Here is a 68106-nt window from a genome sequence, read left to right as displayed (position 1 = left end):
CGAGTGTTGATACTCATTTTTAAAAATTGTGTCAAATGAAGAAAAACAGTCTGAATGAAGTTAATTAGAATATTATTATATAATATTCACATTCCAGGAAGTTGCTTATTGAGCAGTTGCACAAGTATCCATACATCTGAGTATTTTCTGTGGAAGATTTTGTAATTGGGTGTGGGTTTGTGTGATTTTTTTTAGAAGTGCTACGGTTTTGTTTTTTGTTTTTTAGGAAGCACTGTTGATCCATCAGGTCCTCTGAAGCTATTAAAAGCCACATTAAAGATTTAAAAGATGTATAATCTTATAAAAATTTAGATTTAAAAGATTTTGCTGCTTTGATTTTAAGCAAGAAAATCAGAATTTATTCAAAATTTATTTCATCAGTGGAGCTACAGCAGCGACAGAGCTTTTTTTTTTTTTTTTTTTTTTTTTTTTATTACCATTAACTGATTTGCTGCCACTGAAACTTAACCATTCCTGAAGACTTTGGTATAATACTAGCTGTGTTTTGCTACCTACAGTATATATACACAATAATACAATAAAATATGCGCTCCGATATATGATTATAACAAGTCATTACTACATTTAAATCTACAGGCATTTAAATCTGCATACATGCATACCTGACTATTTTACAGATGATTTTACCAAGTTGCATTTAAATCAATAAAACTTGATTTTACACATTGTTTTCTTATTTTATTGGACAACACATTCCTCATCTTTTTTTGCCTGCATTTGATTATGAAACAAGAAAATAAGACAGGAGGGGAAAAGTACCACACAAACAGGCAGTGCTTGAATACACCCTGTGTCATCGCTCAGCACCCTCACACCCACCCTCCTTCAGCCCCACACAGCAGCAGCACACTTCCTCAGACACCTGTTTCTCCGGCTCTTTCAGCTCTTTGAGGAATTTGCATCTCAAATAGGGCAAATTCCCACAGCACCGTCCAGAGGGCCTCGTGCAGCCATTTGCCTTTGGTGCCTGAATGGAGTCCTCTGCACATATACAGGCCTTCTTATTCTTAGTCTTTCTCCTCAGCTGCAGTCCAAGCACATGACAGCCAAGAGTCTTCTCCTCTGTTTTAATTTATCCAACCAGTCTAATCACTACACTTATGCAATTAAGAACAAGATGGAGTGCATTTCTATTGTCAGTTTAATTATTATGGTCTTCCTTTTACGCCTCTGTACTTCCTCTCTTTTATAGCCATTTAACTGTGTGGATTAAGGAGTGGATTTTAATTTAGCAGTCAGATGAGTGCCTTCGTGTCACATTCCTCACAAGAAGCCTTTTCTATTTCTGGGATTGATTGTGTGAGAGTTTTGTGTTGAGTGCGCCTGTCATTGCAGCATTTTTTATTTGTCTCCACTCATCGTCTCTTTTGTGTCTGTCACCATCTGTAAACAATGCAAGCTTATTGTCTCCGCCCTTCACCTCAATCCCACCCCAACCACACCCTGCCCCCCCACCTGTCTGTCTCATTCACTCCGCTAGTGTTCCTCAGTGACTGGCTAGACCCGAGCCTATAGACCAGCCGAGGAAGGGTGTAATGGGAGATTGTCTTTATGGCAGACGTGACCCAGACATGCCCCCATAACCACACTTTCACAAAAGAGCTGAAATAGAATTTCAAAAAATTTGGACTATAATAGCTTAGCTTAGCTGGTGCACTGCTGTATAGAGAGTGTGCAGTGCACTGCAGTGGCAGGGCATTTCTAAAGTGGGAGAAAAAGAAATAGTAAATTTATATAGTCTTAATGATGACACTATTATTTATAGGTTCAGTTTGGTCACTTGACGCATTTCTCTCAGTCTGTGTTGCTGCTGAAGCCTCTCGCAGTTCAGACTGAAAATAGTACTGAGTAAAAAAACACAAGTGGTTGTTTTGACGTGGACGCATTGCTACAAGCACTGGTGAGAAGACGAAATATGACCCAGGAAGTCCAGTACATGAGCTCGGAAACGCGACACAGCATTTTATACTCGTGCAGACACCTTCGGAAAGTCCTCTGTGCAGGGTTCACGTTACAAAGTGACCTACCAGGAAAGGACTCGAGCACAGATTTAATGTAGTGGCTGTAACAAAAGTTCTTTTGTGTTGTATTTCATAGTTTCTCCACTAATAATTACAAAAAATGTCCAAAACATTAATGAATAAAATACAAAAATGATCCATTTTTTAACATGCTGGATGATGTAGTAGAGACTTTAGGCACATAAAAAAGTACATTTTAATTTGCAGTGTTTTTCAAATCATTTAAACTCTGCACAAAAATACTCCATGTCAAATGTTGCTCGTGCTCATTTTGTATTTGATGCCAGCCAGACGGGCAAAGATGCAGTCGTCCAGCGACATCTCTGTGCATGACTGTCAAGTCATTCAGCCCATCTAACCTTTATCTTTTTCATATCTGCAGCACACACTTTAGAGTACAGATATGTAAACAGATATCTCACACGTGGTGTCTGTTTATACACCGTAGCTGTTTATGGGGGGTGGGGGGGTGGATGACCTCACGAAGCCATATGTGTGAAGTGTCTGGGAGATTATAGTCTGGTCTCATGAGCTGTAAAGCTCCTCTAAAGCTTTTTGGTAACAAGGACTGTGGGTCTGCAGCTTTATCCCCACCTGCCATCCCCCATCATGCCCTCTGACCAGTGCAAGGATTAGATGGGGGTTGAGGTGAGTTGTTAGGAGACAAAAAAACACAACTTAAAAGTTTCATACGTTGTCTTTGTTTACAAGAAAAGATCCTTCTAGATAAAGGTTCAATAAATTATTAAATTGTTTACAAATCACGTCTTCAAGAGTTTATCCATCTTTAAACAAATATAGTCGAAGTGGATATTCCTATTTTGTGACCTTTCTGTTTTTTGAGTGAACACGTTGCACGTGTGGGACAGGAAGTGCCGATGAAGGTGTCAGAGGTCAGACAGATGCTCATTCAAAAGACAGTGGACAGGAAGTGTGTGTGTGTGACTGCTTTAATGGTTTGCTTCAGGATAACAGTAGCTGGACGCAGAGTCATAATGCTCGTCTTTTTCTGACACTGGGCTATGATACTGATAACACGCACCTGCTTGGTTCCAGCCGGGGGACAGACCCAGCTGTCTTATGAATCATCTTAAGACTGATTTATCTTACAATACTTGGAAAAAAGTACATTCCTGTCTTTGCTTTGCAGACTTCAGGTCCTGATTGAACCTGACTCTATGGTTTTCTTCTTCAGTTGTCGTTCGAAATCAGCTCTCTTGCAGTCAAAATACTGCAGTTTGATTTATAGCCACAAAATGTCACAATAACTAATTATCCTCGGCATTTTGCACAGGATTTCAGTTAGTCTGAAGCTGTGCAGGCTCCTGGTTACACAACACACAAAGACCAGGCCTATCAGGTTTTGTGTTTTGGGGACCTCGGTGTGACTTCTGAACTCCCCTTTGCTACAACATCCTGCATACATCATGCTCTTATTTTGTAGGTTTTGCTCTCTCTTGATCTCTCGTGTTTAAATACACTTCACATTAATCATGAGTTTGAGTTAGTGGGAATAAATAATGAATTCAATATTTGCAGTGATGGTGGCAGATGGTGTTGGATCGTTAAGCACGTTGTTGAATCGGATCTTCAGCCTTCCGAGTTGCTGCTGGCAAAGCTGACATATGTTATCGGTCTGCATACTCGTGGTTAGATTTTGATTTTAACATATGATTATATTAAATAAGAAGGTTAACGTGCCAAAGCTTCACTAGCTTATCCATACTGTTGTGTAGTGTAGCCAAATGTTGTGTTATGTTGTCCTTGTGCAAAATTTATTTGGCAATGTTTGTGTTGCATGTTTATCTCTTTACCAGGAATGTTTGTTAACCGGGTTCTGCTGCGTTGATGGTGTTTTGCACTAATCTGTATTGATCTGAAGTCACTTCCTGGCATTGTTGTGTCACATCCCCACTGTCTCCTCTCTTCCTGTCTGTCAAGTCCTCTCTTTTCCCTTTTGCAAGGAAACTGAGGGGGTCAGAGAGGATACACAAGGTGGGTGGGAGGTATATGTCAGCGTACGCGTGTGTGCAAGAGGGAGAGAGAGCGGGAGAGACTGTTCCGGCCCTGATAACAGGCTGATATTGATGGTGAGTGCATGATGCACAGCCAGCCTTTGATAACAGCAACTGAGACGTCAACCCGATCGTAACACCAACATAGTAAACAACCGGTGGCTCTTTTTAGAAAAGATGTCTAAATAAGTGTTTTTGCAAGCCTTCGGGATAAAATCAAGCACCAAAGACCTGCTGGGTCAACTTCTGCTGAATATGTCCTCCCTAAAAAAAGGAGGCTTCATTTGTTTCAGTACAGGCCTCGAAACAAAGGAAGATATCAATATGCATCAAAAAAAGTGTAGCAGTATGCTCTTTTCTACCACACGTCTAGTTAGGTAACCATGACAACAATAATCAACTTAAAACACAGGACAATGTTATTGTTATGATCATTGTTGTGGTTTTTGGAATGTGTTCTGCACAGGTGATGAGCGCTGTGTGTAGAACTATGCTGTCATTTAAAGATGTGGGGCGGCTGTGGCTCAGGTGGTAGAGTGGTTGTCCACTCTAGGTCAGTGGTTCGATCCCTGGCCCTGGCTGCAGGCCAATGTGTCCTTGGGCATGACACTTAACCCTAAGTTGCTCCCAGTGGTTGCACCACTGGTAAGTGAATGTGCACGAAAGGGGTAAATGTGAAGTAGTGTGAAGCGCTTTGAGTACCATTTAAAACACACTATGTTATTGGGCGTTAAGTAGTACTATAGCATTAATATTTCTGTTGTGTACGTGTGTACTAGAGAGAGAAAGGAGTAAAGGATGTATGTGTTAACACAGCAAGTGACCTCATAGCCTTTTATAATTGAAACTAACGACAAAAGCATCTGCTCATCAGGACCCTCGGTTTGAAGTTACAATAGCTTATTGTATTGCACCGAGTGTAGTCATGGGTGTTACATAGTGTGTGAACATACAGGAGTGTTGTGTGCATGTGTGTGCATCTCAACATTGAAACTAAACTTAAAGCTTGTGTTTCAAAACCTCTGTGAAGTTCAGACAGCCATAAAAATCCATAAAAAAGTTCATGTTACATGTGAGGGATAAAAGACTTGAGCGCTTTCTAAATCCTGCAGCGCTTTTTAACACAGTTACACAGTTCTGACCCATCAATGTTTCAATCAAAAGGCGAAGGCAAGAAGAAGAAAAAGAGGAAAGTTTCCCGCCTGCAGGAATGAGGGGGGGCAAAGGGAAATGTGAGTTTAGGTTTTACTGCAGCTTTTTAAGGTGTTTACACAGCAGGGAGGCAAAGATTTTATCTCTATTCCTCACGGATTGTCAAATACAAAAAGTCTATTTTAAAGAGGTTTCTAAATTCACTAAGCATTCTTCATTTAGGACATTGTGAGTGACATAGTTACACACACTTCCCTGAACCTGTCAATAAATCCACCCAAAGTGCCTGCTTTTAACCCAACACATGCTTGTCCAACTCTAGTGTGTCATTCAACACAGTACATTGTTGGAAGTGAAGCTAATGTTCATACAACATACATTTTTTCAGTTAGCTTAAGGTCATTTAAGGTGTGGTGCTTATAAAAACTCCATCCAACAGTTAATTGTCTAAAAAAGACCATGACCTCAGGATGCTCATGTTTTATAATCTGTAAAGAAGACTGATGCTCGAACATCACTCATCATCTGTGCCGCATCTTGTATTTCCGCACCAAACAAACAAACCTCTTCACTGCTCTTCATCCTGCATCAGGCAGGAAGCGAACACTTACACAGATACGGCTCTCTGTGAGTGTAAACAAATCATGACATGGTAACAGAGTTACCTCTCTGTTTCTATAAATCATGGATGAGTTCTGTTTTGATTAAAACTCTTTTTAGCTGCTGTGTGTGAGGGACGAGGTGTTGCCCCGCCTTTCTGTAAAACCTTTATTTTCACCATTGACCCCGAGTGTAAGTCAGAGCTATTTATATGTCTTTGTGAAAACTATTTGGGATTTTCCTTGTCGTCAGATTTATATTTATATTAATATAAATATTTCTGTCTTGGCTCAGGAGGCAAAAAAAAAAAACATTTTGAAAGCAGGAAGATTCTTGTCAACAGACTTTACCATCTGACCCACAAACAGAAGACTGTAATCAGAGTCTGCAGCAGGTTAACTGGCTGTTGAGAGAAGCTCCTGCTGCAGGCTGCTGTGCAGCGGGGTCATCCAGGTTGCAGGGTCATGAAAACATCTTGCAGCCTCTGGCACATGTGCTGAATGGGGATCAAAGAGCACTGTTACCCACCCAGCAAAGAGACTGCACCATGGCTGCTTCCTGACTGTTCAAAAAGTCCATCAGCGGGGGTGATGAAGTATTATAAAGACCTGCACACTTCAGCAGCCTCTGCACACTCTGAACAGGAAACATGGAGAGGTCAAGATGAAGGGGAGACACATTGCCCTCCTACATTTACTCTTAGTCTAGCCACCAATCTGCATGATGATCAACGAATGAAGCAGGGATCTTAGACCACCAGGAAGCAGTCCAAGGTAACAGACTAAATGTTGTGGCAGGAAACTTTTTTGACACAACACCTCTCCTAATATCATGCACAACTGTAAAGTTGCTTGTTAAAAGATTTTCATCATTGTCCCATCTATACCAGTAGCTGCAGAACTCTAGAAACCACAGCTGAACAAAGGTGTAAACGTCTGCCATCTTGGTGGCCTTTGTGTCTGACATCTTGGTGTCAATCACCTCATCGTCCCTGCTGAAAAGGGAGGACAGACGGTAACGACGCCCAAATGGTCCAGCTATCAAGGCCTCCTGGAAGTGTTAGCTTTGGCAGGATCTGATAATTAAAAGCGAATATTGTGTGATTGGTAATATCGCTGGAGCTGAAGGCTCAGTATTTGCCCAGGGGGTTTGTGTATCATCGCTGAGCTGTCTCAGTTCTCAGATGTTTTTATCAGACATGTGATATCATGAATTTCCAGAGGAACTCCAGTCTGACTCAGATCACGTGTAAAGCCTTGAGAAGCCAGCTGTCTCAGTACAGGAGGAGGTAGGGGAGCTGTGCATGTGGTCTGACAGCTTCACACACACATACATCAAACAACTGTCAGACCCCCACAGACCCACTGACACACTTAAACAACAAGAACACACACCTCATGCTCTTATGGTGCTACAAATACCACCAAAAAGAGACTCATAAACACGCAAACACACAAGGACACGATAAAAGATCAAAGTGATGATGTGCAGACAGGCTGTGTGTGTGTGTGTCACTGTCACTCTGCCAGTTTGAGGCATGTATGCATCCTTTTCTCACTCCCTTCTGGTTATGTTGTTGACTCATTGCTGATGGATGACAGTTGGATGAAGGACCTGGATGCGGCTAAATAAAAGAGGTGTCTTCACAGTGTGTGGTTTACAGCACAAGGCCACACATGAGAGGACAGGACCAACAACAATCAATATGAGACACAGGTGGGCAATTAAGATAAAAAAACGAGCATGTTATATAAACAGGATCTCTGGTATGTGGAGTGGAGTGAGGGATGCTCTGCAAGGAGGCTCCAGTTCTGTCTTATTGGAACTTGTCACTCTCAAAGACAAAGAATAAGATGAAATGGGATTTTTCTCATGCTGCTGTCAAACCATCACATCAGATGCACAAACATCTAGCCCAGATTTAACATCTTAAAGTACAAATTGCTGCGTCCATCCTCACCAAACTGCCCTTAAAAGGCAAATATTGAATGAGGGGGATTTTGGGAAAAGTGAGTGGGTGGACAGATCATCAAGGCCTGGTGTTTCATTCAGCTATATATCCACATCTGTGTCAATGAGCGAGGCTAAAAACAGACCTCTGTTTCTCAGTTCAGATAGGAAGCTCGCTTTGATTCACTTCACTTTGCTTTTTTCCTGTTCTGCCCAACGTCCTGCAGCAGAGAGCCGGGGACAGACAGAGAGCTGCACAGACAATCAGGCAGAAGGAGAAAGAGAGAGAGAGAGGACAGGGTACTTGGGTGGAGGCACACAAACACAATCACATCAGGTTGATTATTAGCTCACATCACAATAATTGGCAACAACAAACTGTTCTCTGAGGGTAAATGACGCTGGCCAAAACCAGAGGAGACAGAAATAAGTCCTCATCTTCATAATAAGAGGAAGAGGGAGATGACTAAGGAGGAGGCAGGGATGGCGGGGTGGAGGAAGGGATCAGGGGACGATTGTTGAGTGATACAGTAGTTGTGTCTAAAGGTCGCAGCACCGGCGCCACGGCTGCCATTCTGCTGAGAGACGGAGCAGGCTGAGGACTGAGATGACCCATCTGGTCGAAAAAAAAGTCTTTCTGTTCAAGTTGTTAAAAAAATAAAGTAAACAAATCCTGACAGCGTCAGTCTAAAGTCCTTCATTGTCAAATAATTGCTACAGTAAAGCATTACGCCACATTTTATAAACCTTTTATATGTCTTACTGTCCTAGCTGCCAGATAAATGTAGTGCAAACAGGAAAAATAACTTGTTCAACATGACCTGAAATATTTTCAACAGGAAAAATAACTAGTGCAACATGACCTGAAATATTTTCAACAGGAAAAAAAATGAGACTTTCACAAATATTCACAGGTGCCTGTATCAACCTGTGGCCTGAATTCTACTTAATCACCTACACAGTGCAGATATCCCTGTTAACTAGGGTTCTCTGATTTTTACAGAGATTTTTTCATTTTTTCAGATCTCTACCAGATTAAAAAAAAACAAAAACAAAAAAATTTCAACAATGACATAAAACTAATATGTGCAAGTTTGCTGTAAGATTTGGACACATATGAATTTCTAAAAAAAATACATAAATAACAATGTCAAAAAAATCTAAACCTTTATAAAACAAATTAAAAGGAAGTAAGACTAAATTCATTGGAGTTTGAAACTGGAAATAAAACATTTGTAATGCCTTTATCTTTGTTTATTCCCAGTTAAAGGCCTGTGGTGAGAGTTTTGTTTGTATAAACTCCAGTTCATTAAGGCTGAACAGATCTTTGTTTTGACTTTGTGGTTCTACATGTTTGAACATGTACAGGTATGAAAGAAGAGACAGGGAAATGCAAATAGTGTCCTATTCAGCCAAGTGAATTAGAGTGCTCCAGTGTAAGAACGACTCTCAATTGATATTAAAAGTGATTAAACTTGTCATGCCTTGCTCCTTGGCTCCTGTCCAAACATGTCTGATGAACTTTCTTTAAGTAAGAGAAGGTTTGGAATTATACTTGTTGAAAAGTTTGAATCAAAGATTTAGATTTTTTGACAGTTTTTTTTTTTGAGACATTTTTGTGCACAAATGTTTAAAAAAAAAAGAAGTTTCAGAAGTGATAAAGCACAACAAACATGTGAATGTATGACTTCTCTGTGTATTATGTAGTGAGGAATCAAATGAATGGGGAGAGGGGTGGGTGTTCAGGGCAGGGAGGAGGAGGCCAAGTGGGAGGGGAGGAGAGGGGGGTCATGGGAGGGTACTGTGGGTGGATATATAAGGGTGGGCAGATTTCACACATAGTAACAGACCTCAGAGTGCTGTCAACTGCTGTGGATCTATCTGCCTCAACAGACACTTTTCTCTTAAAACCAAGGACAAGAAGAAAAGAAAAAGAATGGAGACTGAACCAACCGTGGGTCCTTATGACTACTACGACTATGAGGAGTCAGAAAACTCCACCATGTGTGACTATTCGGAGTGGACACCATCATACTCTGTCATCCCTGTACTCTACATGCTCATTTTCATCCTTGGCCTCTCTGGAAATGGGGTGGTAATCTTCACCGTGTGGAGAGCCCAGGGCAAGCGGCGAGCTGCAGACGTCTACATCGGCAACCTGGCCCTGGCTGACCTCACCTTTGTGGTAACTCTTCCTCTGTGGGCGGTGTACACAGCCATGGGCTACCACTGGCCTTTTGGAGTGGCCTTGTGTAAGATCAGCAGCTATGTGGTTCTTCTCAACATGTATGCCAGTGTCTTCTGCCTCACCTGCATGAGCTTTGACAGATATCTGGCCATCGTCCACTCTTTGTCCAGCAACCAGCTGCGCACCCGTGGACACATTCGGGGTTCTTTGACCGCCATCTGGCTGCTGTCTGGTCTGCTGGCCGCCCCGACTCTGATATTCCGCACCACTAAATATGATGCTGAAACCAACCGCACCTCCTGCGCCATGGACTTCAGCCTGGTGGTGACCAATAAAAACCAAGAGAATCTGTGGATTGCCGGTCTCAGCATCTCCTCCTCAGCCCTGGGATTTCTTCTGCCATTTTTGGCGATGATGGTCTGCTACGGATTCATCGGCTGCACAGTGACACGTCACTTCAACACTCTGCGCAAAGAGGACCAGCGTAAAAGGAGGCTGCTGAAGATCATCACCACACTGGTAGTGGTGTTTGCTGCCTGCTGGATGCCCTTCCATGTGGTGAAGAGTGCTGATGCCCTTTCCTACCTGGACGTGTTCCCTGCGACCTGTGCCTTCCTGCGTTTCCTGCTGCTGGCTCACCCTTACGCCACATGCTTGGCCTACGTCAACAGCTGCCTCAACCCCTTCCTTTATGCCTTCTTCGACCTCCGATTCAGATCCCAGTGTCTGTGCCTTCTCAACCTGAAGAAGTTCTTGCATGCCAGTCCAGCCAGCTCTCTGTCCTCCCAGAAGACAGAGGCTCAGTCTTTGGCCACAAAGGTGTGACCCCTAGCTGAAGGCCCAGAGGCCTGCTGGGGAGGAGGTGAACAATGCAGAACAATGCAGGTACATCAGACTTTGTAGCGCTGGATTGCTTGCTCACAGATGAACTGCAGTCAGTTTCAGGGTGTCGCCTTTGCTCCCCGCTGACTCTGTGGACTTTTGTAGAAGAAGACTTGTGGTTTTGGGGTGCAGTCTCACTGAAACTCTGCAGCCTCACTTTCAGTAGCAGGGAGCTCAAACTGTAATACAAAGGAGCAAGCCTTGGAATGTATTTGAAAAGGGACAACTCACTCATGAGTTCCTCTGGGCTCTCCTGTGTACTTTATGTAAAGTACCAAGCTTTGAACTCAAGTCACAATGAAGCGTGTTACTCATGCATTCTGCTGTCCTTGTTTTCATTAGTAAGCACTTGAGGTGTGACATCTCTCAGACTGGGACTGGCCTACACAGCCCGCAGTGTTACATCTATGTGTGTAGGCAGGGTGTGCCAGTCTGCAAGAGGTGTTGGTGTCTGATAAGAGAGTTTGTAAGGTGTGTGTGTGTGTGTGTGTGTGTGTGTGGGTGAAGGGGGGGGGGGGCAGACAGATCAGACAGACAGATGGCAGCTGACAAATGTTTTTTACAGGTTGGTGAAAAGCCCAATTATAAGGTGACTGTTTTGACAGTGTGTGTTTGTGTGTGTCTGTGTGTGTGTCAGAATATCATTGAATTTATTCATGACAACAAAAACATAAAAGCATTTTGTGAATACACATTATTTTGAATTCCTGTCTTATAATTTGTTATTAAAAAAAGGTGCTTTGAAAAAACAACAACTAGGCTCTTGTGTCACTGTTTTACTCGTGATATAGTCTCGCTGGAATGTATTCTCTCCTGTCCACTGACTGTGCTTCTTCCTGTTGGTGCATTGCTGAGAGGAGGCCGTCTCCTTTCCATTGTGTTTTTCAGGGCTGAAATCAAAGCATATGTCTGCAGGAAATGCATGTAGGACTTCTGTTTCCCTCGGCCAGTGTGTTTGTTTCTTCTCCTTCAATTCGCTCGACTCAAACAATCACCAAGGACAAAGGTCTCTGAACTGGATCAGTCAAAGTCTTTAATTACCACAAACCTGGGATTCATGCATCACACGTTATCACACGTTTATCCAATTAAATATTTTAGCGAGCTAACAGGTTGCTCAGCTTTAAGTTACATTTCAATGATTAACCAGTTTTGACTGTAATAAGCTTTTTTTTGCTGGATAAAATCAGCAACAGAGGGGAGACAGAGGGATCGGGCTAATCCCTGGTTAATGATTTGTGGTGGGCGTTGGCTATCTGTCCCTTTTGTAATGCCTGTGATGGATCAGGGTTTAGTCTACATTAGTTACAGAGCACTTCTCAGGACTATCTTGAGCAAATGTGACCAAACCTTCCTTGGAAGGAAAAGTTCAGCTGTGGCTTTAATTTCAGGACAGGTGAAAATGTCTTTGTCATCAGAAAAAGAAAAAGGAATCCAACAGCTGTTCATTCTGCTTCCTTCATCGCTGTCTCAGTTCTGCTTAATCTCATCTGAGCCAGGACACAAAGACACAGGCATGAAAACACACTGAACAGATATCTGGATTTAGAGAAGACAGCAAACTTCCTTAGCTGCAAATGAAACATTAAAAAGTGGGACACACATCTGGCAGTAAACTCAAAAAAAGCTCGAGTCATGAGAGTCAGCAGCCCAACAAAATGTTGTATCGCCACTACAGCATACAGTACATTTTAAAATTCCACACAGAAGTTATTTATTACAAGACGGCTTGTCATGTTATCCTCCACCTGTCAGCATCAAAGTCAGGGCTAGCTCTGAAAGATAATCCACACAGATTATTTTCATGGTTTTTCAAGTTTTATGAAGTTTATGTGATTGTGTTACACTGATTTCACGCTGTGAACTTTGCCAAAGCTGCGCACAGTGCGACAAGAGAAAAGTGATTGAGTCTCTTTGATCATACAGTGTTGGTCTGAGATGACTGCTCAAAAAAAAATATTACACAAATGTTTTCATTTCTCTGTAATTATAGGGTAAGCGTGTCTTCACTGGAAGCCACAGGGTAGAAACTTCTCCAGCAACAAAACAACATTTTCACAAGATGAAGTCTAACACTTAGCAAAGCTTTGAGAATGTTATTAAATTGATGCTTAATGATCTATAAAGAGGCAATGGGAAGATCTGTCTGTTCAAAAGAAGCAGCAGTGTCATCTGAAAGAATGAAAGCTTTACTAATAACAAACTCAAATGGCTAATTATATGTTTAATTGCATCTTGTAGACAGGGAAGTCTTTTTAATCACACCAACATGTCCTCATCATGAGTGATAAGCCTTTAGGCCATACTATTCTTTACAAAAAAATCTTTGAGTTCCAGCTTTGGAGCTCAAAGATCTACCAAAACTCTTGCCTGGTCAACAGATAGGTGTTAAACAATAGAAACTAAAGACAAAAGTGTGAGGAGTTTCTATCAGGATGCCAACTTTACACGTTCATTGTCATATCAATGGGTTAAAAAAAGCACACACATCATTGCATTGTTTAGAATCAAGCCTGCAGCCAGGCCTGGTGTATCTTAGTAACACAAGTCTAACTGGCATAAATCAGAAGCTATTAAACCAGGTTAGACAGAAAATAGACAAAGGAAGTGTGCACACGTTTCTCCTGTGTCCTAACAATAGAGGCAGAGCAGCACAGCCAGCATACCGGACCTGGAGTCTGGCCGTGGTAGGATGAGGTGCTGACCCCTGGAGAGTCTTGGAGGACCCTCAGCTTCCTACCACCAGCACACTCCTCCCTGCACTCTTCCCAGGAGAGCCACAGGCCCCACGGACAGGATAGGAGTCAACGGGCCAAGCAGGAAGGGTGAATGGAGGGGGGCCAAGGTAGGGGTTCCTGAACGGGGATATCCTGTCTTTCAGGGCCATCTTTCTGCCTTAAAGACTCTGCAAGCAATGCATGCTCCACCTGAAGACATGGAAGTCACTGGTGCTTCACACACACACATAAATACACACATACCTTCTCTGGAAGTGTGTATGTCAGTAAAAAAGACAATAAAATCCAGTGGCAGACATGTGGCTCAAACAACTGAAGTGACAAATCAGATGTATGTCTCTCTCCCCTCTCTTTCAACCCCTTCTCTTACTCATTCTCATTCTCTCCCCTGAGATGGCAGACGTTTCAAACTGTTCACACAAGACAGCAATCATTAGTGGGGACACGTCGTTTCCGAAAGAGTGGAAGTACCCGAGCTTTGGGTGACTCCGGATCTTGGGTAGGAGAACATCTTCCTCTTCATGGGCACAAAGTGTCCCTTCATTCCCTCCTCTATCCTCTTCATTGTGCATCCTTCCCTCCCTCAGGTCTAAATGGAGGCCCTGTCAGCCGCAGCAGGACTGAGCCAGTTCAGACGCTCAGCTGCACTGATTTAAATATTACAGGTAAAGAATAATGAGCCATGAAATGACATCAGACACCCAAAGAAAGAGGCTCTATGTGTCCATTTTTATATGCACCAAAATAATGACATAAGTCAACTCAGGGTGCTGAGCAAGGTTAAGACCTTCCACTGTTATAGTGACGAACCCCACAATCCCCCAGTGTGCAGCACTTGGCGACAACAAGGAGAAGAAAACTCCCTTTTAGCAGAGCCAGAGTGGCGACTGTCTGTCTGGACTGATCAACGCAAGACAAGAGAGAAATGATGAGCATTAAGAAACTGTTTTTTTATGATGTTGCAACAACAACCTGCTGCTACACAGTGTATTAGAGTGTGTCTGTTGTAGGGGCATATCTCTGTTTGCACAAACAGATTGTCATATTATAAAGACTTAACTTTAAAGTTAGGCATTTGGTAAGTGGAATATAATATGTGGACATGTTTGAATACATAAAGAATACTCTTCCAGAATAAAAACTTGTTCTGTTGCCCATATTTATAGTTTATGGATATACAGAAAAGTATGCTGTTTCACTTGGCATTTAATTGTCAGGCAGGTGTGGAAAAAAAAAAGAAAAAGATAAAATGAACTCCCTGTAATCCGGCCTGGGGCTTTTAAATAATTGTTCACTCTTCAAGCTCTTGTCTAAAGGTAGACTGCTTTCTGACAACAGTTGCTTTGCTGCACCAGGTTTCAGTCATAACACACATCAATGTGTAGTCAAACAAGTCAAACTTCAGAATGATGATCAAGATCATTTTTCATTTTTAAATAATATTTAATGAGGATGGCTATTAATCACTGTTACTGTTACAGTTGCCTGCACACACACACAAATACAGATAACATCTTTACATCTTCTGGACAGGTGGTGTGTTGAAAGGAAGCAGAGGCACAGACACAACCAGCAGGGATGAATGTTGAGAAATTTCCTATAAAGTTTGGCACTTTGCAATAAAAACAAATGACCCTGAGCAATAATTGAGTATGTTTTCATCTTTAAGGTGGCGTCTGAAAGTGTCACATCCATGCAAAAACTATTTATTAACAATATAGTATTTATTTATTAAAAATAACAGTAAATGGCAGGAATACACGTTACTGTAGACTTTCAGTCATTTCAGTCGGCTGCGCACAGTTAGTATCTTTAGGGGAGATGCTGACACCTGGTGGTAATACCGGAAATCGTCCGTCTCCGGAACTTGCGTGTCCGTGAAGTTTCGAACTCCGGACGCATTAAGAAGACGGACCATATTAGCTTCCGTCTGCCTTAGCAGCGAAAAATTAGCATCGACTTTTATCATTCTTGATGCTGTCCCACAAAGAGAGGCGGGTATGGAAGTACGTCGAGGAGGGTAGTTTATTGAAGCTTAAGTCGTATCTGCGGAAGCACCGAGATCTGGATATAAACTTCTCGCAGGGCAAGAGGCAGAGGAGCCCGCTGCACCTCGCCTGCTCCCAGGGAGACGACGCTGTGGTGCGGCTGCTGCTGAAACACGGAGCCGATGTTCTCCTGAAGGACCGTAAAGGTGACACAGCGCTCCATGTTGCAGCCAACAGGGCTCTGAAACACGGGAAAACAGGTGAGGACGGCGTGAACGTAACCGTTGATATTACTAACTTCCATTAATTTGTACTCGTGTGATTTGTTTTGTTTTGTTTTGTTTTGGGCTATTACAGAATATGATGATCTGGTTGTGCCTCTTACAAAGAGCTGCCCAGAAGCTTTGAATTCATCAAACAATGCTGGAGTGACACCTCAAGACCTGCTCAACTGGATGAAACCATCTGAGGTACCATGAGGTTCAGACTTGTAGTCACATGCAAGAAAATGGCAAAAACAAAAGTCCTAAAATGCCCCATATTTACCGCTTCTGATCCTGTACGTGATGATCAGAAACTTATTGGAAACAGTTGCTTAGTTGTTTCTTTCATTTCTCAAGCATAAACTGTTAAGACTATTTTCTGTAGACACAGATCTGTCTGCCATTGTTATATACACTTTAATTATTACAAAACATTATTTTAACAGAGACAAGGTGACAGCAGAGCACTCAGATCCCCTGTTAACGTATCCATCTCCAGTTTTCATTCTACACATTCAATTTCCTTACATTTCTGCACAGACTGAAAACATGAGCCGTCGACTTGAAACAGACCCTGAGAAGGAGTGGCAGGAGAAGCTGTTTGATGAATGCGAGGATGAGTTCTGTGAAACCTTTGGAGCCTATGATGGTAACATTTAAACCCACTCTGTAACTGTTGTGTTTATCTTTAACCTTCTTAGTAATTCTAATTAAACTGCTGTATTTGTTTGACAGCTGATGATTTTCTTCCTGTTGATGACGATGAGGAAGACTTTGGGGACTGGGCTGATCGTATCAGGAGAGAATACTTTAATAAGAAACATGCTGAAGCTCAGAGGCTGGCAGCATCATCTTCTGGATGGAAAAAGAAGAAGAGTAAACAAGAGAGAGAAGAAGAAGAGCAAAGTCAAAAAGAGCTTCATAAAAGACTGCAGAAGGAGCATGAAGAGTATCTGGCTCGAGCCGCACGTAAAGAGGAAGAGACTCGACGTGGCAAGAAGCGTCAGTATGATGAGAGGTGTGCAGCTACTTTTCACAGTAGCTCTTCAGCAGAAAACTCAAAGCTAAGCTACAATGACATCCCCTGGCCGGCTCCGAGAGGAACGGTTCAGGAAATGGTGGACGTGATGCTGCACGGCGTGGACCGAAAGGACGTGCCGGTGTTTCGTAAGATGCTCCTGAAGCAGCAAGCGCTCTGGCATCCTGACAAATTTGCCCAACGGTGTGAAGCTCGGTTAGAAGAGAATGACAAACGGTGGATCCTGGATACAGTCACAGCTCTGTCACAGGAGCTCAACAGACTGGCTCAGAGTCTGAAAACTTAAAACTGATGCCAAGTGCTTTGCTGGAAATCTCGGGGATCAGTCATGCTCATGAACACTTTGTTTCTCACATCACTCTGAAACCATACAGACACACACACACACACACACACACACACACCTGGCCATAAGAAAGCTGTAGTGATCGTTCCAATATTACACAATAACAGAGGTTACTGAATGCACAGATTTCTTTTGTTCATGTGACAGATATAACCTTTATTTATTCAAGCAATGACAAAGGGGACAGATTATGAGAAATAGATATTACTCAGGGGCCCCACAAGGTAACCAAGAGCCATAAAACAGTCTGATTTTGTATTTTATCTTTAATTTTTTTTACATTAAAAACCTTGTCTGCTCCTCATGTTGGAAACATTCAAGCCACTTACAAACAAAAAGCATTGTCTAAAACAAAGTCATATAATCTGAATATTTGATCTGATTTGCTGAAGTTTAAATGTGCAGTATCCTGGTCCTCAATAGAACACTCTGCATTACTATAATTGATTTATTAATGTGTAAAATTGTATTAAACAGTGTCCCGTGTTCAAAACATGATTCATATTTCTGTTTTGAGCATGATTGTGCTGTTTTCTGTGTTTCAGGGATCGATTTAAAAAATGGCGAAAAATCATTGATCACAAACGAAATGTACTATAGACGTCTAAACCACCATCACCGCTAAACTCCTGAAAGAAAAGGGTTCACACACAAAGAAAGGCTGGTGGCCGGGCCGTTTTTAGCGATGGAACAGAAGAAGAAGGTTGCCAGGTTTGTGTAATAACCCCTCCCCCTCCTGGGAAAAAACGTGTTGCCAAATAAATGGAGACAAAGAAGTGAAACGAATTGTTTACAGCATAATTATAATATATGGTTGATTGCGTCCTCAAAGGGTTAAGAATGTGAAAAGGTGCATGTGTTTATAGCCCCAATCTGGCACAGGTTGAGTTTATCAAAATTGCAAATTCACCTATTTTAGTGAATAATCACGTAGAAATATAAAGTTTATTATCCTAAAAAAACTAAATATGTTTTAACCACATGGCGCTGACGGTGTGAGTGAAATTGAAGTTCCTGGTTAAACTTTGACACAGGACATTTATTGACAGATGTTATATGCCATGTTCTATTCCGTTGTTTATTGACAAATCAAACCCGTATTTGTGCAGTTTTAGGCTTCTAGTAACACCCCCTTGTCCTTTAGCCATAAATCAACAAAACCGGGTTATTTCACAGGATGCGACCATATCTGGCAACCCGGAGACGCAATCTGTGTCAATTGCCGGCCGACGTACAGCGAATAAAGGCCGTAGCCTATTTCTGGCTGTGGCTTATTTTTAACGTGCGAGCCTGTCTTTATCCCATTCGTCTACATGGCGGGTTGAAAATTGTTTTTTTTTTTTTTAGTTTGCCTGTTGCTTGTTTCTGTGCAGCGAGTGTTGAATGCTTATCGCGCTGTATGTTTTTGTTGTGCGCCGTAATGACAGGTGTTCAAGGTAAAGAGCCCACAGGATGACGCCTTTCTCCGGGATCGCTCGATGCAAAATAACGTGCATTAGGGAGGCTTCTGTCTTTGTTTTCTTCCCGTTTATCCAATAGACGCTGGGCGTGTTGGAGGGGGAACAAGCCGGTGCGACACACGCGTCCAGGATGAAATGCCGATTTGAAATTCGTCACTATTAATGGGCAATAATTAATCCTCGGGGTAAGTTAATTGGCTAACGGGATCGGATTTCGTTGAATTTTGTGATGTCCTATTTTCGTTCGTACCGTAAACGGCTCGTTGTACAATTCCAGTAGGCTTCAGACAGATTACACAGCGGCGGAGGAGCTCTGTCTGTGTGGCAGATAAAGATGGTGTTTCGGAGTGAGGAGATGTGCTTGGCGCAATTGTTTCTGCAGTCCGGCTCTGAATATGACTGCATCAGTGCGCTCGGGGAGCTGGGACTGGTCGAGTTTCGAGATGTAAGTAGTGAGGCGGAGGATGCACAAACACTCATTGTTGTCAAGTTTATCACCAGTTTAATTGTGTGCATTATTTTTCCTCCAACAAAATAAACAGAAATCTATCCTGCCTCTCATTTTATGTCTGATTATGCATGCATCATAGGGTGGAGGTCATCTATCTATCTATCTATCTATCTATCTATCTATCTATCTATCTATCTATCTGTCTGTCATGTATTGACTGAGGCACCTCCAGCCTTCTGACTTGTCATCCTCCCCCTGGTTTCAGCTTAACCCAAGTGTCAGCTCATTCCAGCGCCGCTTCGTCAGCGAAATCAAGAGATGCGAGGAGATGGAGAGAATTCTGGGTAAGAGAGCACCTGCTGGAAGGGTTCTCTGTGGGTGTAAGCTTCAGCAATACACCTGGCCAATTAATCATTGGGCTAGTATAAGTCAGCAACTCATGGCTGACTGTGCTTTCTAATAGGCCTACGGTCCCCTCGGTGATTTAGGTTTGCCTGTTTGCTCTGATGATCAAGGTGTCATTTTTTAGCTTCACACAAACTATCTGCATGTTTCTGTGGACAGGCTACCTACTGAGGGAGATCCAGAAGGCTAATATAGCTGTTCCAGAGGAGGATGAGAGTCCATTTGCTCCTCCACCCAGACAAGTTCTTGAGATTATGGTAAGTGTGGCAAAAAGACCCTTTTTGTATTCTATATATATATATATATATCTACCATTTCTATTTATTTCACTGTTTACATGCACCAAAGTCTCCTGGTTTTGATTATGCAGTGCACAGTTCTCCATCATCATACCAGAATTTGGCTCAACAATAACATGATTTTATATAAACTGTCCCACCAACAGCACTACAGACTGAGTCACCTCAGCACCAGAGAATGAGCCCATTGTTGCAACATCCTGCTTGCAATTGTCTCTAATGCAAGAAGAAAGGAGCAGTACAATCGATCCAGTGAATTAATGTTGTCAGACCTGCACTTTATCTGTACCGCTCCATTTATCGTTCATTATCCAATCCTTTCTTTTTGTGGCACAGCTCAAGTTGGAGCTGCATCTGCACACATGTCATTTTAAAGCCAGTAGCACCCCTCTCTGTCTCTAGCACCCAATTACCGGCTTCACTGGGAATCTCCAGTCTCTCCCTGGAGCAAGAATCCCTGCAAGTCTTGGCCCCCCATTTTTGTTCCTCAGTTCATGATGGCGGTCAATGAGAGGCTGTAGTTATTGTAATTCTGACTTAAACGTGTGTTCTTTGTGATGTCCAGGAGCAGCTTCAGAGGCTAGAGATGGAGCTCAGCGAGGTGGCAAAGAACAAAGACAAGCTTCAGAGAAACCTCCTGGAGCTCACTGAATACACACACATGTTGAAGATCACTCGGACCTTCATACACAGCCGCTCCAGAGTGAGTGTTGCTCTTTTTTTGTGTCTGTCATGTTCTACATTTTCCCACTCTTTTTGTTTTTTTGTTTTTTTTACATCTCGAGTGAGATGCCTCCCCCTCACCTCGCCAGCAGCATCTTGTTTTCTTGTCGCTGGCGTGTTATTTCCCTCGATGGCAGAGCTGGAACTAGTGCTGACTTTAATTAATGACACGGTCACAATGCAGCCGCTACAAGCTGCACCTGAGTCATCCAGAGTGCGACTTCTGCCTTACGAAGTATAAATATCACAGTCCAATGTGTGAACATCACATTGGCTTTGTGTGCAAGAACCATGCACGGGCCACTGAATGTAAGTTGTTATAAATGAAACGTGTCCCTTTTTATAATTAGCATGAGGCTCTTGGTCCCCAGTATGAAGAATTCCCCACTATGGAGACAGACTCAGTCACAGGATGTACTGGTATGCAGAGACTTGGTGCCAAGCTGGGGTGAGCTGCATTCTGTGTCATTTACAGCCACATAGCAGGTTCCACTGCCTTTAAAAAATGAACCTGATCTGATCTCTGCTGGTTGTAGGTTTGTGTCGGGACTTATCCAGCGGGTGAAGGTGGAGGCCTTTGAGCGTATGTTGTGGAGGGTGTGTAAAGGTTACACCATCCTCAGCTATGCAGAAGTGGACGAGAGCCTTGCTGATCTTGACACTGTGAGTTGAATTGCATTGCTTTTAAATAATATTTAATGTTGTAAGAACACACTAAATGGCAGAGATCTAATGCTTGTGTGTACTGTGTGTGGTTTCAGGGTGAGATCAGCAAAAGTGTTGTGTTTCTTATCTCTTTCTGGGGAGACCAGATTGGACAGAAAGTTCAAAAAATCTGCGATTGGTAAGACTAGTTCTGCTTTTTCTTCTTCTTTCTATAACTGATGTGTTCTTCTTTGTCATCGACATACACAGCTTCTTTGTTTTGTTTTTGTCATCCTCAGCTACCACTGCCATCTCTATCCTCACCCTGAGAACGACGAGGAGCGAGCAGATGTGCTGGACAGCTTAAGGACACGCATCCAAGACCTTAATAATGTAAAAATACATGTGTTTTATTTACTGCATATTCGTAGCAGTACTTACAAGCTGTTGTTTTCTTGCAGGTGCTTCATCGCACTGAGGACTACTTGAGGCAAGTTCTGCAGAAGGCCTCGGAGACGGCCTTCACCTGGGTGGTGCAGGTGAAAAAGATGAAGGCGATCTATCATATCCTCAATCTCTGCAGCTTTGATGTCACCAACAAGTGTCTCATAGCTGAGGTGTGGTGTCCCGTTAGTGACCTGGCAAACCTGAGGGCGGCGCTCGAGGAAGGCTCGGTGAGTACAAAGATCTGAGTAGATTATTGAAAAAGGATGATCTTCTTACTGCAGCTTTACATGTTTTACCTTAACTTTGAATAACACTTCATCCCCATGTATTGAATTTAATAGAGGTGCATATGAGGATTATTTGGAAACGATTAAATAACAGTGCCTTCTAACTGAGTCTCTTTATCCATCTTAATGTTCATAAACATATTCCTTATATTGGCTTTCGAACAGGGCTTCACAAAGTGAAGATCAAAACTTATAGTGTTCCACACTACACTTTCTGCTGCGCAGGTACACTTTACACTGCCCGATATATTGTGACAACCTGTAGAATACGTCATATCAATGCCCCAATAAAAATGTACGCTGTCACAGCAGTGTAAGTTAAATAAAAATACGTGTACAGATAAAATAAACCCAGAAGCCATATAAACTCAAACATTGGATAAATAAAACATCATCCAAACATACTAATTGGCTCTTACAGACTGCGTTATAAAAACGGCTAAATACAGTAGAAACCCTCATGAACACCATTTAGACATCTGTGACCTGCCCTAAAAAGGCAAAAATGATTATACCACCACAGACTGTGCAGTTTTTTTTGCACTTGAACAGTGGAAAAAAATTGAAAATGCTTGTGGTTGCAGGTGCAGCCTGATACTGCATGTCTGAATCTGAAAAGTTTATTGAATATTGCAGCTAATGCTGTTTGTGATTAGAATTTAACAAATTGCCAATTTTCTGTCACTAATTTATAGTTAGAGATAAGAGAATAGTCATTTCCTGGTTGATTGATTCACTGGAAATCTTACATGTGCTGTATGTAATCAGAGAAAAGGAGATGCCACTGTACCATCCTTCGTGAACCGCATCCCAAGTACTGACACCCCACCTACGCTATTAAGAACCAACAAGTTCACAGCTGGTTTTCAGAGCATCGTGGAGGCGTATGGAGTGGGGGACTATCGTGAGGTAAGCCCAGGTAAGAACTCCTCCTGTTTTTTTTGTGATAAGACATTTTTATGTGTAAGAAGTTCAGAATAAATGTGTTTTTTCTTCCTGTTTGGCAGCTCCCTACACCATCATCACTTTCCCCTTTCTGTTCGCTGTGATGTTCGGCGACCTCGGCCACGGCATGGTGATGAGTCTCTTTGCCTTGTGGATGGTGCTGACGGAGAAAAAGCACAAGAAGAAGCGTTCCAGTAATGAGGTGAGAATGAGTTTCACTCATACATAATGCACAGCATTAATTATCATTGTGAATTTATCTAGCAGTGTTTGTCTCAGATATGGATGACGTTTTTCCATGGACGTTACATCATCCTGATGATGGGGATTTTTTCTGTCTACACTGGACTCATTTACAACGACTGCTTTTCCAAGTCTCTTAATATATTTGGCTCAGGCTGGAGCGTCAAGGCGATGTTCACAAATCAGCGGTGGACGTGAGTTATCAGCGCACATTGTTTTTGTTTATTGTTGTATCACTTCAATTGGGGTGTTAACAGGTGGTCTTAACATTACAGAAACAAAACACTCCAAACAAATGCTCTGCTAACATTAGATCCAAACGTCAGCGGTGTTTTCAGCGGACCGTACCCATTTGGCATCGATCCTGTGAGTAAATGCACTCACAGTGCGACCATAAAACAATACAAGCATCTCATTCTGGTGTTGTTTTTCACTGAGTTACTCTCTCCACCAGATCTGGAACATGGCAGTGAACCGGCTGTCCTTCCTCAACTCTTACAAGATGAAGATGTCAGTGGTCATCGGGGTCATTCACATGAGCTTCGGAGTGGTGCTGAGCATCTTTAACCACTTGTAAGTGACCCAGGACATAACATCTGCTCATGTTGCCACAGCCCCTGCATCCATTAGTGGCAAGCATCAATTTGTGGTTAAATTTAAGAGGGATTATGGATGGATAGATCAGAGTCATGGGCTTGGCGACTGGATTTATCAACAACTGCTACACACAGAATAACCATCATCGGTGATCTTATTGTGAAAAATAGCTCCAATGACTGTGCTAATCTGGTCTTATGCCTGTCCCACTGTCACAAGCAGCACTTCTATTCATTTTCCATTATTACTGCCTGTCTGTCCCTTCAGGCACTTCCGGCAGAAGTTTAATGTCTACCTGCTGTTCCTTCCTGAGCTGCTCTTCCTGCTTTGTCTCTTTGGCTACCTGGTCTTCATGATTTTATACAAGTGGTTGGCGTTTGGTGCTCGTGACTCTAGCCAGGCTCCCAGCATCCTCATCCACTTCATCAACATGTTTGTCATGCAGGGGAAGGATATCACTCCTCTCTACCCAGGGCAGGTATGTGTTTATCATCTGGATTCTGTATATGCTCATCAATTGATCCTTGATAAGTATGTGTTAAAGCTTGTTGACTTAATTTCACAGACTGGGCTGCAGATTTTCCTGGTTGTGATAGCACTGCTGTCAGTACCTGTGCTGCTGTTGGGGAAACCTCTTTACTTGTACTGGCTGTACCGGGGAGGAAAAGGCCTCCGCAGGCGCAGAGTAAGTCCAGGCAAAATATTCAGCACAGTAATACTTTAGTCTTCAACTCATGTAAATAATTTTTTGTTGCTTCATTATAGGGTTATGAGAGGGTGAGGCGTGTAAGTGAGGATGACAATTCCACAGTACCGTCCTATGAAGAAGATGAAGAGGAGGGACTCGATGACATGACAAACAGAGAAATTCCCCCTAAAGAGGTGATTTTTTTTTACCTTTTGTATCTTCACACCCACCAGGTCTTGATATTTATGGTAAATGTATGTAGAAAGGGCACAACCCTCTTCTGCAACATGTAGTTTACATTTATAGCCACAGGCACATAAAACAGGGATGAAAGCAGACAGAATGAATGTGGTGTCTATGTGGTATTTTGAGCAGTACATTGTGCGTTTGATGTGCCAGAAATACACTGACACATATTCCCATCAAACTCTAGATGTACTCATGTGTACAATGAGTAAGTGTTGCACCTTACACCTTATTTTGCTTGTTCTGCAGTTTGACTTTGCGGATGTGCTCCTGCACCAGTCCATTCACACCATAGAGTACTGCCTGGGCTGCATTTCCAACACTGCATCCTATCTGCGTCTCTGGGCGCTCAGCTTGGCTCATGCCCGTAAGTCCATTCAGGATTAACTAGAGCTGAATTTGATACACATTCGATACACCCTCTTTGTGAGTGTCTTTGGTTTGTATTTCTTCCAGAGCTGTCAGAAGTGTTGTGGACCATGGTGATGCGCCTGGGTCTCAGGATCACCACAAAAGTAGGGGTAGTGTTTTTGGTGCCAGTGTTCGGCCTCTTCGCCATGCTCACCGTATCCATCTTACTAGTCATGGAAGGCTTATCAGCGTTCCTCCATGCTCTCCGACTTCACTGGTGAGAGAATCGCTGCTGATTTCACCGTGCGAACTGATCTGGTAGTGAATAGGACCAGCAGTTATTGAAATATTTTAGGTTTTAAGTCTGACATGAGAAATATGAAGTGATTCTTTTCAGTTTCCTGTTGGCATTATACTTCATCGAACTTCTCCTGTGTTCATTTACAGGGTGGAGTTTCAGAACAAATTCTACCATGGTGCTGGTGTCAAATTTGTGCCCTTCGACTTCTCCCTTCTGCCCTCCGTTTTTGAGCAAGACGGCTTGCTTTAAAAACTCTGCAGAAGTGGACGTGAGCGGAATATAATTAGAAGGAAAGATGCAGGAAGCTGGAACAATTCACACTGTGATAACGACGGCAAACATTCAAGACGATGAATCAAAACTCATTCTTGTAGCAACTTTTTTCACCATGACGATTTTTAAATGTTATCGGCTGTGCTGACTGCCTTACTACTATACCCAGCAAACCTCTGAATATACAGAGGTTCAAAATTCTTCTGGTAAATGTTTCCTTTTGTAGGTGAGATATTGCTCCGCACTACTAGTCACACCAGTTGGGTGAAGTTAAATATTTAATTTGCATTGTGCTGTGTAAACTGGATTTGTATTATTTCCAACATGAAGTATCATAAACAGTTATACAGTGCAATGTAAATGTCCATCAGAACCATATCAAGCATCTAGAGGTAATGCCATAGAGATTTCTTTCTGATGATGATATGGGGTTCGTGAAAAGAGCTGCAGGCATCAAAATCTAAAGATTACACATTACAACATTATGACCCCTTTTTTGTGAAGCATATTGTCACAAAGCACTTTGCAGAAATGATTGTACAATTTAAAAGTTTTCACTAATGACTGTGATGATGCCAAATGGAAATAATCAACTGTTTGCTGTTTGCTTATTTACTTATTAATGCATTTATTTAACCTCCCCTGTAATCAGAACAGAAAAAACAGAAAATACTCCAGAAAAAAAGTTAAAAAAAGCATTAGGTCTTTCTTTGATGATACTGCTTATTGCATTTGTTGATGATAATTAATCATGGTATTTATTATTTAAATTATTGTCTGTACAAGAGTCTAATATTTTACCATTTTGATGTGTTAAATAAAGATTTCAAGAAATGCAAGCAAGTAAAACATTTGTTGCTGTTTTATAAGCTTACTTAGGATTATATAGCGTAATTTGCAGCTGCACATATTTTACTGTCAATATTGAATCATTGAGCAGTAAACGCACCATCCTACTGTCAATTTGCACAATACATTCAATCTGAAAGAAGCAACAGTGCCCCCTGGAGGCGAGCAGCTCACCGTGCAGCTGGATGCCGAAAGATGCAACACTGTACAGTAAAAGCATAAAGGGACAAATTAAAATGTTTTATTAATTCCAAAACATCTGACAGTAGCCTTAAATGTGTGCCTAAATTGATCATCTTGAGTGAAATAACTAAATCATGACTTTAAAATTCAATTTTAATTTCATGTCTCATTACTGTGATTTTCTATTTCACGGCTGAAAATCACAGTAAATACCATATGTGACACACACACACACACACACACAGACCTGCACCCATATGCCACAATCCTGTGATAAGGACGTCATCATGATCTCCCCTCTCTCACTTCCACGGGCTTCTTTATCATTACACGCAGTTAATATGCAGTCCCGTGTATACTTCCACGCAGTGATGTGGTTTGTTGCTTCGTCTTAGCTACAACATCAGCGTCAGTTGTCTTTTTTTGTTGTTGTTTTTGTTTTTTTAGTGTCTCTGGGTGGAGGAGAGGAGGGAGGGGGCACAGCTTCACCAAACAGCTGCAAGCTAACAGTAGCTTTAGCGGTGGGTACAGTACGGCGCGCTGCTAGCTCAACTGGCCCAGCTGTTAACAGGCAGGCTGCAACAACTCCACAGAAGCTGCACCTCCGCTGCCTCCGTCCATCCCGTTAACGACCAAGAGAGAGGGGGGGAAATGAACGAGTTGGTGAGGAGTTTACCGTCCCCGACTCTCCCCGGGATGCACCTCCCGTGTCTGGATGCCCACAAAGGCTGGCTCTTTAAATGGACCAACTATCTGAAGGGCTACCAGCGGCGCTGGTTCGTCCTCAGTAACGGCCTGCTCTCCTACTACAGGTAACGACACCTAATGGTTACAGATAAATTCAGCTTAAACTAAAGTTAACCTGATTTAATTTATCAGCAGCATGTTGGAGGAGCTGGACAGTGAACAGGGAGTTATTTTAAAGGGGAAACTTTTTACATCAGCTGTAGTACTTCACCTGAGTCATTGATAAAAAAAAGATTTCCTGTGAGGAAAACATACACAAGTTTATTATCAAGCATATTATTACAACAGATTTCATGATAATATCATCTAAAATCAATATAGCTATTTGTGAATTTATTTGTTCATTTAACTGGCCAAAATCATGGTATAGCTCATTCTAGAGCACATTATAAATATTTGTATGAATATTATAGCAGATGCAGGGAAAAAAGCAGTGTCATCAGTCATTGATCTTGTCCTGCAAATGCTTCTAAAAGTGTGATGTATATGTTGTAAGTCATGTGCAAAAATAATGCACTAAATAAAATAAAAGACTAAGGAAACATTATGAATGGAATCTGTATGAAAGGGCATCATGTGCATTTAGACTCTTAATCCGCACTACATCCTGTACATAGCCTGTCTCGCTGAAGACCACAGATAGTCCATCATTGCAGCTTGATTGAACAGTTAATGACTATGACTGTATTTAAATTTGAGCTCTCCTTTTTTGTAAACATCTGCACAGGGAACAGAGGGTTTATCTTTTTTGTTGCACTCACATCTCGCTGTTTTCCCTCAGGACTCAGGCAGAAATGGCGCACACTTGCCGGGGTACTATACCCTTAGCAACAGCACACATCGAGGTGGGTGACACCTGTCACTTGGTGTTAACCAACGGAGGCCGGAGCTACCACCTGAAGGCCACCTCTGAAGCAGAGTGTCGGGGATGGGTGTCAGCCCTGCAGCAGGCCAAGGCCAATGCTACGCTCCTGATGCATCACTCAGGTGAGAGAGACATTTTAGACACTCTGTGATTCACGTCTTTTAGCCTCTATACTCTGATGCAGTGTCAGCTTTGCGATTATATGGTGACTGCTCACACATTTTGATTTCCTGGGGTGTACTTAAAGACAGACTTTGAAAACGGCTGCAGAATGTCCCAGAATTTGCACTCCGGAGGAACAACATGGTTCACCCGAGAAGGTCTGAAGTAGCCAAGCTAATTTTAGCTGTAACCTGAATGCTCCCTCCTGCATCTAAGCCCCACTTCCCTCAATACATATATTTCTTTGTAGCTTTCAGTGTTATGTTAAAAACAAGACACAAGATGGCAGTGTTATCCAGTAGGTTCTTGGGGTAAGGATGATCAAAGGCCGAAAGATGTAATTTTCATATCATAGTAAATCACATGTATTGCCATCTATTTCTCTTAATATACTCACTTTTTTCTAACTCTGGACCACAAACTATAAGAGAACATTTTTCTTATTTTCTAGGACACTGCTGTCTCACTTTATACCCTCAAAGCTTATCATGTCAAATCAATAACTCAGACAGAATAACTCAGATCTGCGGTGGCTGCTGCCCCTTTCTCTCTCTTTCTCACAAATATGCACAAACATACATGCATGTGCCGCCTCCCTCCCTCCCTCCCTCCCTGTCTCCTTCCTCCCTCCCTCCCTGTCTCCTTCCTCCCTCCCTGTCTCCTTCAGTATGACGACAGTGAGTGCTGAATGAAATGACCTTCCTTTAGACTCCTCCTTCTGTTCTGGTAGCAGGAGGGGTAAAGAAATAGAGAGAGAGAGAGAGAGCAGGACGGTGAGAGGATTTTTCATTGAAAATATTTTACACCATACACTCTGTGGACAATAGGGAGAAATGAGTGCAGCCTTTTCAGTGAGTGTCACCTTGTAAGTAACCTGTTAATTATGTTATTAGCAGCAGGATCAGGGTGAGATAGATTTTGTGTGCTTGTCTGTTTACTTGCATCCATCTGTGCCTTTGTATATGCTGCAGGTTTTTATTTTTTTTAATGGAGTTTTTTAAGTTTGGTGAATCTGTAATAGTAATATATTGATTTTTCCCGTCAAAATGGCACAGTATTTTCCAGGTCACTGCAGAACATTAGTCTATATTTTTGCTACATATTTGCCTTACTTGTTTGCAGCTGAGTATTCTTTGTCATATTTAATACAGCTACTAGAAAAAGTCGTCACAAAGTGGTGTGTGCTTGTAGGCTCCTTTCTGTAGTAAAGTAAAACGAGTAAACGTTTGCACCTGCAAGATGCAAATCAGTGCTTTGTGTCACTTAACCATATTAACATATGCTGATCATGGCGGATGTGTGATTATGCTGTTTCTTCTGTATAGATTCAGGTAGGGATTGAAGCTAAACATTTAACAGTATTTAGTCATGTGAGGCCATATGTTGGTAGTTTAAATGGTCTAATGATGATGATTTTAGTTCAGAAATGTTTACAGGGCTGTCAGTGGAGGTTTTTGGTGCTTTTGTGTATTATTTTCATTATAAATTATAATCTGAATGACTTATATCTACTTCACACAGTTTTAAAAATCTTGACATGCTGTGTTTTCATACATGTGTGAGTAGAGACACAACAGATCCTGGTGAAGAGTATAATGTGATTATAGATGATCACTGCATGAGCTTTGACCTGTGGGTTTTGTAGCAGGACTAATTAATTGGCTAAAATAGGTAAAGTTAGACAGTTCTCTTGTATGTTCTTCCATCTATTTATTGATTACTAGTTGACAGTATAACATAGCGTGAGAATGAATCCACATAGGTGATTACATGGAGAAAACAACAAGCTTTACACACAGTCAGACTTGAAATGCTCTGTCTGTATTGCAGAAGCTTGATTTTTAACTCTCTTCCCATACTGTGTCCATATCAATGCGCCCTCTATTACCTGTGGGTGTGTTTTTATGATTCAGCGATGAGTCACAGATCGGTCTCAGACTCTCCAATGTCCTGTATGAAAAATAACACATAAGTGCATCAACAAGACCACATCTTTGCCCCTGCATGTTCATTATTATTCCATGGGCGAGCATTAATGCTTGTGCACTTCCACATAAACATGTTGGATGGCAGATGGCTACAGATCTCAGATTCATAATCAAGTGCCATAACACCTTAAGCACCAGAAGTCAAGTGAGATCTTTTCCTCCCTGCTATATGTGGGTCATGAAACCATTACAGATGCCTGAAGGATTTTTCACCCTCTCGCTTTTTAATCTTCTCCTCTAGAGGCTCCGTTAATCCAGTTTGCCCTGATTGTTTTTTATTTCTTTTCCCCCTTCAATAGAGTGGAGTAAGTTGGCTCCATGTGTTGGTACTCATAGACAATGCTACATTGGCCTACATTCAGTCCACAGGCTTGTGAGTTTGAAGATATTGCACAGAGAAATGTTGTTTTATTACATAGGATAGAGGCAGTTTAAATCTGGATTATTTATTTATTATATATTTATCTATAAATGTAGATCTGCTCTTACTGCCTTCAAGATTAAGATTAAGAAAACCTTCATTTGTCCCACAATGGGGAAATTGCTTTACTAAGAGGCTTTGATAGAGCGCAGTTCGCTCTAATGCTTCCCTACAGAAAACCATATCTTGTTTGGACAAGCATCTGTTCAAGCCTTATTATAACTGACAGCAAGTCTTCTGAGGTTTTAAAATGCAAGACTACATACAAAAAATATTTTGTCTAACTTTGTATATTGTAGGCAATAATGAAAATTTTAAATGGGAAAAAAAATTATTGCTGTCGTAATTATTCTTTGGCTTGTGTTGTAATAAGTCTTGTCTACTTGTATACCTCTAATAAATCCCCAAGACTGATGGCTCAGTTCATGCCAGCAAGGGGATGAGGGAGAGGGAGAGAGAGAGAGAGGAGAAAAAAGGTAGTGCGTCATCTCTTTTTCTACCCTTCTTCTAAAAATAGCCTTGCCTCCTGATTGCACAGGCCTACGTTTCCAGGGCAACAGTGTTCATTCACAGCTTTTCGATCTTATAGAGGCAGGGTTGTGGGTTGTGGGGAAGCAGGGTGTGAAGCGTTATTATCTCCCTCCATCCATTTCCCACTAATACTCTTGCAGCTCCTCTTAGCCTAAATTTAGAGTATTTAAAATATCTTTCTCAGTCTGGCTGACGAGACATACATTAACTCCCTGTGCACAGAATATAATTTATCCACAAATAAACGCACAGATGGTTCCTGCAGAATAGCATGTAATGATACCCTGTCATCTTTGGTAAATTATTAGCTTTGTGTAATTTGTTTTTGTGTCTCTGTGTGAAGATGACTCAGGAGATGAAGGCCCTGTACCTCAGGAGGACCGTGCCCTAACCCAAGGGGTGCTCAAGACTCTGGCCACCAAGCTAGATGACCTGAGCACCTGTAATGAGCTGATAGGAAAGCACGGTGCCGCCCTGCAGCGTTCCCTCAGCGAACTCGAGGAACTGCGTGGAATCACTGACAGCACAGACAAAGTGAAAGCTGTTAATGAGCGAGCCACGCTCTTCCGCATCACCTCCAATGCTATGATCAATGTGAGTTCACACATGTCAAGACTCAGCTTGTATGTAGCCACTGTAAATAAGTAATTTTTCTTCCAGTGTAGTTTAAAGGGTGCTGCCTGCATCCTCTTATCCTGTGTTATCTTCACACCTCAGGCTTGTCGTGACTTTTTGGATGTGGCAGAATCTCACAACCGTAGGTGGCAGAAGACCCTGCAGTATGAGAGAGAGCAGCGTCACCATCTGGAGGAAACCATTGAACAGTTAGCCAAACAGCACAACAGCCTAGAGAGAGCCTGGAGGGAAAATCCCACCACATACACAGGTGAGATGGATCGCCTTCTGTCTCTCAGACGTCCTGGCTTTCTTACAGTGTGTGACAGGCTCACAGAATAACAATAAGGCCCTCTTCTGGCCAATAGTAGTCATGCATTTCTATCATAAAAATGTGATATTTTAGAATATGTATCTATATGATAAAGACATTAAACAATACAAATTGACAATATGCAATCAACTATGACGGCTAAATGACAAATTAGTCACAATAATCATGTTTTATTTTGAAGCCTTTGTTATATCTTACAATATATATCCTCCTCCTCTGTGGTTTCACATTTGTCAAAATATATGTTCTGATTGTTATTTATTATACAAGCTACGTAATGTACAATAGCACTGTAATATTTAAAGACTGAAAAGTCTTAGCCAACCTGCCCCATGTCTGTTGCTGCACTGTAGGGGTGGAGCGGTCTCAGGAGGGGGATGCAAGCGATGAGACTGACGAGGCGGAGTTCTTTGATGCAATGGAGGATTACCCTGCATTCATAACTGTGACCACTACTAGCGACATACAGCACAAGTAAGGGACACATTTCTATACACAGTAATTTCCGTGCCATTAGTTTGAACTGTATTTAAACTATGTTGCTTTTTCTCAGGCGCTCAGGGAGTAATCAGAGTATGATGAGTGGAGGAGTGCCCAATGACTGGACTCACAATGAGAATGTATGTCCTACAAGCACCCTGATACCAGTTATATAAGCTTTTCTGTTGTGTGTTTCAGTGCTGCATAAACTAAATGTTGTGTTGTGTTTTTATACAGGACACCTCAAGCACAAACCACATGCAGCTACGAAGAACACGGCGCAGTCGTATTCCTGACAAACCAAATTACTCCCTCAACCTGTGGAGCATCATGAAGAACTGTATTGGAAAAGACCTGTCCAAGATACCTATGCCTGTAAATAAAAGTCTTGTATTTGTACTCACCACAAACTATCTCATAGTAGCAGGATTGTCTTTTTATAATCATATATGTGTGACTGCAGGTAAACTTCAATGAGCCATTGTCGATGCTGCAGCGTCTGACGGAGGATCTGGAGTACAGCGAGCTTCTGGACCGGGCAGCCCGCTGCGATTCAACCCTGGAGCAGATGTGCCTTGTGGCTGCCTTCTCTGTCTCTTCCTACTCTACCACTGTCCATCGTACGGCCAAGCCCTTCAACCCTCTTCTAGGGGAGACTTATGAGTTGGACCGTCTGGATGAGTATGGTTATCGCTCCATCTCTGAGCAGGTAAAACAGAATCTTATTTACTGTACCTATTTTTAACATTTATTTATCCAGTTTGTCCATATAGTCCCAGCTCGTACTAGCTGATACCATTCATTTTCAGGTCAGTCATCATCCACCAGCTGCTGCCCACCACGTGACCTCACAGCGAGGATGGACCCTATGGCAACATATTACTATAGATAGCAAGTTCCGTGGGAAATATATTTCCGTCATGCCATTAGGTAAGAAACAATGAGTGTGTGGAATGTGCCTTGTGCAGTTGAAGCTGACAGTCAGTATGTATTACACAGGAAACATTCACCTGCAGTTCCACTCCAGCGGAAACCACTATGTGTGGAGCAAAGTGACGTCAACAGTGCACAACATTATCGTCGGGAAGCTTTGGATAGACCAGGTTTGTCCCTGTTGTGTTTGTAGATTATAAAACAATTAATATGAGCATGGTTTAGATTTGCAAAGTAGGACCATCTATAAAACAGAAATTGCTATTCAGGAAGATCACATCTGTTTCTCTGGATGACTTCCTGTCTGTTTCTCTTGGCAGTCTGGGGACATTGACATTGTAAACACCACTACCAAGGATACCTGTCGTCTCAAATTCTCCCCCTACAGCTACTTCTCCAGAGAAGTCCCCCGTAAAGTGAGTCTGATTTAACTTTTTATTCTGCAACAGATAACTTTAGTGGTTTCTTTATTAGTTTTCTTGTTTCCTATTTACAAGGTTTTACACTGAGGGGATAAAGGTCTTCTTGTATTCATAACATTAATTTTTAGCAGATTTGAATGAACACTTTACCAGCTGTGAATAAACCAGTCAGCATGTAACTGATCTCTTCCTGTGTGTCACTGTCTTTGGTGTCTGTAGGTGACAGGGGTGGTAGAGGACAGAGAGGGCACAGCCCATTACATTCTGTCAGGAACCTGGGACGACAAGATGGAAAGTAGTAAAATAGTGGACAGCAGCCAGGGTTGTGGAGGCTCTGAAGGCAAACAAAAGACAGTTTATCAGACTCTTCAGCCCAAACTGCTCTGGAAGAAATATCCTCTCCCGTATGTTTATGATAAAGAGTTATTCAACCTCTTTGTTATCTGTCTGATCCTGTTTCTCTTGCCTTTCTGTCTCACCTTTTGTCCTAATGAGTTGTATTTTCTGGCTTTTTACTTTGCAGAGATAACGCAGAGAACATGCACTTTTTCTCCTCCCTGGCTCTGACCTTGAATGAGCCAGAGGAGGGTGTTGCCCCCACTGACAGTCGTCTGCGGCCGGATCAGCGTCTAATGGAGGCAGGTCTGTGGGACGAGGCGAATAGCCAGAAGCAGCGGCTGGAGGATTGTCAGAGACTGGAGAGGAAGCGACGAGAAGCACAAGCTAATCAGGCCCTGGAGGAGGGTGAGTTCAAGGAGACTGGTGAGAGATGTGTCACACGCACTACCCTCGGCATGGATGAGCTGTACCACTTTAGTTAAATTGCAGTTTGTACAGACGTGACTTTCTTTGGTTATGGACAACAGCAAAACCAGAACTATCACTATGTAGTTTACAGCCCTGTTCAGACAGAATGAATACTTCTAGGCCCTTGAGTGTTTTAAAAATGACCTGTTGTTGTTTGTATTTAAAGAGGCACATTTGCACTGCATAACCCAAGTCTGTGTTTTAGTCAAATTTAGTCACCTTATTCTGCCTGTTCTGATCGGAATCGGAAACAAAATGCAAGTTGAAACCATGTTTTTGTGTCATCAGGGCAAGACATAGAGGGCTACCAACCACTGTGGTTTGAGAAGCGGACAGATGAGAGGACAGGAGAAACCACCTACATGTACAAAGGCGGTTACTGGGAGGCCAAAGAAAGACAAGACTGGAACCAATGTCCTGAGATTTTCTAGGACGAACCTTACCTGAAAGCAGAACATCAGACAGGCTGAGTGGTTCCTCCTGATGTAAGGATAGCTGTTTGTGTGTCAGTGTTTGGACCGGCTGTTCATTCCTGGAATTTAAAGCACAAAACTTGCTTCCACTTTGTCATTTGCATGATCCTGCTCTAGTTCGGCAGTGTTTCCAGAATGCATGGCCTCAGACTGCGTGTATGCTTCAATACAGAAGAGAGTTATATAGAGTTTGTGTGTGTGTGTGTGTTTGAGAGAGAGACATATGATTTACAGAGAAATTATTTCTGCACCGAAGCACACTTTATCCGGTGTGTATAACTTGGGGGCAAGGAATGCTGTGGATGTTTTTTGGTACAAGCTGAATGTCTTGTTCTCTCAGTGTTGGAACAACTTGTACTTCGCTTGGCTCTGGCCAGGGTTTAACACCACCGTAGCGGGACACAGCCTTCTTCTATATTACAAAGACTTTGTCAGCAGAACTGCATAAACTGATCTCCCAGATTATTGGGTATTTTTATTACTGTATTTCTAAAAAAATGCACAAACTGTATTTCACAGGAGTCCCAATTATTATTATTTCCCCTCCCTCGAAATGTACAGCCACTGGGCCATGAAAACCAATGTAGATTATAATCCTTTTGGAAGATTGGGCCTGAGAAAACCAAGCTAATTTTCAGGTAATCACCATTTCTCCACTTTCTCCCATACCTTCCTGATTCATGGCTAAATTCACACTAATACATTTTCATCTGACTATGCTTTGCTTATGCTGCATTTACACAACCAGTGGTTAATTAAACATGGATAACAAATCACAGGGGTCACTGACCTTGATGTCTGTGACACTGTGTTATGATGCTATGCACCTTTGAAACTAAGATGTATTAGTATGAATATAGCCTGTATTTGTTCCCTATAAACAAATAGTGCTACATACTACTAAAGTTTTGACAGACAGTGTTCAAATTGTGGGCCAGGAAAGGGTTAACAGGATAGTCTAGCTTAACTAAAGACACTACATTAGGAGAAATGTAAATAGCAGTTGTGGAGCTTGACCCACATCAGAGACTAAAAGTCCTTTAAATAGCTAGTTTCACTGAAGTAAACCTGCAGGATTTTATTCAGCAAGGGATTATATTGGTGCTTGTTGGTAATTTTAGCCATAATTATGTAATGTAGTATTAACTCCTTAAATTTCCTATAGATTATATCAATCTGGCTGGCTATTTTTTTCTTTTGGGGAATCTTATATGTAACATTTAATTACCTGTAATTGTTCAGAATGTCATAGTTTATCATATTGGTAAGTGGCAACAAACACATTCCCTCTAGTTAAAACAGCTGACCATCTCTATCAATGACATCTTAAAAAAAATGATTGCACTCAGCAATAACACAAGCTGAAGCACACTTGAGAAAAGAGACAACACTCGCAGGCTGATGAGGTGTTTATACATCCCCATGTTGTAATTACATGAATGAGATGATGTTATATTAAAAAAAAATTAAAGATTTATCAGTCAAGGGCCAGGGGTGTGTTAGCAGACACCTATGTACATTAGTGGTAAATATATACACTCTATAACTAATTATCTGATCATTGATAGCTTACTGTGTATTAACACAGGGCGTGATGCACATGTGTGACTGCCTGGTTGATTTTGGCTTGTAAATAGCAAGAATATAATAGAAATAGTACCACCTCATTTAGAATCACTGTAAGAAAATATTATTTCACATATTTTGGTCAATCCTTAATCTCTATTTGTGTATACATAATCTTAAATGGAGTCAAGAGTGTACCAGTGAACAAGATGTTGGGGAAATTAAATTATGAATATAGATTTATAATATCAGTGATGCAAATAAGATGAACAATGTTGTGTTTACCTTAAAAATACATGCTACATAACTGTCATAGCAACATATAGCTATGCATGTTTTTAGAGTGCTCATGCACTTCTGTAGTGAGAAGCCTGTCCACCTAGCAAACTGTTTCTGGATTCTTACTGAAACATGATTGTGGGCAGCAGTGGCGCAGTGGTATAGCAGGGTTGTCCCGTAACCGGAAGGTTGGTGGTTGGTGGTTTGATCCCAACTCCTCCCTAGTCACTGTTGTGTGTCCTTGGGCAAGACACTTTACCTGCATAGCCTCCAGTGTACTCACTGGCGTATGGCGCTCTTTGCTGGGCTGCCTTGAGCAATTTCCCCATTGTGGGACTAATAAAGGTTTCAATTATTATTATTATTATTATTATGTGAATTCACCTTTTGTGCCCAATTGCCTCAGAAATGTTACATTTTTGAGCCGAAATAAAAACATAAAGCAGCCGGTGTGCAGTTCTTTTTGTCTAAATGATGTTTTGTTGAGTGTTTTATCTGACAATGTTAAAGAAGAAAAACTGTGTCTGATGCAACAATGCCTCAAGGCCAACAATACATCTCTCTCTAAGGACAGTGTAAACACCAGCTGCTGTCATCAGTCAAAAATAAACAGACACCAGAAACCTCTCATCAGACAACAAATCTGCTCAACCATCCTGGATACTGTTTACATTTACTATCCTGATAAAGAAATTATTTAAAAATAACTAGTTAGTAAATTTACTTATGTGTTTGTGTTGATAATGAATAAATAACAGGTAACCCTATCTGCCCTCATGTATTTGTGACGTCATAGTTTAAGTGAATTTTCCTCTATGGAAAATCTATGCATTATTGTATTGTTGGTTTACTTATTTGAAGTCACTTTGATTTACTCATGCATATTGTATAAGTGTCTTTGTGAATTTGCTTTTAATGTCCCGCACAGAGGACAGAGCATGCGCTCTTTGCAGTTAAATTAGTGGCATTGCCCTTTAAATGAACCGTCCAATGACACTGAAGTGCGTCCTCTTCGGTTTGGCTGACAGCGCGGCCGGTGACCGACTGACGGAGATTTGGGGATGATGATGCCATTGCTCCGAAAACACGGTAAAAAAAACGAAGAAGCTCATTTTCTAATCATATGTCATTGATGTAAACATACTGCTCACGTTATGAATAGATGCTATCGCCGCATGCAGTCAGCAGGAGACACGGTTCACTTGTTTTGTAGCTAATAACCTGCTGTTAGCTAGCAAGCAGTGGCAGTTGTAAAGAGCGTAGCTTGCTAACGTTAGCATAACAGCACAAGCCTAGAGAGAGAGTGTAGCTGCCTGGTGTCAAGTGTCAGCCTAGTGCACGGTAGAGGTCAGCAAACCTGTCCTTATATTTTCACAGACAACAGGACTGCCGTGCTTCTGTGTTATGAAACTAAATCTGCTGCATTTTAAAAAACACTGTTGGTGAAAAGAAACCATAACTACCATCAAACAAACTCAACAGTCAAACAAGGTGTGAAGAAATGAGTTGTTTGTGTTTCCTAATGCCTCATTACCGGGAAAGGGAATCATAAGATCTCCCCGGTCAGTGAAGTAAGCTGCTATTTAAAGCAAGCATGAAGGGAAAAATAATATAACTCCTGTGACCTATTGCCGCGCTAATATAAGGTTTAGTCATTGGTACATTTCGTAGCTAGGTTTCTGTGATGTTTACAACCCTGCTGTTTGTGATGCATCACACTGACTCGTCACTGTCAGTCCATTGCTGCATATCAGGATTATAGCCAATCCCGTCGGTCCCCGTCGTAGAGAAGGCGCGTACTGTCTCTCCAGCCCGCCCAGTGCTGCTCTCCATTCTCCTCCTTCCTCTGTCTTCCTGCAGGAGCATATGTCATTTTCCCTGAGCAGGGAATGTTACGCAACCAAGCCGTCATGCAAAATAGAAACACGTGTCTATAGGCGGTGCTGAAAAACGCAGCTTTACTGGACAACAAAGATCGGCTAACACCGCGGAGGGGGAAAAACCGCTGTGTCGCAGGTTATTTTCCATTTTATAACCCTAAACTTGACCGGTTTGACCACACGATTCAACTACAGATGAAAGCTGCGGACTCAACATGTGTTTTCCTTACAGAGAGGACAATGACAAGAACATGATCAGGGCCGATGGCTTCTCAAAATGCGAAGCGACTCTGCAAGAGAGGGGCAGAAGGAGGCCACCCGCAGAGATGCTCCATCTGCTGTCAGCAGTCATTGTTTGGCTGGTGACCGGCACCACCATCTCCAGCCTCAACAAATGGATATTTGCCGTTTACAACTTCAGGTATCCTCTGCTGCTGTCAGCGCTGCACATGCTGACAGCCATAGTGGTGGACTATGGGCTGATCAAACTGCAGGTGGTCCGCCACAGAGGGACTGGAGCACAGGACCTGACCCCCAATGCGAAATGTAAGGTGTTCCTGTTAAGTCTGACATTTTGTGCCAGCATCGCCTTTGGGAATATGGGTCTGAACTATGTCCAGCTGTCATTTGCACAAATGATTTATACCACTACGCCACTCTTCACCCTGGCCATCTCCACGCTGATACTTGGCAAGCAGCATCACATCCTCAAATACACGGCCATGATGCCCATCTGCCTTGGTGCGTCCTTCAGCATCATGGGGGAGGTCCAGTTCGATCAGACCGGCTGCTTCTTTGTGTTTGCAGCAACAATGTTGAGGGGTGTCAAGTCTATTCAGCAGAGTGAGTAGCACTTTTCCTGTGTTAGTTCACTGTTTCTCAACATAAACAATAGACCGTTTAAACTCTGTGAGCTGGTTAGTCTAATTTTATCTCATGCCACTGACTACTACTACTGAGTATTTCAGTGTTTTTCCCTCCACACACCACAGCAGCCTGTGGTCCTGGAACATTTGAGTTATTCTGTGATTCAGTCCTTCTGGGTGCCAAACACACCCTCACATTACATTGGAAAAGCACTGTGGGATGTTTTCTGGTTGCCTAGGCAACAAAATACAAAGATCTATACACGTCTGTTAAAGGTTCTGTCGTGTGTGACCATGTAAATAATTTTTGTGTGTAGTGAAAAGTTCTTCCTGTTTTAGCTGTTTTAAGGAAGATGGGAGTTCATCAAGTTCTCGAGCAAATTTAGAAGTGTACTCACTTATCTAATGTTCTCACCGAAGCATTTGCTGTATAAATTGCTTTAAAGCTGGTTTCTGGGAACTGATTCCACCACAGATGACTGCCTGTGTGCTGTAGATTAGGCTCTCAAATTAGTCTCCATACCATACTCTGAAGAGAAGGGGGAGCGAGTGAGTTTCTAAAAATACTGAGGTCTTGTCTTTAATTTGTTACGTAACACAAAAGCAAAAGAGGAATGTAATGCTACATACTTTCATCCTGGGAGGTGGGCACACAGTTACAGAGGCAGGCTTGTGACTGGAGCTGTCATCATCAGCTGGAATGCCCTAGTGGGAAACTGGACAAGAATGTATGTGTTAGGAAATCATAGGCTTTGTTGAATCAGTATGTAGAAGAGTATACAAGTTTAAGTCCTCTTTTTTCATCTAGAGCTGAAATGTTTTAACAAGGTCCAGCAGATGGAGACTGCTGCGTGTTGCTTAAATTTATTGACCTAAAACTTTATGCCCTTAGATAAGTCTTAATCTTCTTTTAAGATTTCATTTTCTCTTCATTGGTCAGAGTCTCTTTCCGCAGGTTTAACAACCACACTGTATGAAGTGTTTACAATGTGTTTCTCAGAGTGGCTGTGGTTGAAAAAATGTAGTGAATGTTCTTGTATGTTGTGACCACAGATATTAAGGTACCAATTATTTGCATCTCTACTACTGAAACTATAACTGGTTAACACCATTAATACAAAAATCAGACTGATGAAGCGAAATCATGAACTATATAATTAAACTTGCTATTTTACAGATTAAAGACTAGTATTCCCTCTTGCTTTAAAAGTTCATTGTTGCAGTAAAATAACATTTTCTGTTTTTTTTTTTTTATGCAGGCATTTTACTTCAAGAGGAGAAGATCAACTCTGTGTTCTTACTTTACCTGATGTCCATTCCTAGCTTCTGTATCTTGGCAGTGGCTGCTCTGGCCTTAGAAAACTGGGCCATGCTGGAGTCACCGCTGCATTACGACCGCCACCTGTGGGTCTTCATCTTGCTCAGCTGCCTGGGCTCCGTCATGTACAACTTGGCCAGTTGCTGCGTCATCACACTCACTTCGGCCGTCACTCTGCATATCCTCGGCAACCTCAGCGTGGTTGGAAACCTGCTGTTGTCTCAGCTGCTTTTTGGAAGCGAGCTGTCTGCCCTCAGCTGTGCCGGGGCCGTGCTCACATTGTCTGGCATGCTCATTTATCAGAACTCGGAACTTATCATCAGCTACATGGACGCACGCAAGGCCAAAGGTACAGCGTCTGGACAGGGGGATTTTCATGCTGAAAGTGAGGAGGACTCGGTCAAAGCTAGTGCTTCTGAAGACACATATCCACAGAGAACAGATGAGAAACAGGAAGACAAGTTGGACTAAACTGAACAGATAAGAGAGAATAAAATGTCTACACTGTAATATGCGTCCTTTATTTTTTCACTTGTCATTAAGCGGTCAGAAGCAGCAAGAGTGTGACCTCAAAACGCCATTGTCACTTGTCTTAGTGGCAGATCTTTTCTTCACTGTGCCAATTTATTTTTCATCTGGTCATACAGTCTGCAGAGAAACGGTTGCCTTGTTAATTTTTATGGTGAAGGCTGAATTCTCTCCTTTCTGTAAATCACTCTTATTTAATCTATAGCGGTATATGCATGCATGAGCACACAGACCTGTTTGATACCTCATAAGGTATTCACACTGTCACTCATAATCCTTCACTGTGAAAACGTTCTCATTTCCAGAGGGCTCAATAATAGATGTTTTGTGGATTTCAGTCTGCTGCAGTGAAGCTCATGTGACACTGAGGCGGGTGGGGCTTAGGAAGTGCTCAGCCCCTTATCTGAATGGGCACAATTTGTATTGGAAAATATATATTTATGGTACTGTTACCTGAAAATCACCTGGCCCTGTTGTGGACTGGGTTGTTTGGGCAGCTTTTTTTGTTGATGTGTTAAGTAGGAAACTTGCTAACTAAGAATGCTGTGTTTTTGTTTTACTGAAACATTTAAATTGTGATGTCAAAACGGGGATTTAGCCAACATTTCTGTGCAATGAGACACTTCTTTCCTTCTACTAAAGCACACTTCATCAAAGGCTACATGTCCACGCCTATGAACTTCAGTTCGGCTTCCCACTTAAGGCCTAGATTGTGTTCTAGCAACCTGGAAATTCAGTTTAAGTCTCTGTAGATTTAGTCCAATTAATTCCATCCTTCACCACAGCGTGTTCCTTGCAGCGCACCTCGATAATTAGGTTCACAAGTTCTCTAAGGAGTGTCACTCAGCTTTAGCTGTCTTTTTCCCTTTGGCAGAGATGAGGTCACTTCTAATTCCTAACTAACTTCCTCTGTTAAATTTTTCCCTTTTTGTCAGTAAAAACTGACTTCTGCTGGACAGTGGTTTTTCTCCCTCAGTATTCAAACATTTATTTCTTTGTCACACATTTTCCTCCCCTATATGGAAGAAGGTATTTATTTTTAAGGCCCTTAGCGATAACTGGCTTTACATGCTGTAGACTCTGGTCCTCAAGTGTCTTGCCACGTCATATTAACAGTAACATTAACGATATACAGCGTTTTGTCTCTCTTGTATGTAAAGTGCTGACAGTAGACTGCATGCTGCAACCTTTGACAGCATCTTGCAAGAGCTGGAGTATCTGTTACAAATCTCTCCTATGTGTATGGAATGCCAAATGTTTACTTTGAAGCAGTTTTTTTTGTGTGTTGTTATACTTGTGTTGTCAGTGACAACATACGGCTTAAGATCACAACCACAAAGCCATACATCCACAAATTTTCGATGACACCCATTATATTTTTAGCCTTTTCTAAAAAAATGAGAATAACTGCAGGAAAGATTGTATGTAGAATACATGTGTTAATGTGTCATAGAGGGTGTCATTGAGAAAATGTCCTATATCATAATTAATACATTGAAGATGCTTTGTATACATTTCTAGTCGGCTAGAAAGTGCATTTTTTAACTTTGTGGTTTGATTTATGGTTTTGTTGGTTTAAATTTTGAAATCTCAGTTACACATTTAAAGATTATCTACTGCAGGTAATTTCACTGGTTTTACATAAATGAATACCTCAGCTGTAAAATAGGCCTGGTGTTCATTAGAAACTGCAGCATGTGAATGACAGATATCAACACATTAGGTTTATCATTTTAGTTAAGCGATCACAGTTTGTGTAAGTTGAGCAGAGTAACTGCTGTTTCTTATGAATATTATCTTGTATATTTTTTTTGAGTCTGGAGAAAAGCAACTGTTGCACTGACAGGGTATGAAGACGCTGCCTTCAAAGTCTATGGTTCCTGTGTATACATACTGGTTTTGATTGTTTGCAAAGCTAGTTGGATGTAAATAGTTATTTTATTATATTTATGTATTTTATAGTCATAAATGACTGGTTTAAACTATACTGGTACCAGAATGAAACCTTTGCCTCATGCCTTATTTGGACATCAATGAGGAAGGAGTAATTTGATTTTATCAGTTATTATTCATTTGAATGGTGCAGGTGCAAAAAGTGGATGTTTCATATACAAACAATGTTTGAAAAAAAAAATGGACCAGTACAATAAACTAACAAAACCAAGCACCTCATTACTGAATCTGTCGTTCTTCCTGGCACGTGCATGTATATAAATATCAGAGAAATAGTATTTTATCTAATTTAGTAATACTCTTGCTCTAATTTGCTCTAATAGAAAACGTCATTGATGATAAGCAGCACTTGTGGCCACAGTATGTTCTTTGTATATTGTGAAGTTAGGCATGTTTACCACAAGATGGAGCTTGTGTGCTTTACTTCTAATATAATTCTCTTCTCTACACTCTTTAAACAATCATTCTTAAAGCTGAGTACTTTGTTAATGCTGCTCTCCTCCAGATGTGTGTATGAGAGAGAGAGAGAGAGTATGCTGTTTGTCCTTGTCGAGATTCCTTTGCTTCTGTAAACAGAGTTCACTGGTCAGACTTTTGCCTCAATAAGGCAGTGCGCCGCACTTTTTTTGGCACTCTTAACCCTTCATTTCCCACCCATGCTGGCTTGTCGATATTACTCCATAAATAAAGTGGGATTTGTGATTAAAAAAACAAATCTGAGGGAATGCTCCATAATTTTTCACATGATGTTCTCCAAGATGTGTGGATAAGAGGTGCAGACACTGTTGAAAGTGATAGAGATGGATGAACCAAGACGCGATGTGCTCTCCTCCTCCTATTCCTCCTCCTCCTTCATCCCATTTTGGGTGGTTCATGTAAGCAACCTCCACTCTCACACCAAACATGCATCCTTATGAAGCGCAGTGGTGTGAGTGTGATGTCAGGGCTGAGCTCCCACAGCTCTCCAGGAGACTTTAAAGGTGGATCAAGAAGAGCAGAAGACAGACTTCAGTTTACAGCCTGAAAACAGGTGAGTAATGCCTCAACTCAGCAGGTCACCAAACTCCAACGAAAATGTCACATTTTGTTGCTTTGAGCTCACATGCTTCACAGCACATAGTTTCACTCTGTTATCAGATACTTTTAGTAATGGTCTCCTTCCACTGCATTGCTATATTTGTATGTTTTTGTGTCCCCTCTGTGCTGCAGTCATCCAGCTGTTTTTTTTTGCACGGCCGCTCAGTTTGTGTCTGTTAAGACTCATGCAATTGTTTATATATGAATAACTCAACATATCGTAAGTACAGCAGATGTGGCCTCTATGCGGTGACGTTATTCAGAATAAAGAATCAAACAATGCCTGGCCTGCATCAACAGATTCAGACATGTCAGATCATTTTGTTCATATTTTCAAACATCTACGTCTCTTAAGTGCTTTTGCAGACAGACATGGAGTCCAAAGCTGATGGTGGATCACCATCCATTACCAGTGAGGAACTGGCTGCTATTGAGGATGAAGACATTCTCAACAAGATGGTGAGCCATGTGATTGTTGTTTTCTTTCCAATTACTTGTTGGCACTAGCTTTGGTCATTTCAGATCTTACCTTGGAAAAGATTGTCAGTTCAAAATGTCTGCTCAAAGTTTCTCATCTCTTCTCAGCTGGACAATGCATCAGATTTTGAAGAGAGGCGGATGATCCGTGCTGCATTAAGGGACCTGCTCAAGAAAAAGAGAGGTGAGAATCTCAAAGGAAAACTTACATAATTTCTTAACAGAGTGATATGGCCTCTACTTTCTGTGTGTGTCATCAGACAAACGGGAGCAAGAACGAGGGTCGAGGCAGCAGGACTTAAGACAGCAGGGCCTAAGCAAATCAGGATCAATGGGTGGAACTGTGAGCATAGGAAGAGCTTCCATGAACCAGCAGCCACCAACAAATAGTAATGTGTGATGTACTCTTTTATAGTCACATGGGCATACTAGTGTTTCAGTTTGACTTTTATTCTTTTCATCTTAGAACCAACAGGTCAGCCGTCTCTATCTGCCTGCCCTCCTTTCAACAGATCAGGAGGCGGGTGAGTTGTGTGGGTGGTCAGTTTGCATGTTTTGATATATCAAATCTAAAAAAACAACTATGAGCATAATAGTCCAGCTTTTTTAGACATTTTTGCGAATGTTGTAGCTACAGCTGTCAAATGAAAAATGAGATGTTGGAATCCGTCCTCCCTGTACAGTCTTGTGTGTACCTTACTTTCCTCTCCTCAGCAGAGTCGGCCCAGCTACAGTCTCAGCCCAGAAATGTCCTCAGGCTGTGGCACCCAACGCTAAAAATGTCAAACAGATGCTTCTGGACTGGTGCCGGGCCAAAACAGAGCCATATGAGGTAAATATGCCCTTAACTCTCTCTGTCTGTGAGTTATTGCCCTGTGGAGCTATACATAGCTCCAGCCCTTATGTCTCCTTTGTGGGCACTTTTTTCTGCTGCAAAACAGGGGGTGGACATACAAAACTTCTCCTCCAGTTGGAAGGACGGAATAGCCTTCTGCGCCCTGGTGCACCGATTCTTCCCTGATGCTTTTGAGTACTCCATCCTCAATCCCAACAAGCCCAGGGACAACTTCCAGCTGGCTTTCAGCACAGCAGAGTGAGCCCTCAGTCCTTATAAGAGCTAAGAGCGATAAGAGCAAAGTGACTCTACACTTCAGGCAGCATATTTTCTCATGTCATTTCTCTTTCGCTGTCTGCCTGCAGGAGGCTGGCCGGCTGTCCCCCTCTGCTGGATGCTGACGACTTGGTCCGGATGAAGGAGCCGGACTGGAAGTGTGTTTACACCTACATCCAAGAGTTCTACCGCTGTCTGGTGGAGAAAGGCTTGGTCAAAACCAAGAAGAGGCCTTAGGCGCGCACACAAGTGTACATGTTACAGTTACATCACCATATGCAGATGTCAAATCACCTTTTTGTACTGATTATTTAGCCTGATCCTTTGGATGATGCATCATTTGAATACAAATGCACAGTCCCTAATATCAATGCAATATCTGTATTGTGTGTTGGCAGAGACTTATGGCTGTCTGTGTGGACAGCTGGGGCTTAGGATGAGAACACTCCACTGAGATTACACATCTGTATTAATCCCACTCAGACAGAGAATCTGGAAACAACAGTTATGATGATGCTGTTGAAGGCCTGAGTGTGTGAGTAATAAATATCCATAACAGTAGAGATTCTTTTGTATATATAACTAAAAGCCATGAATACATGAATATACTTGATAACTTAATGGACAATATTTGTAATTCTTTATTTAATTCATCAGTTCAGCAGCCTATCTGCAAACCAGCTAACTTTACTGCATATCAGTTCATGCATAAACTATACAGACATCAACATATTGTTGCAGCTGACAAAGATAAACTTTGCCAAAATAAATATCTCATTATTGATACGCTAATCAATTCCCCCTTATCAGTGACGCACCAAAGCCAGATTAATGCGTCACGGATGGGACAGATGCTCAATTATTTCTGGCTGGCTGCACTTTGGCAGCTGATCTTTGTTTTGCCTTCACTGCAAAGCAGAGAGAGTGGAGAGAGAGAGAGAGAGAGAGAGAGAGAGAGAGGTGTGTTGGTGTGTACGGCCGGTGTGCAGGAGGTGCATGGTGGGATGCTGACCGAAAAGTGCACAGCTGCTCCGGCCGACTGCGAGGCGCATGCACAGCGATAACAACTAGGATGAAGAATTATCTGCTGTCGTAGTTTAGCACAAACACACAACATGCAAGAGTCCGGGCACATCAAGCGTGACCGCCTTCTGTCCTGACAGCCTGACGGCGCGCGGTCTACACAGTGACGAGACGTCCGCTGTCCACGGTACCGACGGGTCGCGTCCCTGTTGCAGGCTGTCCCCGGACCAGAAATCGGATCATACTCCTTTACGTTACAGTCTGGTCGTGTTTAGTGACTGCGAAGGTAACGACAGGAGACGGATGCTTTTCCCCTGTGTGGATTTGTGAGATCACCTCTGCGGTTCACCTTGGAAATAAAAAAAACGCATAAAAGGTAAGACTCGGCTTCATTAAGTGTTTGAGAGACAGAAGCCATTGCTTTGTGTTGACACAAAAATGTTACTGATAAAATTGTGTTTTGCGCTGTTTTCCATGAGTCCTGACTGAAACATGTTGTAGGTAATGGAGCTGTCATTCAGTCTTGCAGACTCATAGACTGGAGGCCCACTTGTATTATGTTTTAAAGTTTCTGTTTAGTTTTAAAGTAGACTGTAGGCTACATAAACCTAAATGATAACCGTTACTCCTAGGTGTTTTTCCCCCAGGTTACTATTGAGTGTTCTGTTAGAAAGAGGTCTTCATTTAAATATCATGAATTATTGATAGAGGTGTATAATTTCTGTGTGGGAGGGCACATAAACAAAATGGAGGAAGGCCCTTGTCTTTCTATCATGTCATCCACCCTCTTCTTTGGGACTCAGGCATCTGTTGACATTGTCTGGTGAGCTCCATTACCTTTAGCTGCACCTCTGGCACCCCATCTGACTACTGACTGGGCTCCTAGTTGGGCAGTAAAGCACCAACAGGGGCTAATAAATGTCTAAGAAGTGAGGATGTAATCCAGGACGCAGGTCCAATGTTAGTTCCTCAGCCCAGTTGCCTACTCATAATATCGGGGACATCTGGGAGCATGATGTTGGATGATAAATATGATGTCATGTATTGCTTTATTAGGCATATTTTGATTTTGAGGTTAATTTGGATGCTCTGTTCAAGCTGCATTATCTTGTGTGATCCAGGTGTGGGTCGATGGATAGCCTGCCACAGAAACAAGCTGTCACAGACCCCTGTGCTCCCAAAGTACAACCTGGACCCTGCCCAGGTTTACCTCTGCAGCTCACAATCCAGGAGCCATCCCTCATCAGCTCAACAGAGGTGCTTAAGAAAAATCCTGGGTTGAGCCCCACAGAGGCCATTATTTCACCTTCAAAAATGACAGACCAAATGCAGTCAAAGTCTGGGACCACCCCTGCAACACTGGCAAGCATAAGCCGGCCGAGACCGACTGCTCTTAGAACTAAATCTGCTCCAAATCCGACAAGAATCTCAGTGGAGCCCTCCAAGGAAATAGATCTAGTCCCTGTGTGCATCCCAGTACCTCAGAGTGCCAACGTCCTACCACATTCCCCAACAGAAACCTCATTCCCTCTTCACAGTCCTCAGAGTCCCCACAGCCCGCATCCATACTTGAGTCCCACCTCCAGCCTGCCTCTGCCCCAGCACAGCCCTAACCTGTCCCCCAGTTTCAGCCCCAAAACCAGCCTCAGTCCTCAGCCACAGAGAAGCCCCTCACCTGGAAGCTCCGCACAGAGCCAGGCTCAGTCTGAGAAGACAGGAGGAGAGAACAAAGACTTCAGGTGAGACAGATTAAAACAGCTTGTTTACTCTGTTGTCTACCAGTGTGAATGTTACTGTTTAAATACAGCTGCAAAAGCAGCTCTGCAATCAGCGGCTATAAGAAAGCTGATGTGTGCCAGAACCTGTCACATGAATCACGGCAGCAAATTTCTCTGAGAGCTTTATGAACCTGACAGAGTGGCACAGTCACATTTTGTTGGCAGGTTTCCCAGAGGCACTTTTGTTGTATTCCTCACTCTTAAACAAAGGCTGCTTGTAAAAAGTTTGTGGAAGAGGCTGTCAGCATCAACTGGGAGGAACTACTGCCAGTGCCACTGAGAAAAACATATGCATACTTCATTAACTATTTAATTTCAGACATTTAAAAAAAATATTCTCCAGTATTTTACTTTTTTGTTGTTTGTTTTAGGGGTATTATATTATGACCTGGTAATAGAGCTGTGAGCTCTCTGTGTTTTTGGAAATGAAGTCTTGCATAAAAACATAAAAATGCTGCAATGACATTTTTGAAAAGAAAAATGTGAATCATTGAATTGTTGTTGTTCAGCAGCCAACACTTCTTCCTAAATATCACTGTGTCCTTCATCAACAGTTTTCAGAGCAGTGTACACACAATGAACAAATAGAAATTAATTAAATATCTAATTGCTCGCTGGATTCAATCTCAAGCTCATTTTAACTTTATTATTTTAATTTTGCAGGCATTTAGAGGCATGACTGCTCAATATTTTGCTAATTATTCCATTTATAGTAGCTGGATCCTTTCGATGAATCAAGGAAGCAAAAACATTAATTAATTAAAAATAATAATAAATTAATAAGTCAATGGGAAGATTTTATTCAGATTTTAATTTGCAGTTCAAATTAAATTAAATATTGATGGATGTTTTTACAATAAATTAGTTGCAAAATGAATCACTCATCTCTAATTGTAATAAAGAACAGTGTAGCTGATAGTTGTGATTTCAAAAGAAAGTTGGCTCCCTTGCTTTTTTTCTTCCCTGCTAACACACACACAGGCACAATACTTCGTCATCATTGAGGCACACAGAGGTGCTTAATTGTGCTTATCTTTTTTTCTATATACAGAAACCCTGATGAAAGCTATCCCTCTGAGGATTACAGCATGGATTATGTCCTCTCTTACCCTACACTATGCAGTACTTAAACCTAATGCAGCATTTCCACTGTTTCTATCCACTCACAGGGTGCATATCGTCACATGGAACGTGGGATCAGCTGTGCCGCCAGATGACATCACTTCTCTGTTTGGACCAAATGTCTCAGATGGGAACGTTGACATGTTTATCATCGGGTAAGCAAAGCATCTCTGCACGGCTGTTGCCGGTGTCCGAGAGACAGCCGTGAGTGCCCACTCAGTCATCTGTGTTCATAATACCCATCACTGTTCTTATTGACATATCATTTTCACTTCTTAATGACACTATTTTCTGGCACTGTTCAGACTTCAGGAAGTCAACTCCATGATAAACAAGAGGCTGAAGGATGTTCTTTTTTCAGACCAGTGGAGTGAGCTCTGCATGGACACACTCAGTCCTTTTGGATATGTTTTGGTCAGTAAGGAGTTAAACCTGAAGTCCTTTATGTCCTTTTGGTGCCATTTTGTTACCTTATTGATATATTGTGTTTCATCTCCCTCGGCGGGGTAGGTGGCGTCCCAGCGGATGCAGGGAGTGCTGCTGCTGGTTTTCTCTAAATTCTGCCATCTTCCATTCCTCAGAGGTGTGCAGACACAGAGTACACGCACAGGACTCGGGGGATACTGGGTACGTGCTACGCATTGAAGACAGCTGCTCTGAAACCAGCAGAGATTTATGTTGTGGTGGTGGCTTTATGTCTGTGGGGTTTAGTGGGATGAGATGGTGGGATGGTGTGTGTGTGTGTGTGTGTGTGTGTGTGTGTGTGTGTGTGTGTGTGTGTGCCAGCAGGGGCATGCATCGGTGGGTGCATATGTCAGTCTGTGACCTTCCTGTGCATGTTGATGTCAGCATCACCCCTGGTTGCTGCTGCTGGTGCAGTCTCCTTCTCTTTGAGGTCAGTGCAGCAGCAGGCTGTCTGGCTTTCTGGTTCTGTGACTCAGTGTCAGAGAAGAGAAACACAACCACCTTGTCCCAGGACATAAATCTGGTTTATTCATGCTGATCTTCATTTTATTTTATTTTATTTTATTCTATTGTTGCATAATAAGGTCATTTGTCATTGTGTCTTGTCAGGGAAATAAAGGGGGTGTCAGTGCACGGATGACCGTCTATGGTCACCCTGTGTGCTTTCTGAACTGTCACCTGCCAGCTCACATGAGGAACCTGGAGCAGCGGATGGAGGATTTTGAAAGCATCCTTCAGCAGCAGCAGTTTGAAGGAGGGACAGCTACTGGTGTGCTGGACCATAAGTGGGTAACATTGCTGTTCCCCAAGTCTCGTCAATTTAAATAAGGTTCACACACATTATTGTAATATGTACACATGTAACACATGCACATGTTCATTTATTATTGTTAGAGTTTTATTCATTATCTTTAGTCTAGTAATTCAAGCAAATCTGTAACCTCATAAAAATAAATGTTAAAATTATAATGAGTATTTTTCCTTGTTAGTTACCCTTCCCCCTCTGTTTTTGTCCACAGTGTTGTGTTTTGGTTTGGAGATTTAAACTTCCGTATTGAAGACTATGACATCCATGTGGTAAAATGTGCCATCGACAGCAACAAGCTTCCTCTTCTGTGGGAGCGGGATCAGGTGAGGCACCTTCAATGCATTTTAAACATCCACACACAGACACATGGATTGTTCTGGAAGGCTTTACACTACCTATTTGTCTGGTGAGGTCTGACCACAGCCAACAGAGGGAGCTGTAGCACAAACATCACCCTCTCATAGCCTGTGACCTGTGTTGTTCTGTGTGACTCCTCTGCAGCTCAACATGGCTAAAAATACAGAGTCCATCCTGGAAGGCTTCATAGAGGGGTCACTCAATTTCCCACCTACATACAAGTTTGACGTGGGCACACATACGTACGACACCAGGTTGGTTCGGTCGCCTCCATCACACACTCATACTCACAGAATACTCACACTTAACGTCCTCTCTGCTTCCACGTTTTCTTCTAGCGCTAAGAAAAGGAAACCTGCCTGGACTGACCGCATCCTTTGGCGCCTTCGACGCACTGGTTCCCCAGTTCCTACCCACAATGCAGCATTGCAGCGGGGTCTGACCTCCTGGTTGGGCGGAGCCACTAAAGTGACACAGCATGCTTACCGAAGTCACATGGGTTTCACCATCAGTGACCACAAGCCAGTATCTGCCCTGTTTTCACTGCATGTGAGCCACATTAACTTATTATTCATCTGCACATGTTCATTTGATATGTGTATTGTAAAAGCACTGTCTCTTTTAGTTTCCATTCAGGGTGGAGATGCCTCTGGTGGAGCTGCAAGTAAACAAGGAGTGGTGTAAAGCCTCAGATGCTACAGTCAGATTCACTGTTGCATCAACTTATCAGCGCAGCTCATGGGACTGGGTTGCCATATACAAGGTGGTTCTGAAAATATCAATTCTTACCTTTTCATCCAACACATTTTTTTTAACAATTTCTTTCTTTCAGGTTGGATTCAGACATCACAAAGACTACCAGGCATATGTATGGGCCAAAGGAGAGCATGCAACACAGGTCTGTTTTTATCTCATACTCAAATTTAATAATGTCCTTTGAGTCACAGCTAAATCAATTTAATTTTTTTTCTCTCCAGGTGACGTTCTCAGAGGAGGATTTGCCAAGAGATGACTGTGAATACATCCTGGGTTACTACAGCAATAACATGAACACTATTGTTGGATTGTCAACACCAATTCAGGTAACATAATGAAGCAATGTGATATATTTATAAATGGATAACACAACTAAAAGACAGACACTTTGCAAATTACTTTGCAAAATATGATAAGACTGTCAGGGTTTTGTGAGGGAGAGCGGACACAGTTGCAGGACGCAGAGCGGTTCAAAGTTCAAGAGTCTTTATTTAAAGCCAAGAGGGTTCAAAACAATACAAAACCCAAAAACTAAAAATCACACTCGTCGTGGTCAAAAAGGAGAGTCCAAAATAACTAACCAAAAATAGGCACATGGCATAAAAGGCTAGAGCAAAAAACAAGGCATGAACGAGGCTTCTACCTGGAGCATGGTGAGGTCAGGCAGAAGTACATGGCATCAAAAGCAAGGATCAAAGCATGGCATGGCATGGACGAAACATGGATGAAAACAAACCCTACACCAGACGAGACGAACTAGCAAAGACAAAGGGGAAGACACACACTATATACAAAGGGACCAGGGAAGACAACGAGGCACAGGTGGCACACATTAGGGCGGGGCAGGTGATCACACAAGGAGGGAAAACACAGGAAACAAAACTCCAGACAATGCACAGGGGGGACAGGACTATCAAAGTAAAACAGGAAGCACAAGAACTAAACAAAGACCCAGAACTACAGGAAAAATAACTATAACTAAACACAGATTAAACTAAAAACCCAAAACAAGGAAATCCAAAACCATAAATAAACACCAGGTCGTGACAGAACCCCCCCTTCAAGGAACGGCTCCCAGACATTCCAAAAACACAAAACAAGGGTAGAAACAGAAATACAGGGAGCCAAAATTCAAAGTCTCAAGAGTCCAGAAGCAAAAAAAAATTCAAAGGTCTCAGAGTTCAAGAAGGCCCTGGCCATGGGCCAACAGGGGCAACAGAGACAGAGGTCCCGTAAAACGAGAGGCTGGGGTACTTGGGGGGCAGAGTCAGAAACTGAGGGGACAGGGACCCTCCAGGGTCCGGGCTGAAGCACAGCACGGACAGGGCTGAGGACCCTCCGGGGTCCGGGCGGAAGCACAGCACGGACACCCAGCACCTGGAGCACGGACACCCGGTGATTAGTCCATCGCCACACCTCCCCCCTGTCTGTGGGAGGTGATGGCAAGTGGTCAACCAGGTCCAGCTCTGCCTGAAGCTTCCTCCTGAGCTGGTTCATCAGGCTCCAGATTATTGCGAACTCGGGAGGGGTCACCTCCAGGCTCCGGCTAGTAATAGCCGAAAGTTCCTGCTCTGCGTGTTGCTGTGTCGCCCTCTGGCCGAGGCGATGACGTCGCCCTCTGGCCGAGGTGGGGGGGGGGTGGCGTCATCTGGAGCCCGCCCCTGGGCGGCACCGGAGGGGATGGCGTCATCTGGAGCCCGCCCCTGGGCGGCACCGGAAGGGATGGCGGCACCGGAAGGGATGGCGTCATCTGGAGCCCGCCCTCTGGACTTGGGGTCGAGTCGAGCCCCAGGTCGTGACAAAGACTTCCACCAATAGTCCTATATTATCAATTATCATTAACTTCAGCTTGACTGGAAACAATAAGAATGATTTTACTTAAAGTGCCTTACCTAATACTAACACAAATCATTTGAATATTTGTATTATATTTGTATTGTATAATATTTGAGTGTTTGTTTAGTCTGTTGCTCCTTTTGTGAAGGTGTGCCTTCATAGTTTCTTTTTATCTCCCACATCCTCAACAGATCAACATACCAGTCCACAGCCCTACTGTGTGTCGCTCCGACACCTCTGACGTCAGCTCAGAAGACGACAGCACTCTGGTTCTGCTGGCTCCAAACTCTCGCAGCCCGAGCCCTAAGATGGGTAAACACCACCACCACCGCCACCGCCGCAGTCGCAGCCCTGCAGTTCCTGCTCTGGCCTCTAACCCCCTCCCCTCCCTGCAGAGCCTTAGCCTCTGTCCACGCTCAAAGGACAGCCAGACACGAAGCCGCTCACCCTGCTCTGCTGCTAAGAAGGAGCGGCTGGTTTCCTCAGACACCGTGCCGTCTCCCACCATCAGCCCCCTCAGTCCTCGCAGCCCTGTGTCCCCTGGTTGTGGGGTGACTGTTCCAGAGGCCCTGATCGCCGCCATCTTAGGTGAACCCAAACCAGCTCAGGTTAGCCCCACGGGGGTCAAACAGATAGGAAAGGCAGGGGAAGCAGACGCTGCAAAGAATATGAACATCAAGAGTTAAGACGAGGAGAGCAACAGCAGTATCCATGCAGTGTCACTGAAGCAGCACATTTAATAACTCTTAATGTAGTGTGCAAACATTCCATGTTGTAGCCCTGCAGTTACCTGTTTCTTAAACATCTCATACACAGCTGTATGTGTATGTCAAACATGAGTCCAGACTCTCAATGACAAGTGCTTTTATAGACTCATAAACTATATCATACGTAGCCATATTGAATGTGAAACCAGAGCAAACCTGTGATGATATGAAGAGTTATTATTGACAGCAATATGGATCCATGTAAACAGCCTTTTATCAAAGTATGGACCCTGGACCACAAATATTGATGGTATCATACTTCACAACAAAGAGTGTGTGCGTGTGTATGTGTGGGTTTTGTGTAGGCCTATGTGTTAAAAAATAAATGTGTGAAATGCTTTCTGCACCAAATGGTGCTTTAAAATTATAACTCTATAGGTCTTGGTCTGTATTCATGAAGATTGAGGTTCTGTAGAGCATTTTATCACCTGAGTCCATCTGAATTTTCCACGTGACTGTGTTAGCAGTAATCCTAGACCAATGCTCTTATTCTTAGCAGCTTTGTGAATACATCCCTTGTTCTACAGAGCTCAGCGAGCGGATGTTTAAGCTAATGTGCTCATTTTGCTTCGAGGAAAAACTGTTTAAATGTTTGAGTGTGCAAATAAAACAAGACCTGACAAATACAGTCTATTGACTAAACACTAACTGACTTTAAAGAAGTATATTTGTTATATTTTAAGAACAACTCATGACTTTTCCTGGACTTCAGCCTGTTGAATTAGAACTACTTTTAAAAAGGAAGTTTTTTAAACCAATTCAAAAGCAAGCAAACACAATAATAGCATTTGCACTCTGCACTCTAGGATAAGTCAAAAACACACAGCAAGCCTTTAAATAGAGCTGTAAATAGATTTTCCAGCAGTCATTTATCAATAATTCACGACAAGACAGATAGGATACAAACAACAAAACAAATGTCAGCCTCTTTGAACCTCCACAGGACAAAGAAGCTCTTTCTGCACACAGCAAATTGTCTGTCCTGATGTTTGTGATCAAGATAATCACTCTTTGGATTACAAGGGCATCTAAAACCAAGGGCAGATGCCAGAGAGACAAGTCAAACAGGATCAGAGAGGTATCACCCACCTGAGCAATCACTTTTAACTCCATGCTGTACTTTGCATGGTAGGGTTAGTTGCTGAAAGTCATCATCATCTACGCTAACCATTACTTATGACGCTTGGCATGGATTTTAGTCCTTCAATCTATAATGTCGTCTGGCTTCTAGTAATCAATCTGAAACATGTTCAAGTTGTCAGGCCCTTTTGTGAAATACTTAAAAACTCTTGTTCTATCAATACCTTTTGGTGTCTTAACAAATCCTTAAACATGTTAAATACTATACTATACACATACTTTCACCTCTTCAGGCCTCTAAACATACATGAAGTATTTAAAACTAGAAAAGGGCATTTCCTGAAGAAAATGCAAGTTTGATTGCTGCAGCTGAAGCATTGCTTTGAACGCTGATGTGAAGGATTGCTCTGAATTGCTGGAGAATCAGAGCAATTCAGAGCTTTGTATGCCTCTGAGTGTCAGCCTGTCACCATGGTAACAGCAGAGGAGACCTCAAAACCCACTTTGAGAGCATGGCATGCAGAAATGATTCAGAATTAGAAAATTCTGAATACACGTTTGATAGAGCAGCATCTAATGAGCGTTTTAAGACTAAAATGGAGTCTGTATCTTGAAATTTGTAGAGGGAGATACATTTGGCAGAACACAGAAATTGCTTAATATTTGAAAAACTGTCCTCTGTGAGATGAACATTTTGATAGTTGAATGGCTGAAATCGGTCAATGTATGCTGAAGATACATTGCGCCAAAAAACCTATGGAAGAATAAAAAAGAAAAAGAAGAAGAAGAAGAAAGAGTTTGATTGCCGTTGCTAGGCAATCAAACTCATTTATTCTTTTATTCACCCTCTTCTAATAAGAAGAAGAAGAAGAAAGAGGGTGAGAACAAGTTGCTTGCAGCAATCAAACTAATGATTGACAAGCTAATCTCTTCTGCAAGCTGCAGGCTCTTCAAAACCCCTTAAACAAATGTATAATGTAAAAAATGTAAATTTCAGAATCAGAATCAGAATCAGAAATACTTTATTGATCCCCGGGGGGAAATTGTTTTCGTTCCAGGTGCTCCATGTATACTCAAAAAAGACAGAAATACAAATAAGGTAAAGTAGTGAGCGTAAAAAAATAAAAAATATAAGATAAAAACCTAATAAATTCTAAACATTAATGTACATTCAAGTCAAATCCTGGCAAGTGAAGACTGAAGTCATATATAATACAACTTGTACCATGTGCAGTAAAGTCTTGTCTGAATAAATCCAATATGGATAAGGTTACAAGACAGTGTGTTCTGATCTCAGAGGGAGGTGTTGTACAGTTTGATTGAAATTTATTTCAGACAACTGAAAAATTGTGTGCTCAAAGTGTTAGTTTGTTTGCAGTAACTGTTTAATCTGCCACTTTTCAGTAGATACAGCAGCTGTTGCACAAACCTCCCTTAGGGTGGTTTTACTAAGAGCACGCCCATGCGCATCACATGGTCTGAGCTCCACAACAACATTGGCTGGGACATGACTTGAAGGCTTTTGATAAATTAAGGCTAACCCACCTGTCTGTGTTCCTTGAGTTTCACCCGGCGAGCCTAATCATCGGGAGCGCGTGTTGTGTTGGGCAGGAGACTGAGAAGGCGAAGGTGAAGGCTGTCCAACCTGCCCCCGACATCTTCTAAGCTGCGTAAATACAGCAGGTATCTAGTCGGCTAGCTTGTTAGCTAACAGCGTGTGTACGGGCTAAAATGAACGGCCATCTGAACGGTTTCCATAACAACTCGCTCAGTGATGAAGACTGCTTCCTCTTCACTTCTGAATCAGTCGGAGAAGGACACCCCGGTAAGTTTTAAGTTGTTACTGTAATGTAGTGTCCTCCTTCCTGGCCACTATAATAAGCATAGCAGCTTGGTAGCATCCCCGAAACAAGGTCATGTGGTAGTTACAGTTAGCCCTACCAGCTGGTCAATTAGCATCTAAAATTGACGTGGAATGAAATACGTGATATGAAATAAATAAAAACGGAAGGATGAATACACGTTAAATGAGTCTATTAAATGGAAGTCAAAGCACATACATCATACTTTATAACAGGTAAAAACAACTTCCAGACAAAGTATTATGACTATTAAAATACTAAAAACAACACTTGCTTGCAGCTTTAGCTTAAGTATAATTGGACGGCTAGCCTGCTCATCCTCTCTGTGGTAGGTGTGTCACTGTTAACAGTCTGGCTCACATTTAACAGAACCAGCTTTTAACATTTAGAGGGTGATGAAGACCACTTTTTGAGTTGGACTGTGAACTGTAAACAGTACCCCGGCTAGCTGTTAGAGCTAACACCGCGTTTGTTAGAACTGTTGGTGCCTGTCAATCACACAGAGCTCTGTACGAGGTTCCTACGTGAATTTACAGCTTCTGGTGACACGTGTAAGTGGAGGGTTATATCAGGATATATCATTAAACACAGATATTTTCATATTTGCAACTATGCAGCTTTGCATCTTTACAAAACAATGATGTCTGTTGAAGCCGCTGTAGAGTCATCATTCAGCTTATAACACCTCCTGAACCAGCAAAGAGTAAACATGTTTTTTCTATGCATTGTTGCACCTGTATTGTAGAGCTTGTCATGCAGCGATCAGTCATACAATGGGGCAGCAGGGGCAGCTCAGATAATAGGCTTACTAGTACTCCTAAATATAGGTACTGCAGGGGCTACTTCTCTACTGAGGGTGTAAGTAATCACGTCCTCACCCTTTTATATTTGCAAAACAAAGGGTAACAAAATATCTGAAAGACATTCAAATGGCTTCAGCAGTCACACTGGTTCTAAACACACAGAGAGCAGTGCCAAAGAGCCTGTTTTTCCTCATACTTCTGTTTGGAATGCATTAAGATAATGTTAAACCTGTTTTACTGCTACTGTTTAATACATTGGCTGTCACCACACCAGCACAACAGGTGCAGTGGCCTAATCTTTAAATATAAAACCCAGTGTTGCTGTTTCAGTGTTTACTGCAGCATCATGTTCTAAATCTTCTACAATGTGCACATAGTTTCCCATAAACTAATCTAAAGGACTGTATTGATACTGTTGTCCTCCACAGATAAGATTTGTGACCAAATCAGTGATGCCGTGTTGGATGCACACCTGACACATGACCCTGACGCAAAAGTAGCATGTGGTAAGTCTATGGACAGCGAAGCATAGCAACCATGAAGATAGTCATTTATATCTCCATGACATTCATATTACTTATTGCTAAATTGAAGTTGTAACTTGGTCATAGCATTTTATGTTGGAAGTAGAATGACTAGATAGCTATCACTCACAATGCCTGTTTTTCTGTCCTCAGAGACTGTTGCTAAGACGGGGATGATCCTGCTGGCAGGAGAGATCACCTCCAGGACCAATGTAGACTACCAGAAGATTGTTAGGGACACAATCAAGCACATCGGCTACGACGACTCCTCCAAAGGTGAAGTAGTGAGAGCTGGCGCAAGTGTGGTCTGAATGCTGTGCAAGAATTTTACCATGTTTTGTGTTTTATATGTCAGAGGAATCCACTATAGATTTAAAAACAAAGTGATTTTTGATTGATGGTTGGTAAGTAAGCACTAACTGCGGAAAGACATTTAATAGACGAGTGCTGGGTGTGATTAATGCCAAGCTGATGCGTGAAACCAGCTGGGCAGTCCAGGCAGGGTGGAGTTACTCACCATCATGTAACTCTCACTCAACCAAATAGCACTGATATAATGTAGAAGCCAAGTGGATTGTTTACTTTCAACTTGACACTATAACTGAGACGCATATTTGAGATAAGTTTAGTAGAGTTTTTTTTGTCAATAAAAATTACTATTTAATTAATTACACAAAGATGTAGATGTTTCACTGAGGCCCAGTTGTCCTGTTTTACAGGCTTTGACTATAAGACCTGCAATGTCCTGGTGGCTTTGGAGCAGCAGTCCCCTGACATCGCTCAGGGTGTTCACCTGGATCGCAAGGAAGAGGACGTGGGTGCCGGGGACCAGGTCGGATGGTTTAAAACATTTATATTTGGTCTCCTGTTGTCCTTATTGAAGGCAGACGTACAGCAATAACATAGTTTAGATGTTAGTTTGACCTCTGATCATGTGCGATTTGTCACCCCACCTCTTACAGGGCCTGATGTTTGGCTATGCCACTGATGAGACTGAGGAGTGTATGCCCCTCACTATCATCCTGGCTCATAAGCTCAATGCCAAGATGGCTGAGTTGCGCCGAAATGGAACGCTTCCATGGCTTCGCCCTGATTCCAAAACTCAGGTTAGACAACAGAACACATTCTATACTTCCCATCTGTTGTTTTTTTTAAAGCCAAAGGTCAGAGTGCCAGGCAATATGCCTGGCACTCTGACCGGAGAATGTAACTCACTAACATTAGCCGTAGTTGTACACTGTTTAGTATTGACTTTGTTTGTTTTGTTCCCAGGTGACTGTTCAGTACAGGCAGGACAGAGGTGCCGTGGTGCCGCTGCGTGTCCACACAATTGTTATCTCTGTGCAGCATGACGAGGCTGTAAGTTTGGAGGAGATGCGTCACTGTTTAAAGGAGCAGGTGGTGAAAGCTGTGGTCCCCAGTGGTTACCTGGATGATGACACCATTTACCACCTCCAGCCAAGTGGCAGGTTTGTCATTGGTGGACCACAGGTGAGACATAAACATCGTAAAAATATATTCAGTGTCAATCATAGATTCATCCTTTTAAAGATCAGTTTTACTGAAGGTTTGTGAAACAAGAGTCACGATACATTCCTACTACAATATTTTGAATAATAAAATAAGAAGCTGTTTTAAATGCAACAATGGTGATAGAAGTAAGCCAACCTCAAAGTTCCCTCCCAAAGGGCGATGCTGGTCTAACTGGACGGAAGATCATTGTGGATACTTACGGGGGTTGGGGAGCCCATGGAGGTGGAGCTTTTTCTGGAAAGGACTACACAAAGGTAGACCGCTCTGCAGCCTATGCTGCCCGTTGGGTGGCTAAATCTCTTGTAAAAGCTGGGCTTTGCAAGCGTGTCTTGGTCCAGGTGAGTGCAACATATCACAGTGTTACACCATCCACAATGTACAGTATCTTTGCATTGTCATAAATATTTATTTATGGCAAGTTAATATGTTGATATATTGACCAGGCAGATGAATCTGAACACTGAAGCAACTTAAATGGCTGCATCTTTCTAAGCTTTGTCAAATGTTTCAGGTATCCTATGCTATCGGAGTGGCCCATCCCCTCTCTGTCTCCATCTTTCACTATGGGACCTCCCAGAAAAGTGAAAGAGAGTTGTTGGACATCGTGAAGAAGAACTTTGACCTCCGCCCAGGAGTTATCGTGAGGTATGATGCCTGTTTTGTTTTGTTTTTTAGATTGTTACTACCACACGTCCTTTTCCGGTGTCATTAATTACTGTTTTATTTATGTCTCAGGGATCTGGACCTGAAGAAGCCCATCTACCAGTGCACAGCCGCTTACGGTCACTTTGGCCGTGACATCTTTTCATGGGAGGTGCCCAGAAAGCTAAAATACTGAAAGCTCCTCCTCTTTCCTAGCAGGCCTTAGGTGTACTGCAGATAAACATGCGTGTTTGCTTACTTTCCTCCACCCCCCCCCCCCCCCCTCCACATCCCCCCCACTGTTTCTTCTCACATATATATCACGACAGCCTCTGGTACATGAAAAGATGTCAACTGTCCACCTGTTACTGCAGATTATTGAAGAGATAACAGATAACACTATTTCATTTGCCAAATTTTACACCCTTGAGCGACGTTGCCATCTTCTGGTGGCTGGTTGCCATTTTATTGCATGAGTAATCCTCAACTAGTTTCCTGACACTCCTAGAAGTATTATTGACAGTTTACATTGACCAAAAAGACCATACATAAATCTCCCTGCATTTTAGATGTGATCATCTCTGTAAATGGAAACATGTTCTTCTGATTATGTAGGGATAGTGGCAGTTTAGCATCACAGTAACTCTGATCTGCTTTCACTCATTTCCTTCTCCATTTTTTTTTTAATTTAATTGCAAAAACGGGGTCAAACATGTTTTTTTATATTTGTGCTGTCCCTTCAGGCCATTTTTTTCTGACGTTTTACAGAGAAGTCAGAAGCTGCTAATGAATTATGGTTATGTTGGGCTGCACCATGGAATTACTCAAGTTTTCTATAAATTATGTTGCAGGTTTAAATGTCATGCAAATGTTCCAAATTTTCTTAAATGTGTCAATTTGCTGAGCCTGACAAAAGTAGCCTTCCAGAACCTGGGTGTAGATACAGAGAAACCCGGGTTCTGTCGCCTCTGGGCAGGGACTCCCTTTAACCCACAGCAACACTGTACTTGAAATAATGTTTGTCAATCATGGGACCTGACAGTTTGACCAGGAGGGAGGGAGCAGTTTTTTCTTCCTTATCTCAAACACACATATAAGAGTGTAGTGACACCTTCTGATTCTCCAGGATGCAAAGTCAAAGAGGCCTAGTATTAGGGGCATAAAGAGCAGAGCAACAGACAGACCAAGAGATGAGAAGCAGCACACAGTCAGCATAGTGAATGTAAGCCCAGGTATAAGTGCTCTCGTCGTTAGGTCGTGGAGTCACCAAACACAGGACAGGCTTCTGTTTCAAGTTGTCAAATGAATGTTGAGCTTTTCCTTAAATTATTTATTTGTTTTTTTTCTTTTTTATTATGTCTTATGAATGGCACAAGTTACATTTTTCTTATTGTCTTTCTACTGAAGGAGAGTGTGGAAAGGTGTGTGTGTGTGAGGGAGAGAGAGACCCTGGCTAGAGTCACCATCTATTATTGCACAATATATACCTTTGAATGGTTCCTCAGTTGCCCTTCTCTTCAGCGTACTGCTGGGCTCCAGTAAAGGCCAGTAGTCACCAGAGTCAGGCCCAAGTAAGAGCTGTGTGCATTCTTCTTCATGTAACTAGATGGCGCTGTGTCCCCATAAATAATACTGACGGTATAGGAATAGTTTCCTTAATGCTTTAGCTTTGTCCCTCTGGCACCACCTTGTGTATTCTTGAAATACAGACCCGTTAGATAAGAGCCACAGAGTCGTGCTAAAGGCGCTGATCCAAGTCTGTAAGAGTTTTCTGCTGTAATTTAACCTCAGTAAGTTTTACAGCCTGTCTGCTCCTTCTACTTCATCCACAGAGGCACAAATGATTGGTTGGTGTTGTACAGAGAAACCAGCCTGTTTACATGGTCTCCTCGTGGTGGGTTTAGGAAGTGTGTTTTTCTATCAGTCTGTTTTTTAATTGCTAACAATCAGTCTGTCAGTGTGGTTGCTAAATGTGTTGAAGTGCCTTTTCTGGCCCATCTTCTAACCCCAAAATGTGTAACGTCTTACCTTTGTCCCCCCACTGCAAAATTTCCCTCTTCTATAATTCATGCTAATGAGTCCTATTGTTGTCGTTTCCCTTCTAAACTGTTGAAATAAACTCCAGTCTTTATTGTGCTTATTGGCTGTTTCTGGCTTTTGTGTAATATAAGGTAACAGAGTGTGTGTGTGCGCGTGCGCCAAGGAGCAAGTGTAGATACATAGAAAGCAGAAGTAGGCCTGAGTTAAAAGGGTCAGAAATGTTGATCACTTCCTCAGAAACTTCAAGACTAAAACTTGTTTCTCTTCTGGTTTTTGCCATTACGTCTTTCTAATACTATTTGTGCTGTGATCTGTGAATAACACATAACCCTGACGGGTGAAATGACAAAGTAAAGTAGTCATTCCATAGTCATAACATAATATTCAATTTAAGTGAGAGAACATGCTTTATTTAAATCGATGAAACCAGGAAGCCTGATATAAAGCAGCATAGCTGATTGGTACAAAATCAAACACTTATTGTGAAACGTTGAAGCACTTAGCCTCTTGGGTTCGTAGCTTTGTAGCATTCTTTACAGCTGAGACTCGGATAATCCCTTTGTGCATAATATTTTGTTTTTACTCAGTGCAAAAAGTATTAGTTATACATAATCACATAATGTAGAAAGATATCCAATCAGGCGGTAAAATACTTGTGTCCATGAGTATTCTGTAGTCCCAACCTGATAAAGAGCAGAGATAACAGTTTATTTAAGACTTTTAAGACCTGTGTTTAAGTTGTCACAGTTCTTCACCTACCCTAACACTTCAGAGTGTGTTAAATGTCAGAGGCTTCCAGGCAAATTTCTGACAGTAGAACAAAGTCTGCATAGAGAAGACATCATACATGAATACAGTGTCCATGAGGTAAAAACAAAAGTTTCATGTTGGAATTCACTTACTCCACATTTGAGAGCAGTCTGGATGTCCCTGCACCGGTACATCGTCAAAGTGCATGGATCTGTGAAGCATTTATCAAGAAGTTATGTGCAAGTTGGAGCTTCTTCCTCACAGATTATATGTGATTAGAGGTAAAGATGGTTAGTTACATGATTGAGACTGACCTACTACAGAAGCCTCCTGCCCATTACACAAGTGTAAGAGGTTACAGATGGTCTGAGGGGTGGCATAGCCCAGCAGTGCGTCCAGCACCGTCTTGCTGAACTTGCTGATGATGGCGCTGCACTCATCACGGTAAGCGGAAGGCAAAACGTGACAGATCTCTTCCAGCAGGTGGATCACAGCAGTCTGTGGACGAGGAGCGGGGTGTAAAATAGGCAACAGTAGTCTGCTGACATTTCTGTGTCTACCTGCAGCACAGAGAAATTCACTGTGTAAATGTGACCCACCTCAGTCCTCTCCTTCGGCAGCATATCCTCCAAAGTCTTGATAAGAAAAATGCAGAAGCTGCACTGTGTGGTGGACTGCCCCTGATGGACAGATACAAATAATTAGGGATTAAAGATCACACAAAGGGCCTTCCTGTATAACACTACACTTTTCTATGTGCCTGTTTAGGTTTACTGACATTTTCACTTGTCACAGCAGCCTGGAGGGCCGCCTCTGCAAAGTAGCTGAGCATCTTCTCACGTTGGTCACAGGAGTTACAGAGCCCGATCAATTTGCAAACCTCAGCTGGTTTCTACAGAGGAGGAGAGAGAGGCCACTTATCATATACTGCAGCTGCTGTAGTCAGGTTAACATGCAGGCGTCCTGGAACCTACCACAACACTAGTGAGGAAGTGGATGGCCAGTGGCAGTATCTTCTCCACCTCCTCTTTGCAGATTTTGGAAGTGGTGGCAGGTGCAGGCAGGTGGTTACACACAATCTCAATACTGTCCATGATCTTTTTCTAGAATGAAGTGATAATGACATGATCCAATATTACAATGAAGTAAAGTTTAAGTTGAGTTTTAAAATTAAAGAAATTATAAAAGGACAAACTATACATCTGTTTAGAGTTTATACAATTGTAGCTTTTACCTTATTGATTAAAATATGATATTAATAAATTAAAGCCATAAATACATAAGTTATTGAATACACACTTTTTAATGTGCTGTTGATTGTTTTTACAGTTTTCCTGGCTGTCTGGAGTCCCGTCCCAATCGCCTCCTAACGGGCTAATCAGCGATAGTTAGCTAGCCTAGCTAACTTTAGCAGAACACAGAAAGTTTGTGTTTTCACAGCACTTTCTCCTGCGTGTCAAGTATACACTGTCTCCGAATAACATTTTCATTCGCAAGCTAACAAGGGTAATTGAATTTTCATCTTTAGTAGCATGGCATCCAGCCATTTGTACCGTAAGTTTGGTTGTAGGCTAATGGCTGTATTTTAAATAGTCCATGTTTTCACATTACCTTTGCATTGTTTAATTCTAGCTAACACTAATGTTGTTTTTGTCATAAAATAAATGTAAGTCGCTATAAAATGAATAAAACATGTGAAGTAGTCTAGGTTTTATGTGCTAGATATGTAATGTTTGCTGCCTTTAAAGGGGTTGCTAAATTAAAAGTGTTAAATAATCTTTATAGAAGGCTATTTGGCTCATAAATAAACAAATGTATGCTTTCTGTCTTTGGACTCAGATGGATCTGTTCACAAACCAGATGGAGAGCAGATCTTTAAGATCAGGTGAGATTGCTATAAAATTTCATTTCCACTTTTCTTAGACATAGAAAACAGGAAGTAGCTATGCAGTAAAAGGAAAAAAAATCATTTTTTTAGATTGTGTGGGCTGCAGTACATACATGAGTGATTACAGATTATTTGCATTTCTGAAGGTGAAGAATGTGTTTCAACTGATAAAGCAACAGATGTGAAAACCAGGAATTTAACACATTCTTTCATTCAATGAAAAGTATTTAACCACAGACCCCAGCAGACAGCTGGGGGTGGCACAGTGTGTATTTTTATATTTTATTTCTGTGAATATAGACTAACAGAGTTTAGATAATATTATCTGTAAGCAAATTGAAATAGTCAGGAATGTGATCAAACACTGCACTCACCTGGAGGTCTGCATTGGAAAGCAGGTCAATAAGGAGCTCAAATATTTGGGTGCAGTCCTTGCAGACATCCCCAGCCTGAATGTGGAGTGACAGTCACATGTTAACAATAAATGAACCATCAAAATCGATTTAAGTATCACATAGAATGTTCCTAATTGTGAGTCGTTGCAACTTAGATTTTTTTCGTACTTTCATATCCATTACAAATCCTCATGAACTGAATCTCATCAGTTCCTGTTTTTGAAGAAATTTAAATCTCAGTTCTTAACACTATTTCCCTCTAAATTTGTCATCTAGCTTTGAATTTTGCAGCAAAGACATTGTTGTTCTCTCTGAATTTGTTATAAAATACGTTTCATCCACATTTGCTGCTACTGCATCTTGTTTCAGTGAGATAAAAATGATAATGATACACATATCACAGTGCAAAACATCACACCATCATCAAAATATGTGTTTTGTTGATGCCTTGAATGCTAAATGTGCTTTTGTTTAAAGAAATGAAAAGCCATCACTTACTCTCTCGACATCTGGGACATTTTGCAAACCACTGGTAGTGGAAGTCAGTACTGGAACAAAACTTAATTGTCAAAATCTACTACACTTCATTATCTTTTTTAAAAATGTATATTATAATTCTCTTACCAGAACTTTGTAGACCAATGAAGAGAAGCAAAGTGAATGTAAGCAAGGCCATGCTGTGCTAATTTCAGTCTTGTAGCTTGTCAGTCTTCTGTCACATCTGTGAGGGGCACTGCAGGTGTGTCTTTTATCTGACACGGCCCCCCTTGCAAGCTGTAGCCCCACCACCCAGATTAAAAAAAAATATGATCAGTATTTTCAGCTCTTCACAAATGCGGAACTGTTTCTTTTCTCTGGCCTTCAATATGCTAATCTTAGTCAAGTTTCTTTTTCAGTTCTTTAAGAGAATATGCTGTAGTTCTTCAAAATCATTCTCAGCTTCACATGCTTTCTTTGCCTTGTTCTTCTCTCTCAAAATACAGCATGGTGTTTACAGTGTGCCCATTAATTTCACAGAACACTATTTAGATTTCTAATCTCAGTTTGCATCTGGGCAACAGAAATAGACAGGATGGAGGGATGCTTTAATTTTTCTAGAAACTCCACCATATAAGCAAAAACTTAGAGAAAATTTCTCATTTTTAAACACCTGTTATCTTGAAAGAAAAGTTTGCTTAAGAGGAGTCTGGGCCAAACTACCCATGGAGAAGTGTAGAAGTTCCCTGACAGCAATGATTTCTTCAAATG

General features: G+C 42.0%; 10 protein-coding genes across 16 annotated transcripts in view; 9 read left to right on the top strand and 1 right to left on the bottom strand.

Moving 5' to 3' along the window:
* Positions 1-262, top strand: part of LOC114443318 (TBC1 domain family member 10A-like) — a 5969-nt gene extending 5707 nt beyond the window's left edge. Inside the window, exon 9 of the mRNA XM_028417247.1 lies at positions 1-262. This exon is cut by the window's left edge and continues 1446 nt beyond it. The gene's annotated coding sequence lies outside the window, so the exon portion shown is untranslated.
* A 9355-nt stretch (positions 263-9617) lies between these two features.
* On the top strand, positions 9618-11303 carry LOC114443334 (apelin receptor B-like). Its single transcript, XM_028417270.1, has one exon. The coding sequence runs from the start codon at positions 9696-9698 to the stop codon at positions 10770-10772; it is 1077 nt and encodes a 358-aa protein (XP_028273071.1). The 5' UTR covers positions 9618-9695; the 3' UTR covers positions 10773-11303.
* Positions 11304-15483: 4180 nt separating this feature from the next.
* On the top strand, positions 15484-17683 carry nfkbil1 (nuclear factor of kappa light polypeptide gene enhancer in B-cells inhibitor-like 1). Of its 2 annotated transcripts, XM_028417269.1 has the most exons (5): positions 15485-15573; positions 15653-15815; positions 15913-16025; positions 16359-16467; positions 16554-17683. In XM_028417269.1, the coding sequence occupies exons 1-5, from the start codon at positions 15568-15570 to the stop codon at positions 17141-17143; spliced, it is 981 nt and encodes a 326-aa protein (XP_028273070.1). In that variant the 5' UTR covers positions 15485-15567; the 3' UTR covers positions 17144-17683. The 2 variants fall into 2 exon arrangements, with proteins under 2 accessions (XP_028273069.1, XP_028273070.1); XM_028417268.1 differs by having other exon boundaries at positions 15484-15815.
* Positions 17684-18589: 906 nt separating this feature from the next.
* atp6v0a2a (ATPase H+ transporting V0 subunit a2a) lies at positions 18590-26234 on the top strand. Its single transcript, XM_028417212.1, has 20 exons — positions 18590-19108; positions 19380-19458; positions 19679-19776; positions 20384-20521; positions 20892-20989; positions 21078-21204; positions 21303-21385; positions 21486-21579; positions 21648-21860; positions 22689-22839; positions 22928-23067; positions 23145-23302; positions 23384-23474; positions 23563-23681; positions 23973-24183; positions 24271-24390; positions 24471-24587; positions 24889-25006; positions 25096-25267; positions 25438-26234. The coding sequence occupies exons 1-20, from the start codon at positions 18998-19000 to the stop codon at positions 25538-25540; spliced, it is 2541 nt and encodes an 846-aa protein (XP_028273013.1). The 5' UTR covers positions 18590-18997; the 3' UTR covers positions 25541-26234.
* Positions 26235-27247: 1013 nt separating this feature from the next.
* osbp2a (oxysterol binding protein 2a) lies at positions 27248-36033 on the top strand. Its single transcript, XM_028417223.1, has 14 exons — positions 27248-27408; positions 28125-28330; positions 31654-31904; positions 32028-32196; positions 32613-32733; positions 32813-32879; positions 32977-33114; positions 33203-33448; positions 33549-33669; positions 33739-33842; positions 33993-34088; positions 34314-34498; positions 34618-34838; positions 35190-36033. Exons 1-14 carry the CDS (start codon positions 27248-27250, stop codon positions 35330-35332), a joined length of 2229 nt encoding a protein of 742 aa, XP_028273024.1. The 3' UTR covers positions 35333-36033.
* Positions 36034-38180: 2147 nt separating this feature from the next.
* Positions 38181-43983, top strand: slc35e4 (solute carrier family 35 member E4). 4 transcript variants are annotated; one of them, XM_028417257.1, is made up of 4 exons: positions 38181-38308; positions 39080-39235; positions 39332-39942; positions 41225-43983. In XM_028417257.1, exons 3-4 carry the CDS (start codon positions 39351-39353, stop codon positions 41752-41754), a joined length of 1122 nt encoding a protein of 373 aa, XP_028273058.1. In that variant the 5' UTR covers positions 38181-38308; positions 39080-39235; positions 39332-39350; the 3' UTR covers positions 41755-43983. The 4 variants fall into 4 exon arrangements, with proteins under 4 accessions (XP_028273058.1, XP_028273060.1, XP_028273059.1 ...); XM_028417259.1 differs by lacking the exon at positions 39080-39235 and having other exon boundaries at positions 38192-38308; XM_028417258.1 differs by lacking the exon at positions 38181-38308 and having other exon boundaries at positions 38657-39235.
* A 653-nt stretch (positions 43984-44636) lies between these two features.
* Positions 44637-46990, top strand: smtna (smoothelin a). Of its 3 annotated transcripts, none has more exons than XM_028417285.1 (8): positions 44637-44794; positions 45197-45300; positions 45427-45502; positions 45579-45707; positions 45785-45842; positions 46036-46150; positions 46260-46411; positions 46519-46990. In XM_028417285.1, exons 2-8 carry the CDS (start codon positions 45214-45216, stop codon positions 46664-46666), a joined length of 765 nt encoding a protein of 254 aa, XP_028273086.1. In that variant the 5' UTR covers positions 44637-44794; positions 45197-45213; the 3' UTR covers positions 46667-46990. The 3 variants fall into 3 exon arrangements, with proteins under 3 accessions (XP_028273086.1, XP_028273084.1, XP_028273085.1); XM_028417283.1 differs by having other exon boundaries at positions 46033-46150; XM_028417284.1 differs by having other exon boundaries at positions 44643-44794; positions 45208-45300; positions 46033-46150.
* A 1593-nt stretch (positions 46991-48583) lies between these two features.
* inpp5ja (inositol polyphosphate-5-phosphatase Ja) lies at positions 48584-55642 on the top strand. The gene is made up of 12 exons (XM_028417213.1): positions 48584-49191; positions 50400-50507; positions 50658-50766; positions 50863-50979; positions 51427-51602; positions 51837-51948; positions 52127-52236; positions 52321-52531; positions 52608-52745; positions 52815-52880; positions 52960-53064; positions 54766-55642. The coding sequence occupies exons 1-12, from the start codon at positions 48584-48586 to the stop codon at positions 55258-55260; spliced, it is 2355 nt and encodes a 784-aa protein (XP_028273014.1). The 3' UTR covers positions 55261-55642.
* Positions 55643-57917: 2275 nt separating this feature from the next.
* Positions 57918-63921, top strand: mat2aa (methionine adenosyltransferase 2Aa). Its single transcript, XM_028417254.1, has 9 exons — positions 57918-58246; positions 59515-59592; positions 59764-59886; positions 60330-60442; positions 60573-60716; positions 60883-61101; positions 61299-61481; positions 61655-61788; positions 61879-63921. Exons 1-9 carry the CDS (start codon positions 58153-58155, stop codon positions 61979-61981), a joined length of 1191 nt encoding a protein of 396 aa, XP_028273055.1. The 5' UTR covers positions 57918-58152; the 3' UTR covers positions 61982-63921.
* Positions 63922-64387: 466 nt separating this feature from the next.
* Positions 64388-67653, bottom strand: sftpba (surfactant protein Ba). The gene is made up of 10 exons (XM_028417278.1): positions 67483-67653; positions 67357-67406; positions 66838-66912; positions 65550-65678; positions 65354-65467; positions 65175-65255; positions 64890-65073; positions 64728-64786; positions 64585-64650; positions 64388-64508 (listed from the first exon to the last, which is right to left on the bottom strand). Exons 1-9 carry the CDS (start codon positions 67532-67534, stop codon positions 64594-64596), a joined length of 801 nt encoding a protein of 266 aa, XP_028273079.1. The 5' UTR covers positions 67535-67653; the 3' UTR covers positions 64388-64508; positions 64585-64593.
* Positions 67654-68106: the final 453 nt, after the last annotated feature.

Source organism: Parambassis ranga, chromosome 12 (genome assembly GCF_900634625.1).
Source record: "Parambassis ranga chromosome 12, fParRan2.1, whole genome shotgun sequence".
NCBI classification, from domain to species: Eukaryota; Metazoa; Chordata; class Actinopteri; family Ambassidae; genus Parambassis; species Parambassis ranga.
This window is presented reverse-complemented; position numbering and strand designations above follow the sequence as displayed.

Coding starts and splice junctions, on each gene's coding strand:
- LOC114443334 (XM_028417270.1), top strand. CDS start 9,696: ATGGAGACTGAACCAACCGTGGGTCCTTATGACTACTACGACTATGAG.
- nfkbil1 (XM_028417268.1), top strand. CDS start 15,542: ATGCTGTCCCACAAAGAGAGGCGGGTATGGAAGTACGTCGAGGAGGGT. Junction 15,816..15,912: donor TCTGAAACACGGGAAAACAG/GTGAGGACGGCG, acceptor GGGCTATTACAG/AATATGATGATCTGGTTGTG. Junction 16,026..16,358: donor ACTGGATGAAACCATCTGAG/GTACCATGAGGT, acceptor ATTTCTGCACAG/ACTGAAAACATGAGCCGTCG.
- atp6v0a2a (XM_028417212.1), top strand. CDS start 18,998: ATGGTGTTTCGGAGTGAGGAGATGTGCTTGGCGCAATTGTTTCTGCAG. Junction 20,522..20,891: donor TCATACACAGCCGCTCCAGA/GTGAGTGTTGCT, acceptor TTTTATAATTAG/CATGAGGCTCTTGGTCCCCA. Junction 24,588..24,888: donor GAGAAATTCCCCCTAAAGAG/GTGATTTTTTTT, acceptor CTTGTTCTGCAG/TTTGACTTTGCGGATGTGCT.
- osbp2a (XM_028417223.1), top strand. CDS start 27,248: ATGAACGAGTTGGTGAGGAGTTTACCGTCCCCGACTCTCCCCGGGATG. Junction 34,089..34,313: donor CCAGAGAAGTCCCCCGTAAA/GTGAGTCTGATT, acceptor TGGTGTCTGTAG/GTGACAGGGGTGGTAGAGGA. Junction 34,499..34,617: donor TGGAAGAAATATCCTCTCCC/GTATGTTTATGA, acceptor TTTACTTTGCAG/AGATAACGCAGAGAACATGC.
- slc35e4 (XM_028417255.1), top strand. CDS start 39,315: ATGTGTTTTCCTTACAGAGAGGACAATGACAAGAACATGATCAGGGCC. Junction 39,943..41,224: donor TGTCAAGTCTATTCAGCAGA/GTGAGTAGCACT, acceptor TTTTTTATGCAG/GCATTTTACTTCAAGAGGAG.
- smtna (XM_028417283.1), top strand. CDS start 45,214: ATGGAGTCCAAAGCTGATGGTGGATCACCATCCATTACCAGTGAGGAA. Junction 45,301..45,426: donor AAGACATTCTCAACAAGATG/GTGAGCCATGTG, acceptor ATCTCTTCTCAG/CTGGACAATGCATCAGATTT. Junction 45,843..46,032: donor TTCAACAGATCAGGAGGCGG/GTGAGTTGTGTG, acceptor TCCTCTCCTCAG/CAGAGTCGGCCCAGCTACAG.
- inpp5ja (XM_028417213.1), top strand. CDS start 48,584: ATGGATAGCCTGCCACAGAAACAAGCTGTCACAGACCCCTGTGCTCCC. Junction 50,980..51,426: donor CAGGACTCGGGGGATACTGG/GTACGTGCTACG, acceptor GTGTCTTGTCAG/GGAAATAAAGGGGGTGTCAG. Junction 52,881..52,959: donor AAGGAGAGCATGCAACACAG/GTCTGTTTTTAT, acceptor TTTTCTCTCCAG/GTGACGTTCTCAGAGGAGGA.
- mat2aa (XM_028417254.1), top strand. CDS start 58,153: ATGAACGGCCATCTGAACGGTTTCCATAACAACTCGCTCAGTGATGAA. Junction 58,247..59,514: donor AGTCGGAGAAGGACACCCCG/GTAAGTTTTAAG, acceptor TGTCCTCCACAG/ATAAGATTTGTGACCAAATC. Junction 61,102..61,298: donor TTGTCATTGGTGGACCACAG/GTGAGACATAAA, acceptor TCCCTCCCAAAG/GGCGATGCTGGTCTAACTGG.
- sftpba (XM_028417278.1), bottom strand. CDS start 67,534: ATGGCCTTGCTTACATTCACTTTGCTTCTCTTCATTGGTCTACAAAGT. Junction 66,913..67,356: donor ATGTCCCAGATGTCGAGAGA/GTAAGTGATGGC, acceptor CTCCACATTCAG/GCTGGGGATGTCTGCAAGGA. Junction 65,074..65,174: donor TGCCGAAGGAGAGGACTGAG/GTGGGTCACATT, acceptor CCTCGTCCACAG/ACTGCTGTGATCCACCTGCT.